Genomic DNA, 70,942 nt, shown 5'->3' with positions numbered 1-70,942 from the left:
CTCCCACTCACTAAGCGTGTAAGTCCTAGAGATAATGGATTAATTCAGCACCAGTGCGCACCACGCTCATGGACATATAAACAACCACATTTGGGCATTGGTGAGCTTGAACCTACAGCTTTCAGACCTAACAGGACAACTCTCAGCTGCCTAAAGATCAAAGGCAGCAGCCCTTTAGCTATTATCAGCCGTAGCCTCATTATTATGAGAGAAAGCAAAAACCTCAGTCTAGGCCCAAGCTAGTTGTAAACAGTCCAGATTTGCAAAAGGCTTTGGGAGACTCTGACCACAAGTTTCAGGGTCATATTGAACAAGCCAGGGTTATTGTTGCATAGGTAACATGAAGTCCTAGATAGAAACTCTATTTTTAAAGCAACCAGGCCATAAAACATGAGGAACTCAACAACAAGTTGAGTAAAATGACTCCACATGGAAGCAAATTCCCATCCCCTACCAGCTATTTTAATCTCCTATTAGCTTTCCGGTGGGAGGATTTAATTTGCATTTAAATAGAAACCTTCAGAACAGGGCCAGGCTAATGTTAAGATGCTAATTACAAAAGCATTTTCCTCTTTAAAAATTAAAAAAACCCCGTCAAAGTGCATTTTTAATGGGGGGGGGGGCGTTATTAGAGGTTTAGTTTTATTAGACACTTAGTATTTATAAGTTATTATTATTTAACACACTTTACAGCTCAGTCTCAGCAGCTGAAATGCCAGGAATCCAGTAAATTTTGCTAGACCGCAACCGAGTGTTAGGGCAGAGGAAACATCACCTTGTAAGGTCGTCTCAAGCCCTGAAACACCTGGCTGTGTCAAATATGCATTTCAAAGTACTGTGAGAAAGGAAAACTGGCATGTCCCAGCATGGAAATGGCAATTACGGACAGGCAAGTACAATGAGGAGGATGAGCCCAGAGGAAGAAAGCTGCACTTGAGCCTGCATATAATTTCAAGCATGAGAGTCATCCCTCCAAAGTCAAAGGAACTATTTACATGCTTACAGCTATGTGCCTGTGTTAACAGGTCAGGGCCTAGGCAGTTTGCCACGGGTTTCAATGAAGGGTCAGGACCTTTTAGCAAAGATGTCTGGAAGCCATGCAGTGAACCTATTATTTTTCCAACCAAAAAGTGGCATTTTGATTAAACAGAAATTTTCTTCCCATAAATCTCCATTGCAAATGTGTATGGCGAAGGTTTGAATGCAGCGGGGGCACTTTAGCTCTGCAACCTGCCATATGCCAATAAGGGCCTCAGTGGAAATGAATGGGATGGAAATAAATAAAGAAACAATGGAATAAATACACCTTGCTTGAGACCTAGCAGGGAGCACTGGCGCTGAGGATGGGCTGTGCTTGCATCTGGAGAGCCTCTGTTTAGTTAGCATTTTGGGTCCTTGCAACTCGACAGCCTGAGGCAGAGTCACCAGCACTAGCAGAGCGACCAGGGTGGGGGCGAGTCCTGCAGTCAGCTCTGCCCAGAGCATAAGGCAGGTACCAGGCTCTGACGTCAAGATCTTGCCTATGATTTCCACCTGCCTGCACAATAAAATCGCAGCTTCAGTGACCAAGCAGGACTTGCGGCAGGAAGAAGGGCTACCTGCACATCAGCAGCAGAAACCAGAAAGCCAGGAGCCCTGGGGTCCAAATCTCACGAAACAAAACACAACCGTTACTGGCTGCCGGGATGCTCGATGGTACAGCCTTCTGGCTGCAGCCACTAGCAGGGGGACCTGGATTACAGACGTGTTAGCAGGACTCAAATGTCATTCGGCAGAGGGCAGTAATTACACAAACAACTTCGCTTCGCCCTCTGCATAGGGGCCAAAGCCCCAGACCTGCAAACCTCCAAACTGGGAGGAGCAGTTAGATCCAAGTCAGGATCTGAACCTAGATGGGAATGTCACAACTGACTGCCACGTAACCGGCACGACCCGGATTCAAGCTCCAAGCGTTCACAATCCAGATCCGCACTCTGTAGCCCAGACTCCTCTGTCTAACCACGACTATTTCTCTTATTAAGTGTCTGTACAGAGCCTAGCGCACAGTGCCACGTGCTGTTCGGATCGCTCGGGTTTGATTCTGTGGTTTGAAACGTAAAAACAAGACGGTATTGTTCAAAACAATACAAACCGCAACGTCTCCATTACCTTTTTGTAGAACCTCCCAGTTTAAAATGCTCTGGGAAAAGGTCTGACCCTTTTTTTTTTCAATTAGCATTGAACACAGAGATCACTGAGCTCTGCCTTTGCCCTTCACAGCCACTTGTTCCCGTCAGGAAACCGCCAGGCAGCTTATGACTGTTTCATTGCACCCTTGGGTGTGTTGTTGGCAGCAGATTTGTACCTTAGACCTTCATTCACTGTAAGGTGAGTCAGAAAAATGCCAGTGGAGGCCACTCCATTAGAAAACACAGGTCCAGCAAAAGCCAAATGCCTCAAGAAAGGTGTCCGTTCCACAAAAACATTGGGTCTTTTGGGGGAAAAACATTCCAATAATGTTAAAACAACCTGTGGGGATAGCTTCAGGATGAGAAGAAATTAAAACAAAAAACACCCACGTTTTGTGGAGGAGGGGAGGAAATGTCCTTGCAGACTGCACAGGATTCCTCTGGATTCAAAACCAAGTGCTCTCTCAGCTGCTTTCGAAAGTGGAATTGCTCCCCAGCACCTCTGCTTGGGGGGGTTGATGCATACATTTTTATTCACCCAAGTGAAAGATCCAGTCCTGTTAACCAGGCTCAGAAGCCTCCACATGAGGCCAGCCAGGTCTGGACAGAGAAAGAGCGCTCCATCCATGCGGGCACGAGGCATCGATGGAGTCCTGAGCCAGCTGGGGCTAAGAGGATCTAGGGGCTAGGGCCCTGCACAGGGACTCTGGGGACCGCTGCAGATTTGCAGGCAATCTGAGTTTAGTTTCCCCTCCTGTCCTTTTGTCTGTGCACTTGACTCCCCTTTTTTGTGTGTGTGTGTGATAGGGGCCACCCCTTGCCGCGTGGCTGTACAGCACCTAGCATATTGCTATGCTGCTCCTGCTCTTGTGAGTTCCTCTAGCCGAGCGATTCTCACCCACGGTGCCAGGGCACCCTGGGGTGCTGCAACTTCTTTTGAAAGGTGTTGCAGGAATTGTGAAGAGATAAGAGCTGCGAGAGGAGATGAGCAGATACGGGCAAGCTCAGGCTCTTCCTGCCTAGCCATTCCCCCGCCCCTACCAGCCGGCCTCTCTGCAAGGAGGTGAGCACTGCAATAAATAACTTAGTTTGAAACGGGGTGCCGCTCAATTTGCAAAAGTTACGGCAGGGCGCCTCGAGGCGACATAGGTTGAGAAACACTGCTCTAGCTGGTATTAATGCCTCTAATTGCTAAAAGCAAACGCTGTTAGATCCTCACCTTCAAAAGCACCTGGTTCCCCACAGTTTAAATAAAATTAACATTATGACCTTTCAATTGCCAGGCAAGAATTTCTCAGAAGATGAATTCAATGGGCTTACCTTTCCAGGGACAATTAACTGCATCAGGTTAACACCTGCAAAGACAAAAGAAGGGAAATATCAAGCCTGGGGAGGCAGGAGGAGTGGTACTAGATAAATGATTGCAGAGACAGGGAGATCAGTTCCGCCATAAAAATCCAAGGTGTTCAGTCCATGACTGATGACTTCCCTGCTGTATGAGTCAGACCCGACAAGCTGGAAAATAACTGACTGTCTCTTAAGAACTGAGCTTACGTAACAGGCTACAGAGACACCAGAGTCCTCCGACACAAAGGCAGGAGAAGGCTTAGCTTTTTAAACGGGAGAAATTCCACAATACGACGACAGTCGTCAGACTTCTCTCCCGGCATGACGGCCTGCTCTGTAAAGAAAGGGAGACGCGCAGACATGCACACAGACAAAACCTGCTATGGAAACAGACCCATTGGGTGCTAAACTGTGTTGTTACATGAGTTGCGGGGGTAAGAAAAGAAGCGGGAACCAGTTTGATTTGGGAGCTTGTTATACAGTCTGAATAGGGGGAAAAGTGTCAAGTGCACCTACAGCATAAACTGGACAAAATGCATCTGTGGGCTGATTCCAGCTGGTGCTCTCATCCCCAAGGATTATGGTCATCCTGGCATGGAGGCAGGTCCAGCGGTATCTCAGGATGCTTCAGGTCGTTGCAAAGATGGTGGTGGCTCAGTCACCGCTCCTTGCGAATGGGGACCGGTTGTGAAACTTTCCCAGTTTCCTGAAAACAAGACAGAAGATTAAGAAAAAAAAATTTTGTTTTAAGGTTACAAAATAATCCCCCAAACCTGTAGCAGTTTTCTGCAAACCGACATCTGTTTCCATGGGAACCGCAGCAGAGGAGTTGTCGGGACGCTTTTAAATTACACAAATAGGCCAAGTGCTGAGATTTCAAGTTCCCCTCGCCTTAGCACACGCAGCCTGTCAAATACAGGGATCAGGGATGGAATTTTCCATGCACCCCCTTTGCTCCGTCCTAAGCATAATAACAGTCCCAAAGGGAGCCACTTGCCGTTTGGGTGTTCACCAAACCAGATGCTGGTTTGACACACGTGAGCAAAGTCATTTGTTTTGGAGCAGCTATTTGAGGGTGAAATTCCCAGCATATATTAGCCGATACCTAATGGGATTGCTTTATCCTTAGTGTCATGTTGTTTCTGCACTGGCCCCTCCACCTCTGATAGACCCCTTTGCTCAAGCGTCTGGGAAAAGCGGGTAGAGCTGCAGTGATGGGCTGAAGAGGAAGAGGTGGAGTGGGGGGGCAGGAGAACAAGCAACCCCACACAGCCCAGACCCAGACCCAGAGGCTGTGCAGGAATCCAGTGCATGTGGAGATCTGAACCCAGGTAAGGAGTGTAAATTATTTGCAGCATGGAAGAGATGCAGCTGACCCATAACAGTTGCTGCCAAGAGCTGGGGAAGTTAATCTTTGAGCTCAAGTGCTACAGCCCTGCACTTTGGGGCTAAAGATGCTGCTACGCGCTGGACCTGATGATCTTCCGAGGTCCCCTCCAGCCTCACCATGTATGAATCCATAAAGCTATGCTGTGTTCAGTCTCTCCCGGAGACGTGGCAGTCTGACCATTCATTCATTCTCCCTCGTGCAGGGCCGACAGCTAGTTCTGCCACAGCTAGTCACCTTAAGACTTGGAGCCACGAGCCGAGAGCTTCAGGATCTGTCCGAGTCCATACCCCAATGGGAGACCTCCACCAGCTGCGTGTGACCGCTCAGCTAGCACCGAGAGGCATCGTGTCAGCAGGGACAGTGGCGTGAAAAGACAGTGGCTGGAAAAATACATTAAAAACATTCAAAATTAGCCACGGCAAGCTGCGCTTCATTATCAGCAGAACAGCTTTAAACTGCCTAACAAGCTCCACTATAGAGAAGAGATGAAAAATAAGCCATCTGCTTTATCATGCCTTTTATTAAAAAGTCCATGCTTATTTACAGCTGGGAAAAGCTATTTGTTCCTATGGAGAAAGCTTCTGCGGGACATAGCAGGACCTGAAACTGTGGATCATTGTTCACGGTTACCATTGTAATTTTATTCCCAACTCACAGAGAGGGTTTTAATGCCTTCAACGGGGGAACAGAAGCCAGGGCACACTTTTTAGCTCTGGGAAGAGGCAACAGAGGCTTTAAATTGAAGAGACCATACCAGAGGTATCAGGTCTGCCGGGTTCTGCCCCTGTGCTGGAGGAGGAGTATGGACTAGTGGTTCGATGCGTGGCACAAGAGCAGGAGCATGAGTGAGTGAATAATGGAAATTTCCATTCCATTATAAAACAAAAAACAACAAGAAATGATTGAAATTATAATTCTAGGTTGACCCGAATGAATTGGGCTTTTTTTTTTTTTTTTGGCTGGTGAAACAAGCAAACAAAAAATGAAACCATTTCAGTGTAGGTTATTCCAGCCTTTCTACTTTATCCTTTAAACATATTTAGATCAAGAACAAAATACAAATTGGAAAGTCAAAACATTTTGTTTCCCCAACATTGAAATAGGGGGGCTCAGCTTTTCACAGCAGTTTTCTTTTCTCTCTCAGCAGCCCTGAAATTGCATTTTTGGCAATTTTTTCTATTCTCCAGAAAGGCTTTGCCCAGGGCTAGTCAGGACTGCTGGGTCCCATCCCCGGTTTACACATGGTCCCACTGGCTATACACAGACATCGTCTTAGGAGTGGGATCAGCTGTGCCTGGGCATATCACGGCACAGCTGATCCACTTCTTTGGTGTCTACAGATGTTGCAGACCCACTGTTCCTTATTGTTGGGCTCCTGCTATTGCTGGGGCTGCAGGGGCCCAATCCAAGAGGTTTCAAGCCCCAAGATATGTGCGCCATGGGAATCCCCTACAGGGTCCTCCCATTTCAGGTGTCACAAACTGTGACTTGCCTTTGCTCGCAGCAACATTTTTGGGCCCTTGGAGCGCGACAAGGGGCTAGCGAGGTCTGTCTGCTTGCAACCTGTGTGGCCACAAACATTGTTTTGGAGGCACACAGGCCAAGTCTGCTTGGATCCACTGTGCGAGCAAGCTGCCCACGCTCTCTGTGAATGTGTGTGGCAGACTACACAGCTGGTATGCCCTTTACCCACGGAGCTCATGTGGGGTAGGAAGGTCTAGCAAGTGCTTGCCATCATTTGGAGAGCAGGTGCCTGAAAACACCCTAGAAGGGCAGTGTTGGCATGCCTCTGTTTGACCCCCTTCTGCTGCACCCTGCCCTGTTAGGTGAGCACGTGCAGCAAGAAGCCTCTTCATGCCATAGGTGGGTGCATGTGTACTTACCTCACCGTTCTCCAAGACCCTAATCGCGTTTAAATGTGTTGAGAGCCCAGACAACCAAGTGGATTGTGCAGTGGTCGGTAGGATCACAACCCTGGGAGATAAAAAGAAAACCTGTTGGAATAAAGCACAAGCTTATGGAAAAGGCGACCATCTCCCCCACATCTCACCGCTCATTGTCTTTTGCCGCTCCAGCTCTCCAGGCACCATTAGGCCCCCAGCTGCTCCTCATCCCTTGGGTGTCTCTGAGAATACAGAGCTGTGTTATGGGAAAGTTGATTATAATTGACCTCACCACTATAGCGCCCCAGCTATTCCCTATTTAGCAACCATTTTGCTGTCATTATTCTCTCAGGGCTATTTCTGCCTAGCATAGATCGTCGCTGACAAGTCTCTAGCGGAGAAGGCTGCAGTGCATAAAATTAGAGGCATGGGGGAAGCAGGAGGAGACAGCAGCCTGCCAGCCTTCTGCGGGCGTCGTGACTGATGGGGAAAGCACAAACCAGCACAGCAGGGCAGAGGTCAGTTGGTCAAGAGGGTGCAGACCCCATTCGGCAATTATTGGTCTTAACTTGGCCATAGGTCCTTGCGGCGCAGAGGGGTGGGGGTAGAGGTGGGAGGGATGGCAGGTGGGCAGGGATCAAATAAGTAACTGAGGCAGAAGCACCCAGAATTGATGTGGACACTTCTATGCCTGCAATGCCCCAGGGTCTCTGCCAGCCACATTAAACCTGCCAACACTACGAGTTAAGGTCACCTGCCCCTTTCATCCATCTGGACGATGATACAGAGTCCTCAGGAGTTTCCCTGCACTGAGATGGGCGCCCTGCTATTCTCCTGATGCAGACCAAAAGGCTGCTCCTTCCCTCCCAGACAAATCCGGTGTGTCCAAAGGAAAGGCAAGCTGCTGAGCCATGCTAAGCAGCTGGCTGCCCTCAGAGTTTAAAAAAGGGAAAGGAATCCGTGGCCTGGCTGGCATGCCAAGAGCAATCAGAGCAGAGACCAACAGCAGGTGCTTACATTCACAAAGTGGCTGAGAAGTAAGCAAAGGGGTTTGTACCCAATCACAGTAAATCAAGTGTCAGACAGGCAGCGGAGCAGAGCAGATGCCACCCTGGTTAGCCAGACCGGGGTGGGGGTTCTCCCTACTCGCAGGGTGAAGCACCAGGACAGGCCCGTGCAACAGCACCGAGCAAAGGGAGGTGATAAAGTGCAGCAAGCAGAGACATGCTGCAAACAAAGCACATTCCTTCTGCTCCGTGTTCCCCAGCAATCTCCCTCTGTGGATCTGCCTGCCCAATCCAAAGCAACTCCTCTCTTGGGTTTGTATTTCCTAGATAAAGGGACAGCCATTCTTTACACCCAGATGCGGCTTCTCCTCCCCCCTCTGATAACCCTCCTGCTGTGACCCCAAGGGAAACGGCACCAAGCTTTCACCTGCAGTGGGATTAACTGGAACAGACAAGAATGGATCCGATCCCCCAGCAAACACTGCGAGTGTGATTGCATATGGTTACCTCCCCATATGAACCTACTGAAGCAAATGCTGAAAATGGGGGAAGGTTGGACCTATTCCAAACTGAGGGACAGCTCTGATTACAGCAGTGCCGGGGAGGTGCAAAGGCGAGCAATTTACTCTGTCTCCTTGCGAGATTCCAGACATTGGTTTTGGTCCAATGCAAATGAAATGGAGACTTTTCAGCCCTCTCACAGAAACACCCAAATCATGAGACCTGCTGCAGAAGAGCCAGGCGGGCAGGAGTCAGATGGGGTGCGGGGGGATGCAGGAGCCGCTCTCCGATGTAACCAAGAGGGGGTCTCTCTCTCATATGCACGCCCTTGTCCCAGCTCATCTTGTCCTGAAAGAAATCATCAAACGTTTCTGACCAACTTTTCCACACTGGAGCACTGAGCGCAGGTCTCACTCCCGCCAGAGACTTGCATAGTGAGGTTGGCAAGGCCAAACCTCACCCTGCTTTACTTCCCCAGGGGTAGCAAAGAAATAATCTTGCCCATCTCCCACCCAGTTGTCCATGTAGATTGTAAGCTGTCCTGGGGATGGTGTGTATGTACGGGACTCAGTGCAAGGAGCCCCCCAATCCCCAGTAGGCCTCCTGTAGCGCTATCCCTCCATACCAGACTGCCGAGGAGCACACCTGTGCACTCAACCATTCGTTAAGGCAGTCGTTCAATAGCTGGTACAAAATGTCAGTCGGTGTCCTTCTCCTTCCAGACTTCTGAGCTCTGGCCTGATAAAATGGCACCGTTTCCCGTTTTGCTCCAGTACTATTAGGAGTCTGAAATAATACAGCTTGTGAACACGGTACCAAAGCAAGCAGTCGTTGCCGTCCAGCACTTAACATCTTGGGAGCCAGGCGTCCTGGTCTGCTATTCCCCAGCTCTGATGCTGATTTGCTCTGACATGCTATTCCCCAGCTCTGATGCTGATTTGCTCCCACCCCTTTGACAAGCCTATTCTATCCTACGTGAGTCTGTACACCGTGCTCATCACCGTAGGACCCAAGCACCTTCCAGGAGCATGCCGAACAACGTGACTAACATCTGTCGTGCGTGTGCTCTCTCCTCCTCTCCGCAGGGAACGTGGGGCATGCAGCTGAGCGCATTTGGGATTCCTACATGCACACTCACACTCACACACACATGCTCGCACGCACACATGCACGCACGCACATCTGTTGCTGTCAGCTAGTAGCAGAGAAGGCAAGGTCAAAGAAACGTGCTCTGCACTTACAGCAGGAGATGAGGTTTGCTAGTCCTGGCTTTAGTTTACCCATCTGCAACACAAGACTAATAAGCCTGGCATGCCTCCCAGGGGAGGTTGTGAGGACTCGTTAGAAAGTGGTAGGAGATCCTCAGATAAAAGGTACGATATTGGAGCCAGCCAAACTCATTCTCGGTAACTCATTATCTGCAATTACACCAGAAATCAGTCTGGCCCGCTCTTTCCCCGCGGCGTGTCAAAGTCTTTATCTTTTCAGATGCTGCGGTGATGTAAACAGCTCTGCGTTGTGCTCCCATCTGAACTAGTACAAAAGGCCCTGTTTATAAAACGCGGTGTGGAGTATAGTGATTGAGACGTACCAGGCCTCCAATCTGGCCATTAAAGTCAATCAATGGCCTTGAACTAAAACCCCACAGAAATCATCCCATTTCCAGCAGAATATTGAAAGCCTTTCTGAAATATAAGCCTAACGGGCTGGAGGGGAGAGGACATGAAATGGTAGATGAGAGGCTCAATCTGTAGATCCTGGGGGAGAAGCTGAGGTCCCAACAGGCACTCAGAAAACCTCACTGCCCCCATGCAATCTTGTTGGTTTAATAAAAGATATCATCCCTACTAGGAGTCTTGATTGCTTTTTGCTCTAGACCAATACGGCTACACCCTGGATACCTGCCCCCATGCATTCATTTATGGATCAACACAGCAACGCACTTGGACCCTAGCGGGACTTTGCGTTTGCTGGATCACAGCTCAGCACCCGCAGCTCCACTTGCAGTCCGTGGCAACAACAGGCGCTCAGCACCGCTGGGAATCAGGCCCTTCCCCAGCACAAGCTCCGGAGACCTACTGTGCCTTTGAATCGCCTCTGATCTAAAGAGGCTCTTCTCTTCCCCAGAGCACAGGTAGCAGAATTCCTGATGAACGTTTAATAAATCATTTATCTCGCCTCATCTCGGAGGCCTAATTACTTCCTTTGGCTGCTTCCTTTCTTGGAGAGCCCACTGATTAAATGTTGCTGTAAAAGCCATCTCCCCCTCCTGCTGATCTGACCACGTCATTTCCCCACTTCACATCCCTTCGCTGCCTTCCTCCCACCTGGCCTACAAGTTCCAGCTGAACGTCCTCGTCTCCAAACCCCGAGGCGGCGTTCACCTCCACCCTCATCTCCTCCGCCGCCTTCTCCAGACCATGCCCTTTGTCTGCTTCTCCATGCTGCTTTCTTCCACGCGGGATCTGTCACTTGGAGCTCCCTGAACCTTAAACTCTCGTGGTACAACTGTTGAGCGCTGCTGCATCAGTAGCTATTTGGCCCCCATCTTTCTACTCAAATACAAACCGACTTCTCCCTCCTTTAAAGCCCTTCTTAAAAATACTACTTTCCTATTCTGGTTTGTGTCTTTGCAATATCTTTTTAAAACTCCTTAGAGAGCCTGGGGCAGATTTTACCCTAAAAAAACCAGAAATCTTAGGCTTGCAGAGAGAGAGAGGCATAAAACAGACACCCAACTTTCCACTTGCAAACAGAGACTATCTGGCAACATTAAACTGAAATGCAGCAAATCCGTAGCTCCAATCTTCCTCTCTAATAATGCTCCACTAGTCAGTACATCAACTTTAAAAGGAACCACAACCCCTATAAAAATGCATTTAAGGGAAAGAAACACAACCAGAAGCCCATCTGGTTTACCTCTGAGCATTGCGATTTTATTGCCAAAGAGAAGTTTACAGCTTATGCTTGTTATAATGGCTGAATTTTAAGGGGCTGTGAATTTTAGCTAAGAGGCTCAAAGCTTTCTGCTGAATAATGATGCCATTCCTAGTACAGCCCTAAGCAGTCTATCTTCCTCAATAGGCTTGGTAACGGAAATGCAGGGCACGGTTTATTTTCCTTTTTGTTCGCTTGGTTCCTCAATGAACCACAACCCAGCAGTGCAAGCTGAATCTGATTTATCATCCTGCACCTGATCCTATGAAACCAGCGGTAAAGTTCACCTCTGACACTGGTGGTTCCACATAAGCCACTATTCACAATAATGCTTTACTTCTCTGCCGTTCCACATCTGCAGAAACCAGTAATTGGCTCCATGGTGTGCACTCTGACCATAGTATCATCATTAAGGATCTCATATGCTACAAGTCCTTGACAGGACTAGCCTTAAGCAAGACAGACAAGCCGCTCGTTATGCTTTTTCTCAGCAGTTTCTTGCAACTTCAGCAATTTGCACTGCTATTGTTCCCTAACAGATGGGACTCTACTAGTGACCCCTGGCTTTTGGCCGTGCAGAGGGGGTTAACAAAGAGCATGGGGAAAGTGGCCTTGATGTCAGTAGTAAAATTCCACTCAGACAGAAATTGTCCCTCACTGCAGCATTTCAGATCAGTAGAACAGGACGGTGCTTGCATGCACACACAAATGAGGCAACCATGGTAAAATTTAGGCCAAACATCTGGGGAAAGCTTCCCTACCACTAGTGAGATCTAGGAGACTCTCCGAAAAGTCCTCCAAGAAATTAGAAGCCTATCAGCTTGCTTTGCAACAAGCAGTGCTAGGGAAACAGGCTAGAAACACACTCCTCTCTTCTCTCCAATCTGTCTCTTGTGCCTTCGTCTTCACTGAAACAAAGTCCTGTTCTATCCAGCAAGATGGTCGGCGGCTCTCAGACCCAAAGGTCCCCTTGTTAGACCCTCGGAAAATGCCCACTCTTAGTTTTCACTCATTTTGCAAAGAAGTCAGAAAGACCACGACAGGTCAGAACGTTTTTAACACTGTGGATTCCTATTTGAAAACTCTGGGTTTAATCTCAGGAATCATGTTTGCACGCCTAAAAGTGCGAACGCTGCCTGGCACCCCACAACACCCTGGTTGAGAATCCCTGCCCCACTTACAGCAATGCAAAACATTATCTGGGGACCAAGGACCTGTAGGCTTTAAAATGAAGTAAATGGGCACAATCAACACTTGCCATGATTGGCTTTGTCTAATTTGCAAAACCGTAAACCTACAGGACCTTGTCATTGCAATGTTTTTATGGCAGGACAGCATTAGCAGTAAAGCAAACACAGAGGACGGCCCAAGAGGCACAGAGCTGAGCAGCAGAGAGAAAAACCAAGGCATCTGGATAGGATGCTCAATGCTGGGAAGAAGAGCAGTTGAGAGGGGTGGAAACTCTTCCTTGTAAGCTCCATATACCACAGCACTAAGCAAGCCAAAAACACATTGCCGTGGACGCCTAACCAATGATTATACGCTCCTGTGGGGTAGTGGCTGTCTTCTCCTATATGCCCATATGTTATACCGCAGCGTATCTCCCGACCTGAGCTTGAAGTGCGACTGTATTGAAGTATATGGCAGGGAACAAGACTGCACAGCTGGATGGAAGAGGCAGGAGCCACAAACCAGTAAGGACTTCTCCATCTCTATATTTTATATGAACTAAATGGATCTCTTCTCTGGTCGGTTATTTGCTCGCTGGCCCAGTGTTCTGCAGAAAATGAAAGCAGCAGCAATTGAAATGAAAGACCAGGCACTTTAAAGCAGCAGAGGTTCAACAGCGAACGTGGAACCAGTGTTTTACCAGGGACAATGGTTAGTACTTACGTAATTCCCAATGCCCCCTTCCACCTGCACGGCACCTGCCAGGAAGGATGCCACAGTGCAACAACATCACCTTGCCTTGCATTATGGATACAATCAATTGCTAGGAAAACACCCAATTACTCACAGAGCCTGTTAAAGCTGCTGCCCACGCAGAGTCCCAGCAGTCCTGGTTTTCCTGTGAATGAGGTTGAGCTGGGCCATGCCAGCCCCTCCATCGATGCCTTATGACACCTACACGCTGCCTGTTTGTTTGTTTTGCTGATCGGCTCCAAAATGAGCAAGCACAATATGTGCAAAGTGAACTCCCCGCGGAACAGGCAAGATCCCCGCCGCCGGATCCATTTCCACGGAGCTCGAGACGACTTGGCACAAATCGAGCTTTTCTGTAGGCTGAGAAAGCTGCTCATTTCCCCTTCAGAGCTTAATAGGGGGAATTTTGATCAGAATCCAATTCCGGCAAGGACGTGCTGGGGTTCTGCCTGTTATGCCGTTGCTTAAAAAGTAGGTCAATCGATTGCAGGAATTACACATATTGCAATAGGGTGGGAGGAATTTGGGAGTGTTTCTTATTTTTGGTAGACCCAGCAAGCATGACCTTGGCATACGTTAAAATAAGCCGCGTTGTTTTCCAACGTGTCTTTCATCTTGAACTGGCAGCACACACCATGGCCCGGCAAAGATCATGCACCGCAGTTACCAACCCATATATACTTGCCCTCTAAACACCTGTATCAAGGCGTACAGACCACTGAAGTGAAGGCTCTTATGTGCTAATGCATCCTCGCGTGGAATAAATGACCACAACAGGCTTTTCAGCAGAAGCAAGGAGCCTCTGCTGAAATGCAAAAATAAATTTGCTGGACTCTGCATGGTAAACCAATGGGGAGAACATGCTGAGGTGTCTCTCCCTTCACTCCTGTTGGGCATCTAATGCCAAAAACCAGGGGATCTATTTCCTTTCTTCCTAGCATATAGAAAATATAGGTGATCTGCTGTTAGTGAGAGGAACAGGCTTTAAAAGCAGAGTAAACCACTGAAGTATCTGTGCAGCACACAATTGCCTCCAATGCAACACCTTTGCTGCTTCCACAAAGACTATTACTTAAATCCAGCACATAAGCTGGTGTGGGCTGAGCTCACTACTAACAACAGGAATCATTTGGGTATTGGGAGAATGACAAGCTCTCTTCACAGCTCCCATCTTGCAGGACCCATCTTCAGAACCTGGAACAACGTCCATCTCCAGACTTATACTTTACGTAAAAGCCAAAATCAGCTTTGGAAATATTTTTAGAGGCAAAAAAAAGTTTCCCAGAAACTCGTGCAGAAAGACATGAGAGGAAGGGAAACAAACGCCAAACTTTGCAGAGATACAAGAGGGCAAGATTTAAAAGTAGAACTGATCATGCCTAAGCAACTACCAGTGGTAATATATTCTGCAGCTGCTGTGCAGAGCTTGCAATGCATAAATACTACCAAGCCAGCTCAGAGCAGCGGTAAGCTGTGTTTGCTTCAGAGGCAGGTTTCAAACCGCAGCAGAACAGTCAATTGTGCAACACGAGCAGCAACAGCATAGCAATAGGAACGGCAGGATTGTACCAGCCACCTCTCCTGTTCTGCATACTAAGTGACCAGACATAGGCATCATAAGCCACCAGATTTCAACTGAACCGTTCAAAACAAGGTTTACCAGGGGAAATAAGTGACAGCTAGAGTGCTGCCTACGTGCTCCCGCTTTCAAATGGTGAAGCCATCAGGTGTGCATTTCTGGAGTTAAGCTGACATAGCATAACAGATTTCTTTATTTAACACTGGAGCAACTACACTTCATAATTTGGTACTTACACAGCAATTTGAAAAAGCAGAGTGTTTTCCTTTAAACAAAAAAAAACAGTCTAAAAAAGACTGCGCACAAAAAAAAGAAAAGAAAATTGTACCTTCCAGCTAACATTGCATTTGCTAAACTGAGAGTTGGGTTTCTTCAAAGCGGGTAGCATTTGTGAACACACGACTCTTGCCACAACCAAACACTTGAACTGTTGTTTTTAATTTCGCTGCTTCAGAAAACTATAGAAATAAAATTCTGTTTGTCATTTGTTATCCCATTTAGGAAAGAGATAACCCACTACCTCAGATCACTTCTGGAGGGGGTCTATTCCAGGTCTTGGGGGCTCAGACAGTAAAGACATTTTTTCTTGTGTCCAGCCTAAAACGGTCTTGGGGGAGTTTATGACCATTGGTCCTTGTTTTTCCTTGGGGTGCTCTGGTGAACAGACGGTTCCCCAGACCCTGATGCACCCCGCTTATGTACGTATAAGCAGCCACCAGGTCCCCCCTGAGCCTGCGCTTGTCCAGGCTGAAGAGTCCCATGGCTCTCAGCCTCTCATCAGAGGGCCTGTGCTCTTGCCCTCTGATCACACACGTGGCTCTCCTCGGGACTCGCTCAAGCTTCTCCACATCCTTCCTGAATTGTGGAGCCCAGAACTGGATGCAGCACTCCAGCTGTGGCCTCAGCAAGGCCGAGTACAGTGGGAGGATGACATCCTGAGATTTACTTGAGAAGCATCTGTGTGTGCAAGCAAGGGTTTTGTTTGCTTTACCAGCTGCAACAACCGCATTGGTGGCTCATGTTCATCTTGTGGTCAATCATGACCATCGAGTCTCTTGCAGCCGTGATGCTAGCAAGTGTAGCATGCCTGTAAGCATGCTGCGGGTTCCCCCGCACCACCCTGAGGTGGAGTACCTTTCATTTATCAATATTGACTATCATCAGGTTTGTATCTGCCCACTTACTAAGTTTATCCAAGTTAGCCTGGATCACTAGCCTGTCGTCAGGTGTGAACGCTATGCCGCAAAGTTTAGAGTCATTGGTGAACTTGGCCAGTGCGCTTCTGACACCAATGTCTACATCGTTGATAAAGATGTTGAAGAGAACCGGTCCGAGGACAGAGCCTCGGGGGACGCCACTGGTCACGGAGCACCATAATAACTTGCTGCCATTGACCGCTACTCCCTGGGTCCGACCTCGGAGCCAATTTCCCAGCCATCAGACTGCGGTGAGGCCGAGGCCACAGCTGGCCAATTTTTCCATGAGGAGGTCATGGGACACCAAATCATACCTGGACTTTAAAAAAAAGCCTTTTATGACATCAATCTCTTCTTCCATGTCCAGGTGATATGTCACCTGGTCATAGAAATAAATGAGATAACACACCAAAGTTACCAACCTATATATACTTGCCCTCTAAACACCTGTATCAAGGCGTACAGACCATTGAAGCGAAGGCTCTTATGTGCTAATACATTCTCACATGGAATAAATGACCACAACAGGCTTTTCAGCAGTTTCTTTATTTAACACTGGAGCAACTACATTTAATAACTTGGTACTTGCACAGCGTGTTTTCCTTTAAACGAACAACAACAGTCTAAAAAAAAAAAAAAAAAAAGACCAAAAATGTACCCTCCAGCTAACATTGCATTTGCTAAATGGAGAGTTGGCTTGTTTCAAAGCAGGTCGCATTTGTGAACACACAACTCTTGCCCCAACCAAACGCTTGAACTGTTGCTTTTAATTTCATTGCTTCAGAAAACTATAGAAATAAAATTGTGTTTGTCATTTGTTATCTCATTTAGGAAAGAGATAACATCTTGATAGGAGGTAGTGGGTTATATCCCAGGTGTTAAGGGATCGTTGTAAAATGGTTTGCATCCATCCTAAAGATGAAATAAAACACCTTAAATTAAATAGAAAGACTGTTCAATAGTTTGTGCCTGGGGAGGCCAACTTGAGGTGGCAGGAAGCAGACTGGGGCTGGGACAGGTAGCAGAGAGGCAGGAAGCAGAAAGCAGAGCAGAAGACTGGGCAGGGAGCACAGGGGAGGGAACAGAAAGCAGAGCAGCAGATCAGGCAGGGGGAAGGGGATTAGACTGGGGCTCAGGGAGGGAGTGGGGCTAATATGTGGCCCACTGGCCAAAAAGGTTGTCCCCCCGACCACCACTGTTTTATGCTATTTAATGGCTACATTTGCAGCCATAAAACCCCTACTTAATAAGTTTTTGGTGTGTTTCTCAGGGTTAAGCCCTGAGTGCAGCAGTCTGTCTCTCTACTACAAAAGCCAAGTGTATTCTCAGCTGTATTACAAAAAACAGTCACCTTTAAATGAGGAAAGCACGCCATTGATGTTGAAGTACGCCGACACCCACAGCCCCCCTTCCCGCTACAAAAATTGGAGGGGTGGAAAAGAAGGTATCCTCTCAGTCAAGGCTGAGATACAGTGAGAACGATTCCCTGAAACTTTAAGACTTGCTTCTCACTTTGTGTGGTATCATGGGGGCTGTTACTTGGCTCACCATGTCCGGGTGCGATTTCTCTCCTGAGCCTAAAGCTAGTGCTTCTCCCATATGGGAACAGAATGGCTCCATAGGAGAAAAGGTTAACTTCTTACGGAGCCAATGATCAGCTAGACAAAAATGCAATCCCTTAAATACTTCTGAGTGGTGACACTGGCCAAAGACGTGTGCCAGTCCATGACTTCCACCAGCGCAGGCGAGACATGATAAAGCAGTCGCTGTAAGCTACTGTCTAACAAAACGCCAGACAAACAAAACTCAGTGACTATATATTTTCCCCTCACTTTGGTCTTTTAATTCGCTACCTGCAGAGCTTGCTCACAAGTTGTAGGGAAGAGAAAAGCACGCCTTCATCAGTGTGGAGTTGGGGCTAAATGCTCCTTAACGAGGACCCGTGGCACTGCTAGAGAAACCTTGCCATGATGAACTGGAGGAAGGGGTTGTTTGGGTTCGTTTCCATCGTAACGTACACAAAGAGCACAAAGATGAAGATGGTGAGTATGGCGATCCTCACTGGCATGGGTATGAGCCCCTGATGAGTATCCTCTCGGGCCACTTCTGCCCTGAACTTCTGCTTTTCCAGCTTCAGCTTTTCCTTCTCCACCCTGACCGTCTCTACAGTCTCCTTGGTTGAATGGCCACTCTCCTTGGCTGCTCTTTGCCTAGAACTGTGAAGAGGAAGATGAGGCATAAGACAGCTGGAAAAAAAAATCTGTACCCTTGTTGCTATTCAAACTTAGCAACAGAAATAGCACACAGGAGGGAAGAAAAAGGCTGGTTGGTGATCAAGAGAAACTTAAAGGCAGGCAAAGGACAGGTGATACAACAAGAACCTCTGAAATTACGGCAGCAAGCTTTTTTGTGAGCTGTCTGGATGGAGACACTGCTGTGGCTTGAATCTTAGGCTGACAGCCATTACGGTCGGGAGCGTGATGTGTTTTACAACAGTTTGTGCTTCATCGACACAACACTGGAAGGAATACATTCCTCAGGCAGGCTTTCGAGGATTATTTGCTGTTTTAGGACGGATGGGAAATTGGTATTAGGAAACAATGCATTCTGGCCGGTTGCCAACAGAAGCAAAATCTGCAGGTCAGGACTCGTGTTTAATGAGCTGCACTGGAAGATAAATGGGCCTCCTCCAGTCTTCCTGATGCACTACCATGAGGCACAGGTTCCTGCTATTCACTTTTCTCTCTGCACAGACCACGGAAGAATTAGGAAGTGGAGTTCTGCCGAGATGGAAAGGGAGTTGCTACCTGAACAAGAGAAATAACCAAAAAAAAAACCCCCCTCTATACTAGTTGCAGTGACTAAGTGGTGGATTTTTTTAAAAAAAAGACCACCCCCTGTACACAATCTGAATGCTGTCCCCTATTAAAAACTAATTTACATTGCTCATTTTGATTTTGACGCCAACTGGTGTCTAGTTTTCACTTCAAAGCACCCCAGGAACAGTCTTTTTGTGGAAGCCGGCATGCCTTCCAGAATAAATAGCAGGCTGCAAAAGGAAAAGACAGACACCGGCTTTTTTGGACATGAAGAAAGTTGTTTCAGTGCAGGGGGCATCGGTGTTCTCTGCGTGCCGAGTTTCAGCACAGCACGCGGTGGAAGCATCGAGCAGACTAGTTAACTCAGTAGCAGGAGAGAGTTACTCTACCGGCTGCTTTATTGCCAGGAGCACCAAGCACAATTGAAACCCATTTTGCAACAAGCTCTGTTAAACATAAAAAGACGGGACAGTAAGAGATGGTCCCTAGCCTTGAAGAGCTTACAGTCTAAATAAGCACTGAGGCGCAGAGAGGTCCAGGGCAGAGCTCAGAGCTGAGCCTAGGTCTCTCTGGCCCAACCCAGCGACTTAAATGCTCCTTCCTCTTGAGCCCTATATCAAAGGTTCAGGGCTGTCCCAGCTCCCTAGTGACTTCATGTCATTACTGTATTCAAGCGGTGCAATAGCTTTTGTAGAGCGAGTTAACATGGAAGAGCAACTGCATCACACAAGCCAGTTAAAAACAAATATGCAACTGGCTGTAGAGGTTACACTCCCTGCAGGTGCTGGTGCTCCCCCCAGCTCAAGATCTATATTCACTGGCACCACAGCACAAGAAACTTTAAATACACTAGTCTGCAACTTTCCCATTCTTCTAGCTGTGAAAAAAGCCACCATGAAAAGCTAAAGTACACTTCAGCAAGTGGCTCCATCTGTCATAAGTTCCCTGAATTTCTCCCTCTCACTACCAGTGCTGCTTAGCAAACTGGAGGGGTTGTCATCAAGCCAGCAGCCTCTGCAAGGGTGATTTCCTTCAGAGATTTCACAATCTCTGGAAGGCCAAGCTGAAGCTTTTTCAATCACCCACAAACAATGTGAGGGAAGATTAGCCATGGCTAGGTGCTGCATTTCTATTAACTTTGCATCAGGTTATTGAACAGCCTTACCTTATCCCAACAGGAGACTGAGAGGCTGGAAACCATGTTTCACCTTGGCCATCATCTTTGCCAACAGTGCCCCCAGGTGTGTCAGCTATCTGATGAGAGGAGAAAAAGGTTCTGGTGTGACATCTATTGCTCAACCCAGGATCTTTTAAATCCTAATCATTGAAGCTAATGAATCAACTGTGGATATCTTGGAGTACAAACATCCTAGCTATTTTTTTGACATGATGCTTCATGTTTGCAGGCTAAGCATTGTTTTAGCAGGAAACTACAACTGTGTGCAAAACACTGGCCTTGAACATTAGCTATACCCACAGAAGCTTAAAGGAGGACAGTACCATAAACTTAGGGATAACCACATGATTTTTTCTTGGTAAGTGATCCAGTGTATGGAAACTGCCTTTAAATTATCTTGTTCATAGAGAAACCATCCACTTTAGCAAACAGTAAAACCTCTGGTGAACGATTTATAACCATCTAGAGACTGAGCTAAATAAAGGTTAGTTGCCTGCAGTCTATTCTATTTAACAAACATTGATGTCTGTGGAGTACTAGGTAGTGTTCGATAAGTCATTGTGCTCTTGTCCAGCATTTTCTTACCCTGCTGGAAAAGCGGTTTTATTGTACAAGTCAGTCGCCACTCCATAGGCGAAGAGTTGATTTAATCCCACTATTTCAACAGACCTTATAACCAAGTACAATAAAATATTGCCCTTGTAACTGAAAATAAAAGGGTGCAGGAAAGATAGATGAAGAGCTGATGGCAGATTTAAAAAAAAAACAAAACAAAACAAAACTTTTTATGATATAATTATGTTCATTAGGACAAATATGAAAGTGAAGGGTTATTTTGAGTAAAATACTGCATTGAGACTACTTTATTAGGAACCAGCTCACGTGTGCAATGGCTGACTATTAATTCGCTAATAAGACATAAGTGGGCGCATCGACGTGTTCGGTAATGTGCCTTAGATACTGCGCGTTTAGTTTAGTGCTTCGTTAATGAAGTACTAACCGAATGCAAGTAACTAAAGTTACTCCACAGTAGGTTATTAATGCAGTGTGTGCCGTGACGCGCTACTGTGCAGTGTTATTAGGCTAATGCGCAGTAAGCATCTTGTGTAGATGCACCTGCTGTGTTTTAATTAGACAGTCAAGTGTTATTTGGTGAGAAGTTGTTTTTACTGATTGGAGCTAATAAAAAGGTCTGTTCTAGACTCAAAACACATAAAATGAGATGGTCATCAAGAACAGCTGTATGAGGGTGGCAGTGAAATACATCCAACAAGGTTAGAGAGTCCCACTGTGCTGATACAAGTCTTGTTCCAAAGAAATTCAGTCCAACTCCCCACCCGACAAAGATTTAGGCATGTCCTTAAAGTCATATATTTTGACCAACATGTGCAGGGTTGACACCTGCAAAATGCTGAACTGAAATCCAGCATAAGTTTATTAAATGTAAAAATCATTAGCAGAAAACCATGATGGAAATGTCACAGTATGAACATCTCCCACTTCAAGATCGTTCGGCTGATTTATAAGTGCAAAAGCAAAGTTATTCTGAGACTGTATCCGTTTCAATCAGAAGTTTCCTTATATAGTTCTTTGACATGGAGGCATGCAGCTGTTTCCTTGTTATAAAAGACCACCTTTGAGCCAATGTATTTGCATGCCTGCCCTGCAAATGCAGTCTTATGTAGAGATGCCCAGGATCTCTCTAAATGAAGCAGTCTCATCTTGATAGCACGGGACTCTACCACAGGCTAATTTACCATGTGAAGAGGCCAGGTAAATTAGCCTGCAGAGTCCGTACTATTGCTTCTAGTAAGAGGAGAGACTTCTTGATGTGTGGCTTAATATAAGATCAAGGAAAGGAGTTCTGCGGTCCATGGATGGCATCTGAAACAAGTGTAGATCAATAAAGCTGTTTGCTCCGTTTTGTTTTGCTACCACAGGGTGCAGGATGTTGTTTTAGGGATATAGGGCTTTGGAAGTTTTTACGGGGGAAAAGAAAAGTCAATTTGCTGTAAGTTCATTAGCACCAAAGTACCGTTTTCCTGCGTGTGGGCTGAGGACTGCTGCCACCTGACTGCTTTTGTCCATGCATCAGATGCGCTGCCAGCTTATCCTCTGGCAATATTTGTTCCAGCTGTTAACATCCAAGACAGACATGCATTACTTCAGGGGGGGAAAAAGCATAAACAACCTATCCACATTCAAAGCCTCTCATGGTAAAAATTCCTGTATCAAAGTCCAGAATATTACAACAAGCCTCATTTAGGAAATAGCTACTTGAGACTGGTCTAGCTGTGACGAGAAGTGCATACCTTCATTTACAGTGCAACTTTCATTTTAAAAGAAGTGTAACCAGAGCCTGAACTGATTTGTGCCTTATGCATGATATTTATAAACTTCAAGCTAATTTCTGCTTTCTAAAGCAACAGTCTAATACAGCTTGCTTAATTTTTTTTAAAACACCAATACCGTTTCCTATACTAAGAGCTCTATGGAGATTATAGCAGGTGGAACAGCTTCATTGAGATGAGTCAGTTATTTCACAAGGGAATTTTTCTTATGAATATATCTGGTACACACTTCACGCTGCAAGGTTCTCCTGTATGCACATAATGCAAATCAACCAAAGCCAAGGTGCGCCCCCATCAGACGGCAGAGATTTTCAGTTATAACTACTGCTGAAAAGTTAGCAGGAGCTAACTCTATTCCTGCTCTTGAGCACGCCTAAGGAATTCCTGAATTCATGCATAACTTTAAACTTTGTGAATTGGGAAGTGCAGCAACAGCACTAGATAGTAAAAGATGGTAGGAGCCAAGCCAGTACTTTCCTCTGCTACTATCTTGGCAAGACTGTAATCTGTATCAGGAGACAGGAGTTTCTTGTGACGTTCTGAAACTTCTGCGTGTGGAGCCTGTGGACAAAGGAGAAATCACAAGGGATGCCAAAAAACCACTGGTGATGTTCGTTATTCGGGACCTTCACTGTGACCTGTATTTTTCCAATGGCATAGGCTGAAAGCATTGGTTTTGTATAGTTCTGACATTGCACAGAGCAGTATTTATTACTTCTGAAGCGGTTTTCAAACGTGGCTGGACAGTGCCCGATGTGTGTGGCAATGGGAGGGAGGATGGCCTAGTAGTCAAAGCAGGAGGCTTGCATTCCAGAGACCCTAGTCCAATTCCCCGTGCATTGTGACCCTGAACACGTCGCATCAGTATCTCACAGGTATGTAGGTGCCTTACTCAGGACCCCTTTGTTAAATGGGGAGGACAGCATTTCCCTCCTGCATTGGGGTCTTGCGAGACTAAATCCATTGAACTGTAATATGTATAGCTGTCACAATAGCAGAGGGGCCCATAACTACAGACAGATGGACAGTCACTGGTTGTCTAAGTTTATAGGAACTGGTTTTCCCACCTCTGATAAGGGTCATCCTATCCGAGTCCCTTTAGAATATAAGCTGAAGTATCATGCTGCAAAACTCTAGTGATCGAGTCAGTATTTCATGGTTAATTCTAAATACACTGCTAAGTCTGTATTAATAGTTACTTAGGTGCTTTGTAAATCAGAAAGTATCTTGGTACATCTTAAACACCTGAGCTGATCGTTTTACAGTGGATTTCCGTGGGCTGCTCTATATAAATTGGGCCATAGAAGCATACTATAATTAACTGATAGGTTGTAACTGCTGCATTTGTCATGAGACTAATACAACGTACATCAGTTTATATTAACTGCAATTTCCTGCATTTAGCTATAGATACATAAAATATTCATGCATTAGTAGGTTACTTACTTTATCATAGCCAGAGGCACAGGCTGCTGTCACTTTGAAGTCTTTTGTTTCAAGGACTACTTCAGTAGTCGTCTCTGAATGAGAAGAAGGAAAGCTCATAAGTGAACACCTTACAGATGTGCATGAAGTGTGCCGGATACTTTAAAATAAGAGGTGTGGGACAGAACAACTTTCGAAGCTGCTTAAATCAGCTCTCTGGATTTATGGAATAAATACATACACACACACACACACACACTTAATTAAACTTCCTGTGCTGTCAATTATAAACATAATTTCCATGTATGTTAAAACACTTTGCCACCCCACTCAACAGATACCATGTTCAATCGGACACCTAGATAGATATCATGGCGAGGGGCATTTTAGAAACAATGAGATGATAAAGTGCAAGCTAAGCAAGTGGGAAGAGGCTACATGCCCATATTTGCAGCACATAACTAACCCCAAATTAGATTGATGACTTTAGGGTTCAAGAAAAAAGGGGTGGCAGGAACCAATGTGGAATTCGAGTGAACAATTACTTATCTATTCCAGCGTGCGATGCAGTAGGAACTGGTGAAAAAACCGCTTCCTTTAAATGATGTTTAATCAATACAGAAAGAAGCCTTGTTTGAAGCAGTTCTGCTTTTGTTATGACAGCTGCCACACTGTCACGTTAGTCCAATGCACAGCTGTTGGTTTCGTGTTTTTTTCAAAACATGCCTAAGCTGCTCAGGATTTTGGAACTCCTTCCTTTTCGCAACAGCGGCGGAGTTCACCCCACCGAGCTAATCACTTAAACAAAGCTAGCTATTCACTGCAATCTCTAAAACACTGGGAGGGTTGGCTTTAGTCTTCATAGGAACTTCAAACGGAGATTTAAAGGAGATCAAAAGGCTGGTTTTCAGTTCTAACTCACTCCCCCAAAAGGATCTCCAGGACTGAGCTACTGGGTGTTACACAAGAGCCAAGAGAAAAGATCCTGTATTCATTCCTCCTCTGAAGTCTGAAGAGAGCTCAAATGCCTGGATATTCATGTCGGATTTTTTCAGGCCAGATCAGGACAAGGATCCATCTACTTTAACAGCTTCTCAGACTTCAGTCACTGGAATTATTCTGATGATGCTATCCAACATGTAATTCAAGCTAACTTTTTCCATGTTAAAGCCAATGTTGCTGTAGCCCCTGACTAAGCTGGTACTGATTTTTCATAACTAAATCAAATATTAGCAATAGGTGAAAGGAGATGGCAATGAAGGTGTAACAGAGGTTAAAGAGGCAAATTTTAAGAAACTCTGCAGCAGGCCATTATGGGACAGTATGCCCACAGAGAAGATAACTCAGGGGTGGGCCGAATGCGGCCCGCCAGGCTGTTCTATCCGGCCCGCGGGGCCCCTAAAAATTTAGAAAACTAATAGTTATCTGCCCCTGGCTGCCTGTCATGCGGCCCTCGATGGCTTGCCAAAACTCAGTAAGCAGCCCTCCGCCCAAAATAATTGCCCGCCCCTGATAACTCCCCTTTCAGGACACAAAATCAATGGGAATTAGGAAGCAAACACATCTCCAAACACTCTTACTTAATATAAAGGCAGATTTGCTTCCCCTACAAGGCCTGATTGTCACTATTGCTAAGCTGGTGTAAGTGTGATTTGTTCCCAGTTTAAGGTTTCTTTGCACGGTCAGAAATGGATGGTTTGCATGGGAAGGTTTGGACAGGGCTGATCCTGCCTCAGGCAGGGGGTTGGTCGAGATGACCTCTGGAGGTCCCTTCCAGCCCCACTTCGCTCTGACTCCGAGTTAGGACACTTCCCAGCAGGTGAGGATTTTTTCCTCTTTATGGCATAAAAGGGGCCTTAGTGATGACAAAATCAAATTCCCCAAAAAAGGGGGGAAGGGTGGAGCTGTGTTGTGGCACCAATTATTCATGTGGTTTGTAAAATAGGTATTTAAATACCTGTATAAAAACCTGTTTGTCCAACATTTTGAAAATACCACGTGCTCAAGTTTGAAAAACCCGCATTATTTTATTGTCTGCACCCACAAAGCTCACTATCGTACCTTTTGTTTTCTCCTCCTTCATTTCTGAATACCGGTCAAGGTCTTCCGTTTCATTTGTCTGACCACGTGGTGTTTGTGGGCTCGAATTCATCAACTCTAATAGCTTGCTCTCATAAAGAGTCCGCGTAGAAGCTAAAACAAACAGTTCAGAGCACAAGTGGCTTTTAGTTTGCTGCGTGATTAGCATTTTAATAATAGAAAATGACTGAAATTTAGGATTGTGCTCAGCACCTAGCGGCCCGCACGGAGTGGCGCTGAAATGTATGGAAGTCTAGCCATTCCGTGTAAATGTTTAAAAAGATGCCGAGCTCTTTTGAAAGCCTGGCTCTTTGCTTTCTTGCATTGGGTCAACAAGACCCCATTACTATTTTTTTTTTTTTTTTTTTTTAATTGCTTGCAAATGTAACCTGCCCTTAACTCTCCCCATTAGTGACATGATGCGTACGTAGTACTGGTCCAGGTTCGACTCCGTAGAGGAGGAGCTGTTTCTGCAATTCGCTGTCACTCAGTAGTTTAATCTGGAATCCATCTGTGTTTTCTTGGCTCCTGTTTTCGTGATGTTCTTCTATCAGCACACCGACAGTAACCTGGGCCATGTTGTCCAACAGCAGAACCTCTGAAACGAGACATGAGAAAGGCACTTTGAAGAATTTATCCTGTTGCTTCACAAATCCTGTTTTTACCAACAACCTGTCTTTGCAAAAGGTACGTTGCCACTTCTGGATTCCTGCCTCTGTTGGAATGGCTTCCAAATGCCCAGCAGCTCCATCACAGAAGACTTCTGAGGGTTTGCACATTTAAAGCCTTTATACAAACCTAGGTAGCAAATGACAAGTAACGTAGCATTTGCCTGTCAAATGGAATTAAGTGGATCCAAGAGATGGCCTACTCAAATTTCAGAGGAGGCTTCCAGAAGGGAAATAGAAAAGCAATCAATATATGCAAACGTACAATTCATAAATAATATCCTGGAATCATAAGTGTACTAGTCTGCTTTAGCACTTTTATTTGAGGTATAAGATAGGCCAATAATTCATACTAAGTGCCCAGGCTTATATGCAACGTGCTTAGAAAAGTACTTGAAGTATCTCTTTATAATTCAGATCTCCATTGTTTGCCATACTCCTTAGGAAACTGGAAATCATTCCTCCCCTTCCTTCCCACATCCACTCTGTCTTGCCTTCTTTGTGTCAAGACAGCTCCAGAAACACATTTCTGTTCGCTTGCTTTCCCTTTTCTATATGCCTCTGCAGCAGCCCGAAAGAAATCGTATCATTCACCCTATGTTCTCAGTGATGGAGTGATGCCCCTTTTAAACCTGCAAGTCTGTACGAGTTGTATATATGTAGATTTAATACTGCCAGTAATATTTCTAGAGCTAAGAACTAGATTGCCTATATCTACTTGACAGACTACAAAAGAGAAAAGCCTGCAAGATCTGTGAATCAAAGATCAGCTTTGTTTGGGCTGTATCACTAGGACATTTTATTTTCAAGTACCCAAGCAACGTTCCCACAGCACATTTCCATATATATTACACAGACTAAACGAATCATTTCTAGCACAAAATACTGTGCATGACTGCATGCAACAGCTGTTCTTTCATGCCTTGGTCTCCTGTGACCTGGTTTTGATTATAACATGCACCACTCTGATTGGAATCGAGTCTCTAGAGATCCACGGCTATCTTACAGGAGCACAAGACTTGCCTAAAGCTACACCTCTGTTACTCCATTCCTTCCCACTTAATAGGAAGAAAAGGTCTAACCTCTGCTGTTTACACCATTTAAAATTGGGTTTAAGGACCACACTCTCCCAGTTCTGCAATGCTAAACCGGTTGGGATAAAAGAGAATGATATGCACCGCCTCTGTGTGTCCACGTTTCCATCTGTATAATGGGGATAACATTTACCTACCTCAGAGTGATGATGAGACACTTGTATTATTAATGTTCACAAATCCCTTGGAAGATAGCCAACTGGCAGATGCAACAGTTTTAGATGTGCGGTACTTACTAGACTTTTTCCAAATACTTATTTCAACTTCTCAACATCTACCCGTGAATGTCAGACTGAACTCTCATGACCAGCACAGGAAACACTGGCAGACAACAGCACATCATCGTGGCAGAGACTAGACCTCCACGGTGCCCTCTAATAAACCCTTCTTATTTATTGTCTTCCAGCTACTGTATCTACCATTCACATATCAAAAAATATCTATCAAAAACTAGACATTTGGCAATTGTACCAGAGCTTTTACCGTCACTCCTGACTCGTCTATGCACAGGCTGCACTAGGTTTAGCTAGCTGTGTTTAAACAACACAAATCTTATTGTGGGTCGACTCCGACATAGGTTTAAAACTGCCAGAAAAGCAGAAGCTACCCCAGGCTAACATCACACATGCTTAAACTTACATAAGCTTTATATTCAAGCCAACCCTCAACAACACTGAAGAACTTCTGCTCGGTCCCAATTTCTGGATCTAGGCAGGGATTTTCAAAGCAATAGCAAGAAATTAGGAGAATTAGGTTGATTTTCAGCAGGGGCTGGTCACGTTTCCCCTGGAAAATCCTACAGACTTAAACAAACCTCTTCAAGATGATGTATTTATATGATTCGATTTAGGAAGGCCTTTAATAAAATGGCCAGAACAAAGACCTGAATGGACATGAAGACCGTTTGTGTTTGTTTACATGGCATTAAGCCAACCAACGATAGTTTTGTTTCATTTAACCAATAATCTCTTTTTAATACCTGTTGGCTGAAGCCCACAATATAAAACTCCTGTCTTTATCTTCCTGTACAGAAAAAGAGGAATTGGGGGGAGAAAACCAAACACCCCATGAAGCCACACACACACACACACTACAATTTTCTACATGAATACATTTGATGTTCCAAGGATTAAGTCTAGGTATTTTGTATCAGTCCTGCCTCAACAAACATAACTGTGCTTTATCAAGTGTTATTACTTCTTTTTTTCCCCCCAAACAAGAACTGCTAATCCCTGAAAAGGCCCCCTTCAGTTTGCATCTAGTTTGCTAAAGATATCAGGCTCCAGTGCTGCAGCCTGGTGATAAAGAACCGTACCAGCGTTAGACGCAGCCTTAGAAAACGTTCATACTAGGAAAACCAGACAAATCCACTTACTCCCTCACATCATCAGGTGGGATTCTGACTCTGCTAATTAAAGCAGCCAGAGATGGTAAAAAAAGGCTTCCTCCCCCTAAAAGCCCACTTGCCCTACTCCCAGGGGCTAGAATGCAGTGCTAGTGACTCATCTGTGACATCATTCATTTCCACGGCAACAGCCTGATGTCAAACCAGATTGTGACGTCACTCCTTGTTTGTCAGATGGAGGAATTTTACGTGGAAGGAGAAAACCCTTCTACAAGAGCAGCGAGGCCCGAAGAAAATTGCAAGAGCTTACAGGGGTTAGAAACCCGACTTGTATCTCAGCAAAGTGTAAGCAAATGCCTCTGGTGAAATCTAACCCACCGCAGATATTGTTGGAAGCAAAACCTGGACGGGAAATCAGCTGTTTGGCAAAAAACTAAAATAAAATCATGGGTTACAGCAAGCAGAAAGAGCTGCAGGAGTAGGAATGATCTGGGGACCAAAGAGGCATCATGTAATGAAAAAGAGAAGAGGTAATCAGTGTATGTGGCTCTGCAGAGAACATGACTCGAATACTGGATTCAGCTCTCAGCACCAAAAATACTAGCTGGGACTATTTACCTGGCTGGAAAGGGGCATTGTATAATAATGAATGAGGCAAAAGAAAACTCTGAAGAGTAACAACAATGATTTAAAGCCTACTGGGATTTTATTTTTTGCAAGTAAGAATAAGAGAACTAAGCGTGTATAGCTGAACTAGGCTTATTGTCAATTAAATAAACTTCCTATAGAGGAGATGGATTATGCTACAGAATAGTCTTCCCAGAGAAACGAAAAAGCACTTAAAAAAGGAAAATTACCGGAGAATATACCGAAGGGAAGACGCTGCATTGCGATGCTCCTGAAACTCATTGGCTGATGGGTGCCGGGGGGACAAAACGATCACCACGCTGCGTGTACCTGTTCCCTTCAAAACATTAAAGGCAGACATCAGTTATGTAGGCACACATTGTAACGCCTTGATATTCCCTCGCCTGTTGTACTAACCGGGATCATTGAGATGACGGATATGAAGCAGATTGCAATACCTCCGATGCTTTATCCTCCATCACAAGACACGCACAGCACCGGGCCTTAAAACAAATGCACCACAAGACACCTGATGGGTTACAGGGAAATGCAGCTAGATCGTCCAAATCCTTCCACTTTCTTTGTATTAAATTACCCAGTTTCCTCAAAGTTATCCCTTTCCACAATGAATGAAGCAAAATAGTGTTCCTTTAGAAGCATCACTTGTTTCAAAGGTAAGGTTTGGTTACAAGGAAATAAGAGCTGGGTGCTTTCACCTATGTATTTAGCACTTATTAACCTCCCCATGAAAGCCACATTCTAGGGAAATGCAAGTGAAATGCAACCCAAGGCAGGTCAGGGGCAGCGTTCACTTTATCTGCAGACCTTGCTTCACACAAAGCTAGCCACACTGAATGAACAATATTTCAGTCGCTACCTGGCAATGCTTATTTCCAGAAGGAGTTTAGCAGCGAGAACCACCTTTTTTTAGACGCGAGGAAAATGCCGGCTCTTAGTATTCACTTGTTTTCTCACTGCAGAAAAATAACGGAGCAATTTGTCCGCTGCGGAGATCTCAGAAAGATCAAGGCAGGGCAGAATATATTTAACAGGATGACTTCCTATTTGCCATCTCTGGGTTTATCTTGTGAATCACGTTTGCACGTTTAACAGTGCGGTGGCACCCCAAAAGGATCTCAAGGCACCCCAGAGAGGAGCCTGGCTGAGAATCACAGACGATTGCAAGGCCTGACCATGCTGATTTGTGTGCACGAACATACAACTCGTTCAAAAAGACATCATTCACCTAGTTCAAAGCTTGCACAATTACAACTAAACCCCAACCCCAATAGGTATATTTGCGTTATTTATCAGCCTCGGTATGGCAAGGATATATAATGCACTGAGCCCCACTAAGACCAGGTTTAGACTTCATTACCAATCTTGCGGTCATCTGAATGAATTTAATGCAGCACCTCTCATTCAAATGAATCTTATTTGCCACGGACAAATGCTTTCAGCGATAAGATTGCTTTTGTCCAATCCATTTTTTCTTACTTAAAGTCACATCAGGAAGGCACTGTACTGGAAAAAATGGAAAACAACTTCTGCTCGCTGTAGCTGGGAACTATTTTTTAAAATAAAGCCTAGATTCCCGTGGAAGCAGATTGACGCTCAAAGCAGTTGTAATTGCATTCTTTTGAAGGAGTGAGATCTGGTGAAAAATCTAGCTACTTAAGGGATAGAAAAGGCATTTCAAAGAACAACACAGCAGTGGAGAGGAAGGTTGAAGGGAACTCAGGTGTGCAAAATAAAACAACTTGAAGTGCAGGTTAAAAAGGGTACCATTAATGAGGGCTCGGAAGCTCCTTCCATTAGGAAAGAGACGGCTCTTCTATAAATTTTGCGGCTGCTTCCCAACCTAAAATCATTTAAAATGATCAAGAGCACATGTCAGTTTTCAAGATAGGACTGCTGCCACGGCAAGGTCACGAGCAAATTACAGGGGTGCGTTATTAGTTATAATTAATCCCAGGCAGTGGGCTAGCAACGCTGCTAGCTCCAGACAACCGCTACCATCCTTTCCGCAAAGCTCTGCTATTTTTTACTTTGTATCTAGGTTTAATAATGCCACGTTAAAGGCCCGCCTAGCTGCAATCACTTACTGGACACGTTGCCCTGCTCAGGACACGTTGCTAAAATTTTGGGCTTGGCTTCGAACAGCCCCGAGGGCTCCTGGGACGCGGAGGCTGTTCCCAAACCTGTTGAAGTCCGTGAAAAAGGTTCCAGCCGACTTCAATCAAGGCTGGATCCGATCTGGAGAGGGGCAGGGAACTGGCTGGTCCCACACACATGATAGCTGCAGCTGCCCGGCACCTGGGCATCAAGAGCCTGGGAGGACCACATGAGATTTTCAACGTTGTCAAAAGCAGTTAGAGGCACTATCAGTTTGACTAGCCGAATACGTTATCGCATCCTACCATTGCAAACACCTCCCCCCCGCCCCAAAACCGCCGTCAACTAGAAGATAAGAGACAAATATTCCTCTCTCCTTTGAGTTTATTTATTTCATGCATTTAAACCCACCACGGCTAGTCACCTGATTTCCCAGATAGTCCATTTCCTCCCTTATCTGCCAGAGATTTTCCCGCGGCCGAGACATGGACGGCCTTTTAAAAGTAGGGCAATGTGATCGTAAAGCAGTGCCGCGCTGGCAGGGGCAGCATCTAGACACGACCTCCGTTTTTAACTGGGGTGATGGCACGTTGATGACACGTGTGTATGTCCAAAGCTTTGTATGTATGTGCATGTATGTGTGTGTGCGTGTGTTTTTCCAAAGCCTTATATGCATGTGCATGTACCTATGTGTATGTATTTCCAAAGCTTTGCATATACATGTATGTACATATGGTGGTGTGTATTTCCAAAGGTTTACGTGCATTTGAGTGTATGTCCAAAACTTTGTATGTGCATGTATGTGTGCATATGTATTTCCAAAGCTTTGCATGTGTATGTACACATAAACACACACACGTGTGTGTGTATTTCCAAAGCTTTGTGTGTGTGTATGTACAACATATATGTATTTCCAAAGCTTTGCACGTGTGTATGTACATATATCTGTGTATTTCCAAAGCTTCATGTATATGTATGTCTTTCTAAAGCTTTGCATGCATGTGCATGTACACATATTTCTTTGCACGTACATGTACATATGTATTTCCAAAGCTTTGCATGCATGCATACATACATAGATGTGTATTTCCAAAGCACATGTGCACGTGTGTGTATATGTGTGTGTGCGCACATTTCCATAGCGTTGCGTGTCCGTCTGTGTACATCTATACATACGTGTACATTTCCCAAGCTGTACGTGTAGGTATGTGTGCATCTTTCCAAAGCTTTGCATGCATGTGTACGTACACGCGCGTGTGAATTTCCAAAGCTTCATACACGTGTGCGTGCACAAATGTTCGTCTTTCCAAAGTTTTACATGCACATGAATGTAACGTGTATTTCCAAAGCTGTGTCTGTACAGTTTGCAATCACCGGCACGTGCGCGTGCATTTCCGGAGCTCCGCAGGCGTGTAGTGCTTTATCGGCGTGCACCCGCATGGGGCGCCCCTCCCACGCCCGCAGCAGCGACTCCGGCTCCCCGGACACAAACTTTACGGCGGGACATCCCCTCCCCCCTGGCAGAACCGGAAGGAAACAGGTGGACCCCCCCCAAAAGCAGCGCCCCCGCCAGAGGGAAACAGTGACCCCGACGTGATTCGAACACGCAGCCTTCTGATCTGGAGTCAGACGCGCTACCGTTGCGCCACGAGGTCTGCGAAGCGTCAGCTCGAGCCCGCGGCAAGAGGCTGCGTCAAAGGCCTCGCTTTGCGCCTGCGCACTGCGCTCCTATCGTGCCACAGGGAGACAGCAACACCCCTCCCTCCCCCTCGCCTTGGGGGCTTTCAAACCGCCCGCCGCTGGCAGCCAATCACAGCCCGGCTCTGCCCCTTGTGGGCGGTACCAACTTGGCCTATAGTTATCACAAAGTGGGGGACTGTACCACTCACCATGTCGAAGCGGGGGGGGTGCAGCTTTGCAGCATTTGCAGCCCTCCTGGGGTTGCAGCTGCCTCGGCTGCACTGAGCTGTGCCAGTCTCAGCTGTGTGCCCCCAGGGTGCTCTTCTCCAGCCTTAGCTCTCAGCACAATGATGATTCTTTTTGTTTTTACTCCATGCAAGATTTCCAGCTGCAGGGCGCTGTCTTTATGAGCAGTGCATGAGTGAGAATGCTTGGGCGCCCCACCGAAATCACAAGACCCCCCCCCCATTGACAGCACATTTGAGGCCAGGTCTTAGCCATCATGTTCCTGGAGGGGGCGTTAAAGCAGTGATGCCCGTTTCCCCCCGCCCCCTGGGGCAAAATCCTCCCTCTTGCACCGTTTGGCCAACATGTCAATCTGCCGCAGCAATTTAGGGAGCCCAGCTGGAGACGGCGAGGTCTGTCCACCCCCTGGTCATCAGGGGTCCGGACTGTGGGCACACCTACGCACGTTCATTCATGTACACTAATTATGGGGATTAAGTTTCATACCTCTAATAACTGAACGTGCAGTAACGAGCCTTGCACAGCAGCACCAGTGCATGCTTTTTTGGCGATGTACACTTAGCACGGTTAGTCACCGCTACGCTACTGCGCTGTGTGGTTGGGCTAATGCGCAGTCAGCGTCTCGTGTAGATGCACCTTGGACGCTCAGCACCCTGCCTCCTCCTCCTCACGTGGGGGATAGTATGCTTGCACGCTCAAGCTCGTGCTCTGCAAGTGTTGCTTTGCACCCCTGATCGGGCTGCAACGAGCGGCCCTGGGACGCACGTCGCTGCTTGCGGGATTCGACTTGAAGTGTCACGGCAAGGAGATGATGCATCAAGCCGGACAGTTTTTACGGCTGATGCAACTCAGGTGCTTTCCGTGGGATTAGTCCAGGCTAGGGGTGCTCAGCTGTGTCCTGAGCCGTGGGGCTCCCGAATCTCTGCACCCACGGGGAGCCCCCAATCCCAGCCCGTGGAGGTGGCACGGACCCCAGGGTGCAATCCCAGCGTGGGAAGCTGGGAGGAGGTGGTGCTGGGCCCCGGGACCCGATCCCAGCAGGAGGGGAGCAAGCCCAGTTGCACAGGGGTAGGAGTGGGTAGGGCCGGCCCCGCACCACTCATCCGTCCCACAGGGACAAAAGGTTGAGCGGACACCTTGAGATCAGCGTCAGACTCGGCCCCTTTGCCTGTTCATCTGCTTTCCCCTTTATAATGCCCATCTCTCTCTCCTTGCTACAGCTGAATGGTGCCATTTGCCCACGGCCCTTGTTCCCGTGGTCTCCGCTCAACATTTCTGCACGCAACGTGCTCTCCTTGCCCCTCCAGTCCTATCTGTGAAGCCCAGTCCAACTCCGAGCCTGCCGTCTAGCGCAGGTGTCGCTGGCTGGTCCGTCTGGATGCTGCGGGGCGTGGGGTAGGCCCTGCCATTGCAGCGCCTGGTTGAAAGGGCGGGTACAAAGGACCGGGATGGCAAAAATCCCGAATCCTGCCCAAAACAAAGCGGCGGGAGACCCTGTAGGTGGCGCTTTCTCACCCTGTCTCGGCTCCTCGCCAGCCCGGGAAGAACCAGGTGCGGAGGAAAGGGCGACAGGGAAAACAGCAGAACATGCCATTCGCATATTTGCATCAAAACTGTCAAAATAGTTCTTTTTCGGCAGGGCGCAGCCTGCTGCCAGTTTAAACAACGCAGCATGCTGCGTTGCTCCTGAAGCAGTGGCATCCGTGGAAATGAAAGCGTGCAAGCCCCTATGTCCAGGATGGGTCGGAGTCGATTCCCCAAATGCAGCCCTGCAGCTCTGGGATGTCGGGGACAAAAAGGACCTATTGCAATGTGGGCACGGGGACTTCCCAAGCCGTGTCCAAGCATCCTGCCTCCCTTCCATATGCGGAGTGAGCTCTCCGTGTGCCGAGAAGGTAGAAATCTTCCCCCGATTATAACATTTCCATGGCATGGGTGTCAAATTCCTGCAATTCCATGCATCTTAGATGGCCCTATCAACCACGCTATCCCAGCACCTCCTAGCCCTAATGCATTTATTCACATAACACTCCTCGGGGGTTCAAAACCCTGAAGCGGCTTGGCGCTCGTGGAAGAAATTTGGGCTGGAGACTGGAACTGACCCCAGGTTTCCCCACCCGCGACCACTTCACTACAAGCATCCTTTGGACTGGGCAAATGTGGCCTTACGGCTAACCTAACCTACTCCCTAGCTCTGTAGCAACCTATTCTTTCCCTCTCATTTCAGATGTCTGTTATGAAGCACATCTCATTCCCTCCGCTGTTGCTTCCTGTATTAACTGTCTCTTCCTGTACGTGTCTGCAGAATATGTGACCTTTCCAGCTTCCAAGCCTGGTTTTCCCTGCCAGTCCTTCCACTGACCAGTAAGATTTGGATCCGGTGGTTGGTGCTCTGGGCAGTAGATCCTTCACTAACGAATCACCTCCGAAGGCAATCCCCTCTGGCTGATCCCTGGACCATTTTACAGCATTCACTAGGTTCCCAATACAATTAACTTGGCTATTAAAGAGCCACCCCCAGTGAGTAATGTTTGCCAGATGCTTGCATGCAAGGGCAGTCCTTCTTGAGACAAGTGCTAGCTGGCATGATCCTTGTTTGTGTTGGTGCTCGTCCTGTTCTTATATTTTTATCCCTTCTTATATTTTTTTAAGCAGCTACTGAAATGCTAGCTGGGAACATGAGAACATAGGGCTGTGTACTGCTCATTCAACCCCACAGGAGGCCCTTAGCAAAACATTACATGTTTACCCTTCTTAGGATTAGTTTTCCAGCATCCAGAGGACAGACCCTCTGTTAGCCTTTGTGGGGGTTGTGTGTATCAATGCAAAATGGATGGAAGAAAAAAAAGGCAGCCAGGCTGCGATGCCCCACTCAGAAAAGGCCTGGTCCAAAGCCTCCTGGAATTCAGTGGACTGGTGGTGACAATTTACACCCGCTTTGCAAGGATTGCATGGTCAAAGTGCCCTCCACAGTTGTGCACAGTGCGAGAGGGGCTGTGGGGCAATATCCTCGTTGCTGCTTTAGAATAGCTTGCTATTCATTTGAGCGACACCCTACTTTGTTTGCATGTGATGGGATATAGTAAGGAGCGATTGATGGATCAGTCTTTACTGGAACTACCATTGCCATATTTGATCCCCCTTGTTAAATGATCCCCTTTCCACCTTGCTTTCTACGGCCTCTTTCCCACCGATGTGCCACTGCCCCTCTGTGCCCCTCTCATGCCCTTGTGCTTGCAGTAACCCCTCGGCTCAGTGAGAAGACCACCGATAGCTCTCTTCGTTGATCACAGCAATAGATAAAGCAGCAGAAAATGTAATTCACCCACTGCAAAGGGATATAATAAAATCTGTTTATTATAGCAATTAGCATACCTGCTTTCCTAAGCATGCTTTTACAATTAGAACAAGAAAAGTGCTTACTCTGGGTGCATAGATTCAAGAGATGTACAAATGAACTGAAACAAAGCCAGTTAGCTGCTTCCAAAAGAGGGACCAGGCAGTAAAGAATATTAATCAGCAGGAGACAGATCAATAGGCAAGTATTTCAGTGCAAGATACAGTCATGATATGCATCTATAATTTATAATACAATCTTGTAAACTAGATATGTTACAGCAGAAGTTGTCGGGTTCGGTGTATTTACAGCCCTGGTGCACCTGTGCCGGGTTACAAGAAAATGACCTCGGACACCATCACTTGTGAAAGTTTTACTGCTCTGGCTGCAAAGCCGTCTCCCCAGCTCAGCTCACCAGGCTGAGCTGTGTGAGCTAGGTCCTCAACTGGTATAACTCAATTATGCCCCCATGGACCCAGTGCTGCACCGGGCCCTCAGTACTTCCTGATGGGTGCAGAGGGTGTCTCAGCTCCTACTGAAGACAGTAGGAGAAAGGAGGGGATCTGCCTCTCACAGAAGGCATCCAACCTTTTACAGAAGCAAGCAGCCCATAACAAATGGCCTGCATGGCACTGATGCCCTACCAGTGTTTTCTTCCCAAAAGGCTTGTTCAATTCGGAGGGTTAGAAATCTGTATAACTGTTTCCTCAAAAGATGTATATAGTCTTTTTAAACAAGTCACACTAAGGATGTGGGGGAAAATATTCCCAAGGCCTCAGTCGTGCAGCGTGATGGGCATGGGTGCCAGCATGTCCCATTGCAAATGCATGGATGCACCCATCTGCCCACGGCTGCAGGACAGGGCCGTGGACACGTTACCAGTTTTTAAAACCCCCTCAAAGAAAAAGACCCGTTATCACAGCTTCAGTTACTTCCACATTTATGTGGAACTCAGCTGCAGAATGACGAAGCTGTTGCTCATTATAATGCAATCTGGTAATTGTACCAAGTTGTTTCTCTGTCCTGCTTAAAAAGCCTTTGGCTGCAAATAGTATTGATATTCCAGGAAACACAGTCATTGTTGTGGGGGTTTTTCTGAATATCATTATGTTCTCACTGGTGTTGATCTAACTTCAAAACACCAGCAAAAGAGAAAAATGGGGGTGGATTTAAGGGAATCAGCTTGGGAAAGGAGAAAGCTCACCACGTACCAAAATACCTGATCTCTAGAGATCTATAAAATCCAGACTCTAAAGCAGCTGTTCTAAAAATTCTTATAAATGTTCGTGTTAGGTAGGAAATATAACAGCGAATGAATTGTCTGCTCCGCATGTCTCTATATCCTCTTATTCATGAGTTTTGCATTTATTTTCTGAAATGTACAGTACTTTACAAGTAGTATGCATGGCTTTTTACAGACACCCATTACCATGCAATAATATACAAGGCTAACCTGGTCTTCTGTCTCTCTCCAAAGTAGAGAAAAGTCATTTATTGGCATCATGAACACAGACTAAAAATAGCTGGTTTCTATGGCTACTGGGGCTGGGAGACTCCTGAGGAACATGTCTGGCTAGGTCCCTTTATGATGGAATCCAGACAGTGAAAGGGAAGAAACGGAAAAAAAAGGACAATAGAGGGAGGGTTCATACCTTGGTCCTCGTTAGGATACACCTAACTTTGCATTACACTGATGTTGCAAGGGCAGGCTCAGACCTTTCCATGAATGGACAGTCATCCATTTCAGTGCACTCTATCGAGTTGCGTTGTGGCGGACGGGGCTCTATATCTTTTAGATCCTGATCCAGCAAAGCCCCTTCAACCTGAAGGGAGAGGGCCTCCCCGTTTTGCACCTTCTTTGCTTCCTGCAGTTCGTTTCCATGTCTTTGCACTGGAGCTAGGGCTGAGATGCACGCACCCCCTTCCCTGGGACAAGTGTGGGGGTGCTGGGGCCCACGGTCCGTTTCAGGCTCATTGGTGACACACAATTTTGCAAACACTTGAACATACAGACAGACTCTCTGGATTTCTGTCGGCACAAACGAGGGTAGTTCGTAACCCTGTCTATGCATCTCAACATTTAAGAAAGATCCACACGATGACTGGTTGATTATCAGCGGTTTAAATCCATGAGATGTATAACCCCTATGGTCACCTTGTTTTACAAGGCGACTGTGCAAATTATATACAGATACATTCAATAAATATACATTGTATTTAACCATCCTTCTTTTTACTCTTCCAAAAAAAAAAAAAAGATATAAAAATGGTCCTGATCCCCCAGTCCTTACTTAGGGGGAAATCTCTATTCAGCTCAAGAGGAAAGTCTGCAAATGTGGGTCAGAAGGGTATTTTGCTGATGTGCAAGAGGCCCAAATCCTGCAGAATGGCCAGCAATTTTGGGTGCCCAACTGGGCACTCTTATGGGGTCGGGTTCTCAGTAAGTGCTGAATACCCACCCACTGGAAATAGGGACCTGTAAAGTAGGATTGTTGCCCAAACAGAAATCATCGGTCACTTTTGAACATGTTGGCCAAATATTTCTAGGATCCCATGTTGATTACAGATCAATGAGATGGAAGGGGTGAGTCGGACTGTGCTTTGCAAAATCTCCTATTTCTTCACCCCTATCTTCAATTCTTCCTGCACAGCATCATAAAGACCCAGATAATGGAGGCACCAACCAGACTGGGGGAAAGAAAGGACATCTAAAAATAATCCTATTATCATAACACCTTAGAAAGCCTAGAAGTGCAAAAAAAAGAACAAGGAACCTGTCCTTTGGTGGTCTTTAAAGAGCATAATTCTTTCTCTGGATACACACTGGAATGCAGAAATCACCCTGGTTATAAAAAGCACACTGATATTTTTCCAATCCACCTAAATGCCAAAAGCCTGTGCTCACAGAGTGTTTGGGTGGAAGACTTAAACCCTGTTATAGAATTAAAGAGAAAAAAAAAACGATTCCAGCTTGATATATTATAGAGATGTGCTTATGTGCATCTGATAAGATTAGGTTATGTGCCTGCTCTTTTCTGCACATCTTCAGTAAAACCTTCAGGAATATGTTACAAGACAAGAGTTCAATCTGCAGCTTTTTTTCTTGGCTTCCCTCCTACAATTTGTGCATGTTCTGTACCCTTCCAGCTCGCCGCACAAACATTTTCTTCATCTTAAATCAGTGCAGGGAAAGTTCCCTTGGCAAGACCACCTCTGTCGAGAGCTTGTCTGCCGATGAAAAACAGCTTGGGATAAACCCCCACCAACCCCAAACCCTCTCTCTCACTCACAACACACACATACACACACACTTTTTGGTCCCCTACCCACTTATTATCATGCAAATAAACATCTGTAGTCTCCTTGGCTCCAAAGTCAGCCAATATTTACAACTGGAATACACTGCCTGCCTTGGAAGTTAGCCGGAGGCAATGCTCTGGTTATTTTGATCATTAAAGCCATTTCCCCCTACCTGCACCACTGGCATCACTCCAGCCTGGAGCAATTAGGATCAGGCAATCTTGGTTTCTTTGTCATTTCAACCAAGCACATCCTTAGCTCCAATGAACCGGTGTCATTAGAACAACAGCAGTTTGCACCAGCTAAGCATCCAGCCCTTGGGCTTGAAGGGGCTCTGCCAACCGCTCAGGTAAGATTTGGAGGGGGGCGGGGGGGCGAAGTGGTAGAAAGCCTCCATGAGCACATCACTCTGGAAAGTTCATAGGTCCTGAACAGGCTCATCTGGAAAAGCTGTTTCCAGGCAAGAGCTTTAGACAATCAGTAGGGAGCGCAGTCGTGGAGTTTCACACATCACTGCTTGCTACCTCGCCGAGATGAGCAGATTTGTCTGGTTTTGAATATATTCCTCCATTCTCATTTAGAGGAACTTGGATGGTTTCCTTCACTGTAACAGGATTAAGGGTGGATTATTTCTGGTGGGAACAAATGCATCTTTCAGGCGCATAATATTCATTTTCTTGAAGAACAATGATGGCAGTGAGCATCGCACCCCTCTCAGACGCTGTGCTGGGAAGTTACACTGCGGGTAAGGGGCAATTTAGAGAGAAAGTCCAGTGTAGCTAGGACGCCTATTGAAGCAACTGTGCAATAAAGACAAAGAAATCAGATACACTCCTAAAGCTACATAAGAACCTCACCAAGCCAACTGATGGTCAAGATGCCTCCATTTCTTACTGCCTCTGTCCCTAAATACTGGGGTGGTTTTGAATAGGTTGTTTGCCTGCTCCGTGCCTCAGTTTCCTCTCTGTGGAGCAACAATAATGTTGCTTCCCTTCCTTTGTAAAGCAACCCATCACATAGCTGGGCTTGCTTAAGATGAGTTTTCAGCTCACCCAAGACAGAGGTATATATGTACCTTTTCTTTCATGTCTATAGAGGAACAGCTCTCTATACATTTCTTATCATCATTACTTATTCTTTATAAGACTCGTCTTTCTGGAGCACCACTGAAATGCAGCCAGCTCTGGGGAAGGAAGGGGGGGGAAGCCTGTAATCAAGCAGGAGGCAGCTCAAGTTTGGAGGCAGAGGGAATTCTGGACAAGGAAAAAAACCCGTTCTGCTAAAAAATGCCAGGGGTCGGGCAAGTGTGTGGGAGAGAGGGAGCGAGCATTTGTACTTTGACAAGAGCTGTCAGCTTTCCAGCCTTCACAGTTTTGGAAGCATACGGTGCCCTATTAAAATGCCGCCACTGGAAAAAAAAAAATCTAACTTCTTGCCCACTGCAAATTTGTCAAGTGGAAGATAGTTGGCAGCACCCACTTTCAGCCCGGACGGTTAGCAAAGAGCAAACTGCCTGGCAAATCAGACTGTTGACAAGTTTGCTACAGAAAAGCGCCAGGCTGCAGTCTGCTGGGAAATGATGTGGAGATGAAGGAACCTTCAGCCATAAATCTGGAGGTCAAGTCATTACGACGGGAGAATCAAAAAGCACCACGAGCCATTTATGAGCACAACAGAGGTCAACGTGGGAGCAAATCATTTTGCTCAGAGCCTCCATGGATAACATATTAGCACTTCAAGATCTAGCTCTCCTCATATGGGGAACGTTCCCTTTAAAAATAACTGCAGCTTGAACTTGTACCCATTCAGACTGTACTTGGGTAATTTATTGCATTTTCAGATCATGCGCACTCACACACACACAAAGATAAAGATATATGGCAGGGTGGAAAGTGCCTGCCTGGTACTATACGTTTTACACACTACATACATCAGTATCTAGCTAGGAGTTGCTCACTGGAGAAAGGACTATCCATTTCATAATTTTACCAGATTATCCTGATAAATTCCCCCTCCATATTCCAGTGAAAAATGTACATTCCAGCAGCCAAGGCCTACCCACCAAGGGCTGTGAACCATGGCAAAACTGGCGAGGTCTCGACCGCCTAGGTATCGGAGTCGGACGGTCCAGCAAACTACTGAAGAAGTAGGGCTATGCTGTTGGTTCAAGCACCTGTGACTGTGGCACGGAGCAGACTATGCAGCACCTGCTGCTTGAAGGCACATGTACAATAAACGAGCACAAGCATGTGCAACAAAATGGTCAAATGTGGTGGAGAGACTTGAGCAGAAGAAGAAAAAGATTCCAGTCAAGACTTTGGGCCAACCGTGACAGACAGGAAACCCCCAGTTTGTGCACGAGCTCCATGTCAAGGAGATCAATTGAGTAGCATGGTACTCACCCCCTAGCTAAGCTGGATACAGTCCATAAAGCCCCTTGCCTGCCTCCAGCGTGCAGCGATGTTGGAACTTCAACCGCAAAGCCGTCTCAGCTTCGTAATCAAAGGCTCGCGGCAGCCAGGTTACACACTCGGGGGTTTACCTAGTGCGTCATTAAGTAAAATTAAAAACGCGCTGCCCTGCAAAGGAATCATTCATGTGCTGAGTTTCCAGGGCCCCCCCGAGTAAGAATGGAAAAGGAGCGTGATCACCTCCAAAACCTCTGCCTCTGACGTCAGCTCCAAGGAATCCAAAAGGTCTCCAGGAATCTGAGGTCAGTTGACCTTCATCAACTGCTAGGAGGACTACAGCGGCGATGAAGCCAGGCTGTGCCCACACACACACAGGTTGTTAGCGCTGGGATCACTCAAATGCACTCCTCCTGCTCTGTTGGTAAAAGGCTGGTATAATCTCTGGGGTCCACGGGGCAACTACTGCTCACGGCGCTGTACAATCATGCAGTGATGAGCCCTGCTAACCTAGAGCAAAATGCATGGTGAGCATTGAACCTGGGAGCCAAACACTTGCTCCTGCCTGGAGACTCCCCACCGTGCAAGCTGTATGTTGGCTTGGATTACAATTACTGGGCTCCCAGCAGCACCTGGGAGCCCACAGGCATGCCCCAATCTGGAATATGGGCTGCAGGTTTTCATTAAAAATCATGTTTTATTGCTAGTAGCAGCTACCGTGCATCAGCCAAAGGTCACTTAGGACAACGGCTTCCGCAGGCGTTCAGTCTCTGTGCTCATCTTTTGCATCATTTTCCTTGCTGCCTTATTGGGGCTATAATAAGCATTGTTAAAACCACCTAGGTGATTTAGGTATCCAAGCCAAGAGGATTTGGGTCTCTCTCTCCCAGGCAGTTTTGAAAGTTTCAGGCTCAGTCTTTACTGATGAATGGTACCCCACGACTGGAATGAGATGAAAAGCAAACCACTGTTTTTGGTGCTAGGCTCCTACAGATGTAGCAAAATGATCACCATCGTAAGCTGGCTCAGACATGCCAAGCATCATTAAGGGGGGGGGGAATCTATGAACGAAGCATCTGTGGGGCTACCCTGTTACTTTTGGTGATAGACCTGCTTGAGGTTTTATAGTCATAAACAAAACAGCACCTTGTTTGCACCTCTTCCTCGGGCTCAAGCAGGGAAAAAGTGCTTTTGGCCGTGTGAACTTCCCAGTCTGATCGACTGAGCAAGGTTAGGTGCTGTTTGACCCCTCGCTATGGCCTGATCCCAGCTGTTTTCTATCTCTAGATGTTCTTGGAGCTACACCTTTGAAGTCAGTCAGTTGTAGAGCAACCCTGACTCCTGGCACCCAGCTAAGATGATGTAAAACCCAGCAGCTCACCTGGTTTCACACATCCCCAGAGATCTCCTGCATCTCTTTTATTCACTCTTGCTGGGCAGAAATTTCACACAAAACCCGTCAGATAAGAAAATAAAATAATTACCAGGTCTGTTGTGGTTGCCAGCCAAGCTATCACTTCTTCCTGAAAAGGCAGCTTGTCACCAGCATATACAGCTCCATTTGGCAAGTGCAAATCTGGCCTTGTAGCCAGGGCTAAAGTGCTGGAAAGGTCATGGCGCTTAATCAGCTGGGGAAGGATCTGTTTTCGAGTTTGCACATCTTATTTTTCTGGAGGCCAGCTCCTCAGTTGGGATCAGTGTGCACTTCCGCTATGGTTAACAAATCTACCCAATTCATACCCAATTCAAGGAGCTGGGTCCTGACTTTTCACCTATCTCCATCTCCTGGGAGGGAATGGTGAAGCCTTTCTGCCAGAGACCCTAGGCCAGGTGCTTTTGTCGCTGGCCTCTCGGATAACAGCAGGGACACCTGTGGTATTAGTCTGGCTTCAAGTCAGCGTTGAGTGAAAGCAAAATTTGGCCCCTGGCTCTTCACACTCATAGACAGACCTGTTGCTCCTTATCGGATAAAACAGCGTTTCAGTTGCAGCATTCACCTGCCAAGGCATTTCCCCTGCCTGAGAGCCCTGCTCTCCCCACAGCTTCCACTGCAGCCTGCCTTGCTGACCGTCGGTCTCTGTCTCTCTCTCTCCGTGACACGCTCAGCTCAGGACCTGCCATCGGTGCTCAAAAGCAGCAGCAGCCACCGCTGTCACTCCAGATGATTTGTGACCCTCCTCGCTAGGGAATGCTCCCTGAGCCACTACGGAGGGGAGGCCAGACCTCCAGCAGCTGCACGGGGCATACATTTTGCTGATGGCAGCCAAGGAGTTAAGGATGCTGAATTAAGTAGTGCTGAGCCTGAGTGACAAAATTTGCATCTAGATTTTCAGGGCCAGGAGGGGGTTGGAGTAGGGGGGGGTGGGAACAAGCCCACCTCCAGCATTACCACCTGACAGCCTTTCTGCGGGAGGTCCAAAGGCCCGATTTAGAGCTCACCGGAATCAAAGGGAATGATCCCATTGACCTCAAGGGCCTTGACTCAAGGAGGAGGGAGTAGTCCTGCTTTCTGGGATCACCTAGCACAGATGCTGGGGCTCCTTTAGGTGGGGCAGGGAAGGGAGTCTGTCTGCAACGCTTCCTGAAAGGCACGACACCCAGGGAGTTTCCATATGGCTTCAAGAGTAAGTAGGAAGGACGTCCAGACAGGCAGGCAGGGGAAAAGGGCAATCTTTGACACAGCAGCACTGTTGAGCTAATGGCTATCCCTGGAGAGGATGAGGCCATGCCAGGAACAAAGCTACTTGCTTTGGACCAGACCGCCCCCCACACAAATCACGGCACAGCACGAGCCCTCTACCTGGGGGCTCCGATCCTCGGGGAGGCGGGGAACGAGCCTCAGGAGGGCACGGCCGTCCTTGCCTTTTCCATGTCACTAAACAGGAAGAGGGCCCCATCCAGATCCCAGCCAGGTTGGAAGAAGGCTCCAGGCTGGGAAAGGGGTGATCGTATGGACAAACCCGAAAGCCGCTGCTTTGGAGAACGCACGCACATGCTAGAGACGCGCGTGAGCTCCCGAGCTCAGAGCCGGGTCCGGTTCCAAACTCCCCTCCCTACAGCATTCAGGGATTTGGGCTTTGGCCCATTACAGAAAGAGGGCCAAGGGCAAATCCAGCACAACCACTAGCATACACCCAGGAGGGGCGCGAGTCCCACACCGGGCTTGCTCCAAAGATTTCATCAGAGAAACTCCAGATTGGCACAGTTGGAGGGAGCAGAATCAGAGCCCGGTGCCCTTGCACCTCCGGACGGCTTCTCAGCGCGGGCGGCTGGAGCGTGCGATGTCCCAGAGACGCTGGGGCCGGCTGCTCATGGACACAGACATTTGCTTGAGGGTTACTAAAGTAAAAGCGGGGGGAAAGGCAGCTTGTTTGTATTGTCAGCAAAGAGGCGATTTAAAACCAGGAGCCCAATCCTGCTCTACAGTTACACCGGGGGAGCCGAGGGCAAGATTTGGTCCTTGGTTTTAAACTCTCCTTCAGGAAGTGTCCACGAGGACTTACTAGAGTGGGATGAGGGCAGCGCGCTCGTTAGCCCAGCACAGGGGCGGCCGTTCCCCCTTCCCGGCGCAGCCGCGGGCTCTCGGGCAGCGTGGGACCGGCACGCCGCCCAGGATAATGCCTGCTCGCGTCTCTTCTCTAAGGTCATGTCTGAGCTTCGGCATTTTCCTCGCCAGGCAAGTCTCTAGGGACAAAGATGGAAGAGAAAGAAAATGAGAGAAGCTGCAAGATAAGCATGTTAGAGCAGATTAAGCAGCTCTCCCTGCATCTCCCCAGCCTGCACCTGACAGTCCCGAGAAAGCCCATCGCTCACACCCCAGGCTCACCTCCTCCTGCTGGGACATCTTCCTGAGCTTATCCATCAGGCCCGGCACGGGGGCTGCGCAGGACAAGCTAGCCCCTTTGGGAGTATGGAGCCAGACTCCCTCTCCCCTTGCCCACCCCAGCTGTGGCTGCAGCGTCTCAGGAGAGCCGTGTGCTGTGGTTAGAGGATTGTGGCTGGAATCGGGTCATCTTTCCCTTTACCGCAGGAACCGGACCTCAGCGTCTCCCAGGGAGCGGCCTTCCCCTTGCTTGTGCCAGTGGGAGTGTTTCACAGGGGGAAGAGGAGGAAACCGCATCTGCTCAGCTGCAAAAGGTGTTGTGTATGGGCAAGCGACCAGCCCGCCTGAGCTTTCCAGGACTGTCCTGCTTTTCAGGGCTGTGTCCCAGTACCTCCAATGACCCCCTGGGAGTGAAGCATTGACTCTGCATTGGAGAAATCAGTCCTGGGCTGGCCCCAGAGACTGTCCGGTAGCATCTGCTGAGAGGACACAGCACAATGTTGCCTGGAGCCGCATTCACGCTGCACCATACCTGGACTAATTCACTCTGCCTGCAGCCTGGCTAGAGACCAACAAGTGCTGTGGACTATTTTCAGGTCCAGGAGTCTGTGGAGCATGCAGGACTTTAGGAGGGCACTTTAAACCCAGGCCTTTAATGCTCAAAGCATGAGCTGCTACCACATAGCCTGCAGGACTGAGGGCCAACCAATTACAGGCATTTAGGCACCTACTTTCTATTGACTTTACCAGGTCTTAGGCACCCGAACACCTTCGAAACAAAACTCCGGATCTGCACCCCCATTAACTAGAAGCAGGTGTCAATTCAGGAGCCTCTTATGTGGCCCACACACTTGAGGGGACAACGACGGGCTGTCCTAGGGTACACCATGACTGCTGCTAGCTTTGAGTGCTGACAGCCTGGCCCTTAGGAGATCAACAGGCTGGTCGTCTGGCCTAGCATGTGCATGGTTTTCTTCCCACTTACAGCTCTGTCACCAATGTAGCAGGGGAGAGAGGGGCACGGATGTGTTGGGGACCCATCTGGGTGGGAGCTCATGCCTACAGAGATCAGAGAAGAGCAAGCAGAAGCCACTTTTCCTCCAGGGTAGGTACCTAATTAAAGAGCACAAGCATCCTACCAAGTGAAAGCCGGAGCTGGGCTCCCGTGGTGTGACACAGGGACGAGCATGGTACACGCAGGGCGAGGCTTCCCTTCCGCTCACACGGACGTCTCCTGCTCTGCGCTGGGCTCTTCTTTTTTCCTCTTCATCTTGCAGAAGCCGTGAAGTCCGCAAAAGCAAGCGAAGGTGAACTGGGGCATCACCAAAGGCAAGCTACACCCAGAGGCATCCACAGGAGGCCTAGACAGGGACGGGGCAAGGAAAGACAAAGGGAAGGCTTGTGAAATCAGAGCAATCCCTAGCAATCGCTCCGAGTGCAAGTGGAAGAAACGGGCGATCACTACTTCCACGTGCAGAACGCATCCCAGCCACCTGATTCATACAGCGCCCCCAGCAGCGTCCTCCAGCCCTCCCCACTGTCAGAGGCCCCCGACCACCTGCTCCAAAGCTCCCTTTCCAGTAACGAGGACGAGGGGATTGAGCCAAACACAAGCACTTGCAAAGAAGCCTATGATTTGCTGTTCCAGCAGGGACAGAAACGTAGACAGCTTGCACAGTCTGCTGGGCTAATGTGCATTGTAGTGACCCCAAGCTTAGGCTCATTTAGGATGATCTAACCAAACTTACCAATATACACACATCAACAGCAGTTGCCGCACAAGGAGAAGCAGCTGATAGCACAGCTCAGTGTCTCTGGGTCCGTTTGCAATGCATAAAATAATGCCCCAAAGCACACCCCGCATTATGGACTTGCAGCTCCAGCAGCTGCAAAATGTAATTATGCAAATTAATGCCTGTTTTTAAAGTTACAGCAACAACGGCAGCAACAAAAACCCGAAGTGTCAACTAATGCCCAGCCTACCTTCAATGGCCTTGTATTTTAGCATTTGTACATTTTGCAAATGGCTGACTGAAAGGGTGGCTGCAATAATAAATGTTATAAAGTGGGAATCTGGAACGCGTGGTTTGAATGGCTAAATGTCCTGAAGGAAGCTTCAGCAGACACCTTGCATCCTGCCCCGTGCGGAAGGAGCGTGATCCAGCATATAAAACACAGGGGCGAGAACCTGGCCTTTGAGGTGTCTTCCCAATTCTGCCACTAAATTGATTGCTTTGTGAACCTGCGTGAGTCACTTAGACCCTCTGTGCCTCAGCTTGCCCGTCTGTAAAATGGGGATAAGGCTATTCATCCAAGCTGCTGGACTGAGCAGTGGAAAATGCAATGTCAGTGTCAGCACCAGAGAGTCAAGTACCAACCATGATTAGCAGCGACTCATCCTCCCTGATGCTAGAGAGCTGCTAATCAACACAGGCCTGGTCCAAACACCCTGTGCCACTGCTGAAGTTCAGCCCTGGACCTGTCCCTAATATCCAGGGGAGGCTTCGGAAGAAAAGCAGGGAAGTCACTTTTCACTCCATTGAAAGATGCTGAACCAACGGGACGAATTCCTGCCCTTACGTCCCTATCCCCCAAGGCACATTAGCATGCACCTACTAACTGCTCTTTTATCACGTGCCTAAGCGCTTCACCGGGTCAGGGCCATGCTGAATACAGAGTCAGGACATGGACTGAGAGCAGGATATGGCCCAAAGGAGATTCTGCAGGGGAAAGGGTAAATATATTTCTTTCAACAAAGCCCATTGGCTTATCTGACAGCCGTGGCCGGGCCCCGTGGCTGCAAAACAGCCCACACTGGCAATTACCTCCGCGGGATGAAACAGAGACACGGCAACTCAAATCCCATTCGGAGCGGTTGCTTTTCAATGGCTCAGCTGGCGCTCGGGGGCACTGTGAAGCCCCTCGAGGCCAGAACGAGCGCGTGACCTCCGGACTTCAAACGCCGCCAACGGGTATTCATGAAACCCCTTCACCTCCCGGCACAGTCAGCCCTACGGGGCGATGAAAACTGCATCCCTCCCATCCGGTAACCTGGGAACTGGGTTGCAATTACCTACTGGGGCTGGCTTTATCCTCTCCGCTCTGGGCTGACCTTGTCTTTTCAGAGAGGGCCCGGCTCGCTAATATAAAGCAGATGGCAACAGAGGGATGTGGCCCATTTAATACACTCCTGCCTTCGCCCCCTCCCTCCCCTATCATTTAACAGCCTTCTGTGCACCTGTCTAGCAGGCTCCCAAATTAAACGCGGCTACCTCTGGAGCTCACGAACCAAGACAACACATGCCTTAATGAATCTTCTGTGCTCGGTCGCGGCAGGTCTGCGCATCCCTCTTTCTGATGCTGCTTTTTATCATATGCCTGCGAAAAGGTTTTCTGAGGTAACAGCTGACAGAGAACAAAGTGGCGCTGGGCAGGATGCTGCCCGAGTGCTAGACGTGCAGCCATCTCCCTGGCTGGCTCCCCCTCTCTGTGCAAGCCCCGTGCTGGCTTGCGGGGGCAGAGAGGAGCGCTTTGCAGGATGGGTCTGCTAGTCAGGGAAACCGGCACGGGAAGAGAGAGCTGGGGATAGTGTCCCGAGCCCTGCATTTGTAGCGGGACAATGGGCCTGATGCAGACAACAGCGTACATCCCTTTAGGCTGACGGCACTCCACCAACGTCAGATGCTGCTGAGTTACACTGGTGGAAGGGAGAAGGGAATCATACCCAGGGAACTCGGTTCTTCTCCCATTACAGACAGTGGAACAAATTCTGCCTCCAGGTCCTGACCCAGCTGCCATGGAAGTGAACGGAGAGATGCCCATTGGACCCTGCGGGGTCACCTGCACCTTCTCAGATGCTGCTAGGAGGTATACATCTGGCTCCTTGGGAATCAGAATAGGTTCAGCATTTGCATCAAAGAATACTTCTGCAAAGGTAGAAAATTTCTGCTCAGCCTCTGCACTGAAATATCTCCACTCAGCGCTGGAGATGGACCTTAGCGTCAGCCCTGGTCCTGGCCCACATTTTAGGGGGTTTGAATCTCTGCTTCTACGTTCTGCGAGCTCGGCACCAGCTCAAAGTCCTTCCCCAGGCTGGCTACCCTGGGGAAGGTTACATTTTTTAAACTGTTTAAAAGCATTTCAACAACACAGCATTCATACAGGAGAAAGAGAGCTGGGTGTCTTTTGAGGACATTTAAAAGTCAATACTGCTCCACCGATTTTCATCAGCTAAGGATCTTTTCCCCAGAGAATCAAGGAAAATGAAATCCAGCCCATAATACCTGGCAGAAGCAGGTCCTGGAAATGGGACTGTCTCAGAGGTACACCTTTTTTGGCAGCAAATTGTGGGCATGTGTCAAAGGCAACCTTCCCTAGCACCACCATCTCTAGGGGAATTTCAAGGGACACTGCCTGCCTAGGTAGAAATCTGAAGTCGCTGTGAAATGAACCTGCTGCCTAATTATTGCGCAGTTTTCCTGCACTGCAGCTGAGCTAGAGCAATGGAAATGAGTGGTATTCACCATGTGGGGAAGCGGGGGAAAATTCACTGACAGTCAAGGAGATGGAGCCAGCCCAGCAGAGAAGACTATGAGCTCATGTGCTTCAGAGCCCGGTTCTGACCTCTGGCTTCATGAACACCGCTGAAGTCAATTAGATTTGGGGTCTGATCCAAAGGCTGCTGAAGTGAATAGGAGTCTTTTCATTGACTTTGATGGTCTCTGGATCCAGCCCAATATGAAAATACAAGTCAGTTGGACCAGATACCAACACTGTTATCCAGATGGGAAATAGCCTGCCCGAGAAGCAACCAACCCTACCACCAACGGGGCCGCACATCGAGCACAATGTTGCTCCATCCATAGGGGCAGCGGCATCAGACCCCGACCCAGAGTGAGCCAGGACCGCAGGCCCATTGGAAAGACCTGTAACAATCAGCTCAGTTCCCCACTATGGCTGCTGCTTTCCAGTTTGGACCACAAAGCCAGATGGCTCAGTCTGCCCTTCAATCATCATCTGTTCCAGCTTTTTTCCATGCACGGTACTGCTGTTCCTGCTGTTGTGCTTGTTTGCTTGTATTGCTGCAGGAGCATCTTGCGCTAGGCACTGTACAAACATAGGACGCTTACATCTGGGCTGCCCCCACTCAAAAGAAATGGTTAAGGATCAGCGAAAAACCTGATTTTGTTCAATTTTTGTATGAGAGCTAGGACCTTTCTTTCCTGACTGAAGAGACATCCCCGGTGTCAATCTTTAAGAAACTCTGGTCACACCAGGGATAAAACCAGTCCTTACATTTTGTAAAACCTGGTCAGCTGCACTTAGCACACAAGCTACTTATTATTACCAACACTGCCACGGGCCCGGCTGTACCGAGTGCCGCTGCATAGCAAGGCGGTTGCTGATTGACACAGACAAAAGGTGAAAGGAAAAGCAGAAGGACCGAGGGGCTTCCTCAGTCACGCCAGGGCTCGAGGCAGAGCCGAGAACCGAATCCGGGGCTTCTCTAGCTCACTACAGCGTCCTGCGCACAAGCCTGAAAACGTGGCTAGGATTGCAGTCTGGAAGAAAACCAGCAGAGGTGTGCAGCCGAAACATCTTTAAAAAGCTGGGTCTCTGTACTCACAAAGTGGATCTTGCCTGAAACAAGCCGCCTGGGCAAAATCAGTGCCTGTTGTTCCACCAGCGTTTCCATTTGCAAAGTACCGCTACGCACGATGGGCCAGAGGCTCAGAAAAGGCCATGGCAAACCTGACTAAAGCACTGGCGTTCTCTGCTCCAGGCAAAGGGCCACCTCGACGAAGATAAAGACCCATTTTAATCAGGTTGTCCCTGGAGATAGCAAACATTTAGCATATGGTCTTGAACACAGCCACAGACGTTCCCAAGGAACTGACTTCTCCCTGCCTAGCAATCTGCTGGTATTTGCCAACAGTGCTCTGCAGCTCAGCTCCACGGGCCACTGCCAAGAGCAGCAGAAGCTTGATCCATTGACATGGATGAACTTTGCACCAGGGCGCAGGAAGCCAGGAAGACAACGGGCCAAGTCCTCAGATGCCGTAACCTGGCCGAGCTCCACTGAGGTTGGCAGCTGCGATTCTGGCCCTGCAAGAGCGTTGGAGGAACCTGGTAATGACCAAAAAGGCAGCACTAAATCCCAGAGACTGTGTGACTGGGCTTTGCCCATGGTCCAACTAATCCATGAGGGGAAAACCTTCCTGGCTTCAGGGCCTCATCCTGTTTCTGTTCTCAGTGCACCTTGCAAGCCATTTAAGGCAAGACTCTTCTCCTCTCGGGCAGGGTTTTCTTATTAAACAGAGAACAATAATTCCTCGCCAGACCTCACAAGGGGCCCTGCAAACATTTGCAAAGCACGTTAAACCCTCCCAGGAGAGGGGCTACAGGATGCGCAGGCTGTTGTTATCAGGGGGCTGCATGTCTGTTGGAGACTGAAATGGATGGTACCATGTCCCTGCTTCCCATCTAAAAGCAGGATCACTCAGGTTCGGGACTAACCGCTACCCCACCACTTAACACATGCACCCCAGCACCACTGGAGTACCTTCATCCTGGACTCCTGGGTACCCCCAGGGCAGACTCACTTAGCCAGAGGCACAGAAGCGGCATCAGAGCCTGGGAGGTCTGACTGATAGGACCCCAACTTCCATTATGGAGCTATTGATGTATTTAGGGAAGCTTGTAGCATGGAGGCTTTTTAAACTGACCCTCTGCCTCCAATTCAGAAAGCAGACAATGATGAACGAGCCTGGAAGAATAGAGGCAGCACAGCTGAGCCTGACGCTCCTGTTCTTCTTGAAAAGAGAGAAAAAGGATCTTGAAGGAGCAAGGAATAATTAAAAAATAAATGAACTGCTTTGGGTAGCAATGACAGAAGCCTTGCTTGATTTGCAAGAGCTGGACATGCTTCACAGACCCACGCTGCCCTTTCTATTCAAGGGAGAAGATCCTTTGGATAAAACCCCATGCAGCAGAGAAAATGCAGAGAGCATTAAAAATGTAAAGCCAGAGAATTCTCTTTAGTCAATCGCATAACCCGGGGCCGTGTTTGTCACTGTCACCGTGATGAATTGGGAGCTGTCTGAAATCAGCATGCTCACTTTAATAATGTCACTTTCTCTGAGCCCTAATAAATGTCTTTCTGAACCAGCTGGACAGAACCTATTCCTTAGCCCGGCAATTACCGATTTCACTGGGTTTCGCTTTTCAGCCACGGCTATTCTTACCAGCCAAGTCCAGCTGATGAAATGGGAAATCTTTATTCCAGCTCAGACCTTCCACAGTCTCCTTTTTAGTCCCTTGCAGCTTTGTGGCAAAAGGCAATCGGAGCAGGGGCTGAGAATTGCAGCTCCCAGGCTTTATTTCCAGCTCTGCCACTGACTCACTGTGTGGTCCTGCCAGAATCATTGCTCGAAAGGATTATCCCCAGCACTGGGGGTTTCTGCACCAGGAGAGGTGTACCACAGCAGACAGGATGCACCAGTGCAAGCCCCCTTTTTACGCTGTGTAGGGATTTGTACCAAAGCAGTAGCCAGGGTAGCTATGCTGGCACCAAAACCTGCCCTGTAGAGAAATTCTCGGTCCCTTGCAAGCGCACCCCAGAGGCACTGTACGGCTTAAGAAAAAAGGCTAAATTGGTCTGAGATCCTGGCTGGAGGGCTGATTCTGATGACTTGTTATACCTGCTTTACACCCATGGAAGTGATAACACCAGAGGCAGGATACTAGCAAACAGGGCCCACCAGCGTTGCACTGGTAGGGCTAGGGGCTTGTTCACACAGAGAGTTATACCGGTACAAGCTAAGGTGGTGCTGAAACCAATGCAGGTATATCAGGAATTCCCCTGTTGTCCTTATTCCTGTATAAAAAGACCTTTTTCAGTATGGCTGATGTACCAAAGCTGATGTTACTTTGGAATGGGTTTAAACTCAACTGAGAAAGGCCACCCTTATTGCAGAATAAGTGCATTTATATCAGGAGCTATTGCTGTATAATTAAAGGTATAACTGGTAAAACCTTCCTGTGTAGACAAGCTCTGAGATAAGAACCGACCTAAGGATTTTTATCTGCAGTGTGTGATCTTCCACCTTATATTGTCCTCTGCTCCTGAGCAAAAATAGGGGAGGATCGGGCCCCTACTGCCTATTCTTCACTAGAAGTCATGGGACTAAATGCAGCACAGCCCACGGGAGTCTTCATGATCATTGTGTCATCATGTATAGTTACTTTTGAAATGGCAAATGTCAAACAGAGTTGGTTTTGAGCTTCACATGAGGAAGAATCAGGTGAGCCCGTTTTCCACGCGGCTCAAGGCAGAATGGCACTGACAGAAAAGGTTTGTCGTCATGTGTCACCAGCCTTTTAGCAGACCTGGAAAAAGATTGGCGGAGAAGGCTTCATTGTTGCCAATTTTTTATGCCACTCCAATTTTGCTTTTCTGAGAAATGTAATCAACTTAAGCTTTTCATTCCCTCATTGGAAAAGTGTCAAGTTTTGCATTTTGCACTCTGAATTTCAGAGCTACATCTTGGCTCCCAGCATGTCAATTCTTCCTGGGAAATGGGTTCATTTGCAATGGAAATTGGTTCTTTCTTTTTTGTGAAACATTTGTGAGATGAGGCCAACATTCTGGCGAACTGGCTTGCTGCTGGAAGGGGCCAAAACACCAGGGACATGAGAGAAGGACCTGGAGAGAATCAAGTAGTGTGTAAGGAAATGCAAAAAAAAACCTCATCTCAAATGTTAAGTCTGTCTTTATGTAGATTCTCTCTGTTTTTTAGAGCAAAGTTTTTCAAAGAAGGACCTGTGATTTTGAGAACCCAGCTTCAGACAACCTAGACAGAGCCCTTGCAGTGTCTCAAGATGGGCACCCAAGAAGTTGGCTCCTTAAGTAACTGTGAGCCCTGCACACAACGCCCAGGCATAGAGGCCAGTTAAAAGTTTTCTTGCTTTTTGTACATATAGATGCACGGACCTGTGGATGCTAGAAAACACAGACCTGGATTCAAATTGGTCTGGGCTGAAGTTTACTCTGGTAACACATCCAGTCACCTAGGATTTCAGATGCTGCTATAGTATAATGTACACTGTGGCCTTAATGAAAATCACAGGGATGGACTCATAGCTGCCGATGCCAAACCCGGCCACTCATTAAAGGGGCATCTATCATTGTCAGCTGTTAGCACTATAGGGCCATAGCACACAGTTGAGCTATAATTATCTTAACCAAGAGAGGGCAGTGGCACATGTGCACTAGTGCATGCACATAGGTGCACATGCACACACACACACACCACTTCTCAACACTCAGTATACCCATTGCTGTATTGCTGACTAATTTTACCATAGGAGCCAACTCCGTATCTGAAATGACTAGTTTTTTCACGTGCCCTGGATGGCTCTCTAGTGAGAACCAACCACAGGTGAAATGCAATTAAGAGCAGCCTCCATAATTAACACCTGTATATTAAAAATCCCCCAAATTAAAAAAAAAAAAAAGCAAACCTAAGAGCCTGGACTAGAACTAAATCACAAAGAAGTCCTTTCCCTTTAAGAGGAGATAATGAACAAGAGAGCTATTTCTTGGCCCTGTATGTTTGCAGAGAATCGCTAATTAAAACATTGCTTCTGTAAAGTATGCTGATCCCATTGATTCTTCCCCCCACACAGTTAATTTGCTGCTAGGAAGGCAAAGTCACAAGGGTCCTCATTATAAAAATTTCACTGGCTGCAGCTAATGGTTGTAATTAATAGGTGCAATAAATTTCAAATGGCCAGCCAGGGTGTTCATTAGTTTCAGGCTGACTCAGCACCGCTGGGGTAGCCTGTTACTTAATAACCCGTTTTCAAGCAGAAGGGGAAGAAAGGCATTCTGTGGTATAACTAATAGATTCGCATCTCGCCATAGAAATCAGAGCCGAGCAAATCGTTTTGTTGCCCCTTTCTGTCCCGTTTACGAATGGTCCGAGCAAAACTCAAGAGGCGTGAAGTCACTTAGCAAGGCAAATGGTACCACGCTTTCACAAGAGCTCAGCGCCCACTCCGCTAGTCAAACAAGTGGCTGGATGTTGCGGTGAGACAGAAATGCCGAGGGCTGAGTGCGGAGAACATCCAGCCCCGAATTTCTCTGCAACCCCATGCTCCAAAGGAGATAAAATGCTTCCCTTCTCCCACCCAGTCTGTCTTGCCTATTCAGATGGTAAGCTCTATGGGTCAGGGGCTGCCGTACACTGTATGTACAGGGTCTACCATAAGGAGACCCTGGTCCCAGCTGTGGCCTTAGGGACCACTGTGATCAGCGGTTCTCAACCATTTTAGACTCAGGGCACCCCTCAGGAGACTCGAAGCCCCTCCCAAAAAATGCCAGCTCTTGTCAACTACAGAAAAATATCAGCAACTCTTCTGTTAACGAACTCAGAAAGACTGCAGCGGGGCAGCATGTTTTTAACACTCTGGATTCCCATTTGAAATGTTTTATGAATCATATTTGTGCACCTCACAGAGCTAACCTTGCATGGCACCCCATGACCCCCTTGAAAGGATCTCAAGACCCTAAGGGTGCTGCAATACCCTGGTTGAAAAATTACTGTACTAAATAAATGCATAATAATAATAGCAATACTATGAACCCAGGCTTGCAGATAGGTGGCATCAGCATCTGCCTGGACCATCACAACTGAGACCTGGACAACTAGGTAACTTGGCCCTCATGGTACTTATGCCAACAAATGAGAATGAGGCCGGAGGGAAGTTAAAACTAGGCTCTCCCTGGACTTCTGTCCATTCACGCGGAAGCAGCAAACTGGAAACAATAAACCCACCTGCCTGGAGCTAAAAACCCATCTAAGATTCGTCAGGCCGTGTCTGGTGACCCCCAAAAGTAACAGGTGCCAATGCAATCCCTGGCTGAAAAAACAGCTCAGTTTGTACCAATTCCATGCCAGGGAAGCTACTGCAGTCACACCGGGGTAAGTGTGCCTGAATCCTGATCTCATGCTTGCTGAAGGAAAAGGAAAGCCCCCCTGCTGACTTTCAGAGAGTTATAGATGAGGCCCTCGATGATAATGGGAAGCTCTTGCTAACTAGCGCAGGTGGGAATGTTCCCTGCGGCCCACCAAGACTGAACGAAGCAAGACTCAGTTTCTTCTTCATCTCTTTCCCCCGCAACGTCCTCAACTGTGCGCGAGTTAAATGAGCTTGCAGTGATTGAGGGGAAGGAGAAGCAGTATCTTCCTTCATTACCCAAACGCCGTGGCTTTAATAAAAAACAGCTTTTCGCTTCATTATCATCCAGCTGTAATTAAAATATAAATAATTGCTGCTCCCTCCCCCGAGTCATTTATCATGTTCTCCAGGGAAATTGCCCCTGCTTTGGGGACTGTCTATCATGTGGCTAGCCAACCCAGCGAGGACTGCAGAGCTCCCAGCTTGTTTGGTCCCCAGGAGAGGGTTTTGCCTGCACCCCGAGTAAGAGGCAGAGGGCAATTATACTGCCCCAGGAGCAGACGGTGATGTATGACACGGACAGGCATCCCCATACCCCAGGTCAGGCATCAGCTATATTAGACTCCTTTTTTTCTGCCGGTGTAAGGCCGATGGCATGGGCGTGACTGTTCAAGCAGGCTCTCGCTGTGCTCTGCAGTGGAAATGCCCTGCGACAGACTCCCCACCCGGCTGTCCTGGCTAGCATCTGGAGGAAGAAGTGTGAAGCCAAGTTTCTGCTTGCTGCTGCCCAGAGGCAGAGGGAGTAACAACGTCAGAGCTGCCCTGTACAAACTGCTCGTGGGCAGCTACCTACAACGTGGGCTGTCTGTGCCGAAACACAGGGGTTGCCTTACCACCCTGCGGGGCCACATGCACCCACCCGGCATCCAGCTCGCAATGAGTATTGGCTGGGATTTAGGGCATTACGCACCTGATTCCCATTGAAAGTCAATGGGTACAGATGCCTCGCTCCCTAAATTCCAGCCCTCACTGGTAATTACATAGTCGCTTGATGAGCTCTCCTCTTCAGCTCCCGGGAGCATTGAAAGGAATGGACATTACTGGGATAATCTGACTGTCTCGGTGTCTTTGCAGGGTGGGAGGCAGAGCGATTATAACAGCCGCAAGCTGGAAGGGGAAACAAAAACGTGCCTTGAACTTTTCAGCATTCCCCTTTTATTGAACATGAGATTTACAATTCAGTTCAAGGGACTAAGATGCATCTTCTGTTAAAGGCTTTGGCAGGTATGTGGCTAAGTCCACTAGCTTGCTTGGAAAGTATTGCCTTGCGTTTGTCAATCCCATCACCTGTTGCATGCAGCTTGGTGCTTATTTGATAACTGTGCCAGTAGGATTGGCTAGGAAGCTTCGACGTCTCTCATTTTAGGAAGCTGCATTACAGGGTCCCATGCAGGGTCCAGGATGGGGGAGGCAGAAACCCGCCATCTCCCACGGCTGCGTTCAGAGCCATGGACATCAATGCTATTGATTTCAGTTGAAGCCCTGGAAGACCAGGACCCAGATATTTGCCTGTGGTTGTGGTCCACGACCCTCTACTCTGAGATTTTCCCAAGGCCAACCCCATTTCCAGGAGGGATGGGAATGAATCAAAGATGCCAATCCAAACACCACTGATATTTTGGATGGCTGGAAATCTGCATTGGCCCAATGGCAGAGATGGACAACGATACTCTCAAGCTGAAAGATGGACTTAACTAGTGCTCAGTTCTTGAGATGCCGAGTGCAATCCTCTGGCCCATGATATTCAGGAGGGCAGATTAGATGATCAGCATAGCCTTTCTGGGCTGAATAGTGTGGAAGACCAATACTCTCCACCTAACGCCTCCTCAGACTTGGGGTTTGGACCCTGTCTCAGCTTACTCAAGGAAATATCCAGTCTGGAAAAATACCCAAGCAAGAGACTTTGTAGGCAGCACTTGGCCCTCGATCCATTTGTTTTTGATGGAGAGAGGCCGTGACAAGTGTGCATACCCAGCTCTCACGCCATCTGGGCTCCTGTCGAATGCCGCGCTGAAGAAATGCAGGTCGCTATGCGCTTCTTTCACTCTCTTGCTCTTTTTTTTAAGCGCCTGCTTTGCTAAAAGAAAAATCAATAGCATAAAGGGTAGTCAAAGCAAATCCCAGGGGACGAGTATCTAGCCTGCGTTCGGCAGACAGGCTGCCAATAATCTTGTTCTCAGCGGCTTTGCCCGACAGCCACCGAAATATTAATGGGAGCTGCTGCCGTTTCAATTTGGATATTTGAGTTCCTCTGCAATCTCTTGAAGCCTGTTGACAATGAGAAGCAATTGCCACTTAAAATTTGTGCCTATAAACAAGTGCCAGCTTCTCTGCATCCTGATTACGAAGGTGGCATGTTGCGTGCTCCATATTCATGAAACAAAGATACAAATTAACCCAGCCGGGCTGTTGGATTAGCTGAGGAATGAAGCACTACAATTACTGGAGATGACTGAAGCTAATCAGGATTCGCAGGTAGAGTGCAGGGGGAGCCGGAGTCCTGGACGAGCGCCGGTCCCTTTCAGCGAGGCTCCCCGTTTCAATTCCTCCGCCCTGGGAAAGCGTGTGGGGCCCCGCTGCAGCTGCACCGATCATTAGGAATTCATTCAGGAGGAGCACGGCCGTCCCAGGGCTGCGCATTCCTCCGCAGAGTCGCCGCAATTCAAGATCAGTTAATGTACCATTAGCAGCAAAGGGGGATTTTGCTCATTACTTTCCCAGCACAACAAAACATTTTGGCTTGCAACCCCCGCCCCAAAAACCCAGTTAAATGGGTTCTGTTTTTTTCTTTTTTGCCTTCCCATTATTGCTTGTTAATTATCCCAGCTATCCGGCATTGACCATTGAAGCCCTGCCCCTTCACTGCTAGCCAGCAACACAATCAGAGGAACAGGTGTAGGGCATGAACTTCACAGATGGCATTAGGCCAGGAGGGCTCACGGTCAGGGTGGTCTGTGTGGGAGCTGAGCGCACTCAGCTCCTAAAGGGTTTGCTCTGACAGAGCCCAAGGCGGATAGTTCTTTGTCACAGCCCTCAGTGTCTATCTGCCTGCAAATACACATATACGTCACATGTATTTCAGTAGCAACAGACCGACATAAATAGATACAGACAGGTATGATGCGTGCCTGCATCTTTATTTAAAACGTGTGTGTGTATATATATATGTGTGTGTATACATACACACACACACACACACATTTTATATATATATACATATATATATATATATATACATATATATATATATACACACACACACATATATATGTATATACACACACACGCATATGTGTGTGTATATATATACATACACACATATGTATGTATATACATACACACATACATATATGTGTGTGTGTGTGTGTGTGTGTATGTACACACACACACACAGAGCATGCAGGTATTATTTGTGTGAGAGTGTGTACAGACACGTGTGTGTATAGGCACATACATCAGCACACACAGACACACAATGACCTCTACAGTACAAATAATTCTCTCTTTTTGTTCGCTCTTTGTAAATCTTTTCCACAGCTACATCATAGATTTCTGAGGCCACAAGGGACATCCCAATAATCTAATAATCCGGTCTCCTCCATTGCCCAGTTCAAGGGGGTTTCACAGGGCAATTCCTGCCTCTAGTCCAGTAAGTTTGGGTTCCACGAGAGCCCCCCTCTCTCAGCTTTCAATTTTGCAGTAACTTAAAAATGTGCTCCCTAAAGTCCAAATCCAGAAGGCAAAAAAGAATAGGAGAACAATTGCTTTTATAGAAAAATCAATTGATTTTTTTAAGCCAATTTGTGATTTCAGAGGGGGGGAATATAAGCCATGGTTTAGAAATCTGCTGGCTTGATAGTACTGGGTTTGTTTTCTTCCTGCTGGATCAGATGTGCTGGTGGTTATAATAGAGTCTGACCGGTATGAGACCTCGCCACCGCATAATTTCACTGATCCGCCTGAGCCAAGAAGCTGGGCAAGGCCTGCCAGGTTTTGTGCAGGAGGATGACAGGGTTTGTGGACTAGCAAAGTGAGGGTCAGAGCAGCTTTGCTGCGTGATTATCATCATCTTCCTCAAGCCCCTCTGCTACTAATCTCTTTAAGACTCAACATTAGCAGCAGCTGCACAGATGATGCTGGGACAAACTGGCTTGGCTCCACAGCGGGTAACACAGCTATGCCAGTATCCATCATCCGAGGTCAGATCTAGCTTGCTGCACCCCCCACCCAGCTCTGGAAGTGCAGAAAGGATGGGGTGGGAGGGAAGGGGGGTGGTGGATTTCGGTTCAAGTTGGAACCAAAGTAAAAAGGGGTTGGATGGGCCCAGTCCTTTCTCAGACACCTGTGGGACCCTGCTAAAGAAAGGAGACAATAGAAAAGAAAGGGCTTCTGTAATTACCTGGTGGCTATTTTTGAGTATCTAGTTAATCAGCACTCTGTCTCCCTAGGAAGTGGCCTTGGTCTCCGCCTGACACTTTTGTTCTGAAGGGCTGCAGGTGGGGGAGCTTTGAACTGTGTGAGAACAGCTCAGCACTAAAAAAGAAACTCAAAGCCCCCCCCCCCCCTTCTTACAGTAGCCGTGCAGCACCGGACGCACCAAAGCAGCCTTTCAGCTCTGAATGGGGAGGAAGGGCTCTGAAAGGCCGACACCCCCCACACACCCTCCTTTGTCCCTCTCTTTGCTAACCACCCTCCCGCCCCGTTTGTCCTGCTAAACCTTCAAGGCCGTGCAAGGCTTCAATGCCCCCTTTCACTTGCTATTTGTTACCAAATAAATATGGGTGATTAAAAAGGGATCAGGAATCCGTGCAGATTGTAGAGGTGCCTGAGAAGGTGGAGTCATCCTCTGTGTAGCCCATGGCTTTTAGCCCTACATGAGTTAGGAAAAGCAATCACATAGGAATAAAAAGCCATAGACCACAGCAGAGGGCTTACGGAGGATAAGCCAGCAGTCTTTAGGGAAACACAAAGAAAGAGGGAAAGGGGAAAACAAAGAAAAAACTCTCCCAGTGACTCCAGGCCAGGGCCACCTGGACTTTGTCTCTGACTTCCCAGACTTCAAGGGTTCCCAAGGAAATTTTAATTTAGTTCCAGCTATGCCACACAGTCATCTTCCCACTTCAAAAATGCAGCCGCTGGTCTGCCAGGAGCCTTCCCCGACTGCTGTTCCCCCTGTCTTGCGTGGGCTCTCTCTGAGATGAGTTTGGTGGCCTGAGCATCAATGCTTATGTAAAACTGAGCGTGCTGCACAAGGGAGGCAAACCCAGAGCCTTTACCAGGAGCACTTGCTGCTCCTCAGCTAAAGCCAGAGGGGAAATCAAAGTACTGCTAGCCCATTCCTGTTCCTACAGGAAGAACAAGCCTTCCTTGAGAGGCCTGCAAAAACCCAGTCCTTATTGCATCTGAATATCAGTGTTTCTAAAGGATACAAACTAGAGCCAGCCCATGACTTGAAAGGCTGTGCTTGGGTCCCTGTTATGCTGTGTACATCAGGAGTCACCAAAGGCAGCGATTCCTCCAGAGCGAGTGTGGTGGGACTGAGAAAGGAACCTGCCCCCAAGCGTTTGCAAGTGCTGCAGCTTTCAAAAGACTCAGAAGTTTTTTTTGCAAACATCTAGTTGGTGTAATAAAAGATATCACCTCTACCATGAGTCCTGATTCTTTTTGCCTCTAGATGAATATGGCTACAACCTGGATGCCTCACTATACGGCTGACACCTTGAGACCTCCCCACCCCTTTTTACCCAGTACTTTCTACGTTCCAGTCTGAAGGGTTTGGTTTGGGTTTTGTTTTTGGGTTTGTTTGTGTTTTTGGTGGTGGTGGTGGTTTGTTTTGTTGGGGTTTTGGGGGGGGGGGGGGGGCAGTTGTATTTAATTTCCATGCCCAAACCAGTTCCAGATTCACTTGGGCACAGCCCAGTAGTCAAATTCCAAAATTCAACTGAGCAAAGCTAAGCAGAGCTTGCCACTGGGCCAGTATCCTCCCCTCCCAGACCCATCAGTTTTGGGCTTTGGATACTCCCCAAATCCAGGCAGACATCCTACGTGCAAGCCCCAGGCCCAGAGGCCTTGGGGTTCAGATGCCCCCTGTCTCGCTTGATCTTAGCCAAAAAGCCGTTCCAGTCTGAAGGTAGCTACCACTGACTCCAGCGGGAAAGGTTTTGCAGCTGGAGCTTTGCTGACTTTACGGACAACAGTGCCAGGGCTGAGTCTCCTCTCACATCGGGGTAACTCAGGAGTAGCTCTTTTGTGGCCAGTGGAGTTTCAAACTCATAAAGGAGAGGATCAGGGAGGTAGCACTCAGTGCAGTCTTCCTCCCCTCTCCACACTCCTGCAAGCTAACGGGAGCAATGCTGTGTTTTTATAAGCAAAGTCAGCAGTGCCCTCCTTCCTATACACTCAGAAGGCTCTAAATATGGGACGCCTCCCTAATGAGGACATCTGAGCATGGGAATCCCCCATTCAGCCTCTGGCTATCAAGCCTCACACAACCAGGGTCCCATTCACTTCCGTGGAGTTCCTCCTGGTTTGCTCCCCTGCACACGAGATGAGGACCCAGCCCAGCGCTGGCATGTGACGATGCAAAGCAGCAGGGGAGCCCCGCAGCCCCTCTGCCTTCTCTGCTGCATGTCCCACCGTAGGCTGGAGAGCTGAGGCCAGCAGGGACTTCCAGCAGAGAGATGCAGCCCCATTCGCACTAAAACCAATGGCAGCACTGCCAGGACGGGCCTCCCAGGGAGCGGCTCTGTGGAGCATGAAGCACCTTGGTCTACACCGTCTCTTTTCTGCTCATAATCTCACATCAAAATGTTCTACGCGCCCTGCTAAGCCCTCGCTCCCGGCCGGCCACATTCGATGCACCTTCTGAGGCTTGCAAAGCATTTGATAAGCGCCAGGTCAGATCCTGAGTAGGTCCTCTCAGTTCAAGGAAAAGTCAGCAGCTGAGGGGTACGTAAGATTAGATCTCTTTAGCAAACAAGGAACTTATGGTACTTAAATTGTGGGTGCTAAAACCCAGGAAATCTGTCCCTGAGTTCCTTTGAAAATTTGGCTTTGCAGCTGTTAAGGGACATGGGCACAGTCCCGCAGTGAGTCGGTGGCAGAGCTTGAGAGAGACCTCCCCACCCCACAACAGGAGTCCTGCCTGGACGCAGGCTGGATGCGCAGGACGCAGGCTGGCAGCATATTCTTCCCTAGAAGCCCTGTAATGAGTCTGCCTTTTCTGCAAAAATAAATGAATAACGAATACCACACCTCTCTGAAGGGTGCGCAAAACAAAACTTTCTTTGTGGGCTGCAGAACAAAGGAAGAAAAAGGCTTTGGCACCGAGTCCGCTCACCACTCCCACCTCGCTCTGTCTCGCAAGTTGATGGTTGACTCAGATGCCTCTGCAAAGAAACCTCTCTGCACTTGATCAGAGACATCTCAGGCCAAGGTGAAGTGTTTTCACAGGAGAGGAATAAAATAGAAACTCTCAGCCGTGCTCTCTGGTCCTGGATGCAGCCCCCACTCCTTAGCGATAGCCTCCGCACCCTACGTTTGGTGCCGGCTGGAGAAACTCTCCTGAAGCCACCAGAGCCCCCCAGGTTACACCAGAGCAGCACGGCTGCCTGTATTTTCCTGTACAAACACGGCTCTCACTCGCATTCATTCAGCAACACTGAGCGCTAATTACCAGGATCTGATGAGGTCAGCGCTGCTTTTGAGACCAAGAAATTCCCCTTCTTGTTGCCCTAGTAAGAATCCTTGGGAAATTTAATTTCTCTAAAACTATACAGTAAGCAAGTTTAGAAGCTGCAAAATCTCGCACCCTGCAGTTTATAATAACGGTGCACATGACTTTGACCTATAAACCAAGCTAGTGAAGCACACAGATCGCTCTGTAATGTTGTGTGCCAAGATCCTTTCTCTTTTAGCCATCAAAAATGAGTCCAAAGGAAAATGCCTGCCTGCCTCCTATAGTCCTGTGGGGATACACTTGCTTCACGCCTGTATGGTATTTAACATGGGTTGCTAGAATTTACATGCAAATGCCACCTGTGTAGGACTAGATGGACATTGGGTAGATATGCTGTCAGCATGGTATATTATCTATACAGGACCAGTATGACACCTGCATTGTCCTAGATTGCCATGCGCTGGCTAGGGATACTGTGTGCCCATCTACGTGACCGTGTGCCAGTGGGCATGCTGATACCCTGTGCTCATGCGCTTTCATGGGAACCTGCACTGTCTGCCGGCACCTACATGAACCTGCATGCAATTATGATGCCCCATTGATGGACATTGGGAATTCACTCTAAAGCACAGCCCGGTTTTCCACTGAGCCGAGAGGGAGCAGAATTAAAGCCAGGTGCTTTTGTGCACCAGCATGAAGTGTCCTTCAGGAAACCACCTTCAGGCAAGCCCTATCCAAGGCATGAAGGGAGCAAGCACTGGAGTGGACCAGGTGGTTTGCCAATGCCTTTTGCTTCACCCTGTCCTTTCCTCCTCAGCCCACCGCTCTCCTCTCAAGATAGCGGCACAGTGCATTGCACTGTCTTCTCGGTCACCTACCTGGAGTGGGGAGGGTATTAAAGGAACCTGCTGTGCCCATTACCTTCTCCTGTCGGCACTGAAAACCACCCTTGAAACAACTCACCCGGGCTATACTCAGAGCCACCAGTCTAGCCGCTTCTGGCTTCATGCTGGTGCTAAGCTGCGCTCCACAGACAAGGTGAGGAAAGACAGAGCCCTGCCATCCCATCCCTCCATTTCCCACCCCCACACCCCAGTGTCCACACAGATGAAGAACACCATCCCGGACCCTTTCACTCATCCTCCAAAGCTCCCCCCTCTCCCCCCTCTGCCCCCTGCACCCTAGTCATCTGCGCCAAGCCCTAATCAGACACACGAGCCCCCAGCAGAGACAGGACTGAAGAGACGTGGCATTGCCGAAGGTGCAGAGCCAGCCGTGGGGCAGGGATGACCTCACTTTTGGCAGAGCGACATCCGTGCCACGGAGATAGCGTGTCGAGCCAGCTGGCCCGGTGCAGGCCTTGAATGTGGACCCCAGTCTCCCACCACCCACCCTGCCAGCAAGGAGGGGTGGGCTAGGCATTGCCCTCCTCCTCCCGGCCCATGCCACCTCAAGCTGCCCTCTCCGCCGCTGTCAAACCTCCGGCTTTCCCAGACGGATGCTCCCTGCCACGTGAGTTTTCTGGGAGCGCCACATGTCCCGATGCCCGCTCCGTGCCTCCTGCCGTTGGCCGGCCTCAGAGAGCTGAGCCGCATCCAACTCGACCCGACTTATTTTTGAAGCTGCTGATCCCTCCTCCCCTGCCTGCCGTTGCTTCTCCGTCTCCCTCCCCACCAGCGACCGAGCGGTTGCTGTTCCCTAGCATACTTGAAACGGTTCAGCGCCACAGGGCCGGGGTGGGGAGGGGGTCAGGTATTTCTCCATCCCCAACTCTGGAGAGCCTGGGTAACAAAGGCTCTATTGAACGGCAGCGTCTCTGGTCTGTGAAGCAGAAACCTCTTGTATCTACTTCACTGCCTTTGATCTAACTCCCCCAGTGGGATGTGTATTACTCATGTCCCACTGCTAGGTTATTGCTGCCAGAGAGGGGAGTAGTGGGGGCTGGGGGGGGAAAAAACCTCTCCTCCCCTTATCGTTCCCCATGTTGGGAAGTATCCCTCCAGCGGGGTTGTCACCCAGCCCTCTCCTCTCTCAGCTACCTTTCCACACCCCATTCTCCACCTTGACCCCTCCGTTTCTCTCCCCTTTGCCCAAAACAGGTTGCTCTCCCAGGTCCAAGGTTTCAAGGCATTGTCTACAGACACTTAACTCTGCCTTTTATCACTCACCAAACCACTGGCATGAAAGCATCAAGGCTCCACTGTTCCCTACATTCCTCTTTTATTAGGAGAGCATTGAAGTTGGTGGATCAGTGATTTCTTTCTCTCTTGCTCTTTCTTTCTGCACCAGGGTTTTACTGGCATCTGGACAAGGGGCAGACAATGAAAACATTTGAATGGATGCCCAAAACTCCTGTGCCTTGGAGACACTTTCATTCCCCCTTTTGCAGATCCTCTTTGGGGTCTGCTCATCCCAGGGGACTTTTCAGAGAGGGGTGTGGTGAGGAGGATGTGCAGGACGCAGATGCTTAACTTCTGCTGACAAAGACCCGTGGCCTGTTTGATCAGGATGTCTAGCTCCCGTCTGCCTTTGGCTCAGAGACAGATTTTCAGAGCTCTCTGCACCCAGATGCTTTCATGGCAACGGGAGTAGCCAGATTTTCACAACCCTTCAGCACCCAACACGCTCTGCTCTCGCGGGGCCTGAAATGGAGCTGGTTTCCTCTCCCAACCTGTCCCCAGACTCAGAGGATGAGCCCTTCTAAAAATTGTGGGCAAATGTATCAAAGGCAGCTGAGTTACTTGGGTTATTTAGGGCCCGGTTTTCAAAAGAAAGTGGGTGTCTAAAAATACCAGAAGAGCCCTTGTGGGATTTTCAGAAGTTTCCTAAGCAAGTTACAGGCCTCAGCCCATGGGAATAATAGATGGATGGTAGGCGCCTCCCCTGCATAGGTGCCTCTGAGGACCCCACTCAGTGCCAGTTTGCAAAGTTAGACACCTGTCTGGTTTGAAAACTGGCCATAAGTTTCCTGAAAATCAGTGAGGCTTCATTGTGGCTTCAGCAAAATACAGTCCCCTTGCCTCAGTGGTAGATTTCCAGCAAGTGCCAGCATCCATGGCACCCCGCGGCACTGAGTTAGCGATGGAAGCTCAGACCCTTCTGCATCTCGGGCCCCAGAGGAAGGGCATCTCATGCTAAAGGACTCAAGAACAAGTGGACCCTCTGTCCGAGGATAGTCAAGGGTTTCCAGTGCTGCCGCCTCCTCTCCCACCGCTGTTCTCCTCCTTCCCCACCTCCTTCCCTCGGTTCTCAGGTGCTTTCATTCCTCCACAACCCCCTCTCAAAAGAGCCAAGCTGTTCAAAAGCATCTCCTCCCGGTGTGACAGAGGCGGCATTCTTCTCCTGCCTCTATCCCCTCTGTGCTTTTATTGTTTGCCATGACTATACACATTCTTGAAGCTTTAATGAGAGCCACAGTGCTGTTTCCATCTTTGCTGGAAAGCACACATGGGAGACAGACAAAAACAGCACATATCCAAGAGGACAAATAAGAGGACAGAGAGAGAGATCTGCAGCCAGCCAGACCTGCAGACAGACGGACAGATAGATAGACTAAGATCAAATCCCATTGCCCATCTAGTCCAAAATCCAGTCTCCCACATGGCCGGTACCAGAGAAGGAGCAATGAACCCTGCAGTTATCTCACAAAGTTCCCTCCTGATCCCTATCAGCTTGTGCCCTGCGGCAGGACGGCCCATCCCAAATCCTTGTTTTTTGTTGGTTTTTTAAATGTTAACTATTATAACTCAGGAGAGCTGCTGAAGCCAGAGAGTTGGGCAGCACTCCATTTCTTGACAACCGGCTCCAGCACAGAAAGATTAGATCTACTAATCACATTTATAAGGCGCCCAGTATCATGGCTTGGGTATTTGGAGAATATTTTTCACTGTAGCTAAGTCACTTCCCCACCCCCAACGTGCATTACTATATCCCAGTCAATTAGTTTTGTTGGGACTTGTCGGCTATATAATGCAGCACCTTCCATCTGGGGATCTTAAATGCAGGCATGACATTAACCCATTGGTATCTAATACTATTGCAGCCTTTTCTTTAATGGGCATTACATATATTACTTCCACTCTCTGTGCTCTTTGCAGTATGCTCTGTTGATGTGTCCATGCCAATCTCTCTCTTAATAAAAAGAACTGGGAAACACCTTTGCTTCACAGTATCCCCCTCCACAGCAGTGTCCTTCCTGATCTGGAAGGATACAGAAGGGAGAGAGAAGCTTGGGACCTGCCTGAGGTCAGTAACAGAGCTGTGGTGTCCAAACCAGAAGTCCTGGCTCGCAAGCTCACCTGCACAGCCTTCAGCAACCAGAGAGACTAGCAATCCCTTGCCCTAATCACTACACCACACTGTTGCTGACCTGCAGATTAAGCGGACAGATGCATAGGTGCAACTATCTCCACCGTTCCAGCATCTCCATGCAAACAGGTCCTAGAAGGCTCTGCTCCCATTGCTGCAGCATCCTATTAGCCAAAGGCATCATTAGGTGAAGGCGGAGTGCCTCTGAGGCCTTGGCTTTGACAAAAAAACCATGGGCCCGGCTTCATGCAATGTGGTCTTACTACAAACACATACACACACACTCTCTCCAAAACATGAAATATAGCACAAAATTGGATCTTTTTATTAAACACAAGGGGAAAACCTCTGTTTTTCTGGGCAGTTTCCTACCCACTATGTGCCCCTGTGGGATTCTCAGGCTGCCCCTCTCCACCATAGCAGAGACTGGTGGTATGGCCACTCTTAGCCAGCCCCACGTAGCCTATAGGATGCATTTACTCCTGTACAAGGAGTACAAGCAATGCAAGGGCACTGCCTTAACCCATGGCAGTACGTAGGCACAATTCAGACATGGAGGTAGGGTTTTGAACCAGGCTGCCACAGGTGCTGGTTATACCGGGACCAAGCGGCACAGCAGCCGGTCAAGGTTCATCCAGGTATAAAGATCAGGGGGCAGCAACTGTCTTTGAATTGTGCCTGTGTCGCCAATTAAAGCTGGATGGCCTTCTGAGAAAGCAGGGGAACTCTGTCACTGAGGAACGCATTTTTGGTTCAGCCGAAACATTTCACCATTTTCAGCAAACAATTTCAGTCAGAAGAAAAGGCAAAGAAAAATTTCGAAAAGGTGGGAGCATTTCATTTCTAGTCGTCAACGTAAGCCAAGGTTTTGTTCAGCAAATTACTGAAGGTCATTCAAACATTTTATTTATAACTTTAAAACCGTCCCACGCCCAGACAAAAGCCTTTGTTTGGGGACAAACAGAAAATGTCGTTCAACCAGACTGATTTTCTTCGTTCCATTTTTCAGTTTGCCAAAAATCCTAAAGAATCGATCCGTGGCTGCCCTCAGGTTTTCATTTTTTCCAAGGTGCTGGGACTACAAGCAAGCAAAGCAGCTGTTCATATCGTTCTGGGGATAGGCGCCTCGTAGCAGAGCCTCAGGAGACAATGACAGTAGTTGTGAAGCCCAGGCACTGGTCTCCTCTGATAACACAAGCCCAGGGCTGTAAGGAGGCAGCATACTTTTTCCTGTGCTGCTGGTTTTAAAGTTACAGCCTTTAGGAAGCTGTAAATACCTCCCGGGCCAGAGAACCTCTGCTAGTTTGGTACTGCACTGCAGAAAAGATGACAGCGATTTACCCCAGCAGTGGATCTGGCCTACCAAGTGCTAACTTATACTGTTAAGTTGAGTCCACCAGCCCTGAAAGGAGTGTTTCTGCTTGCAGGAAGCCTGGCAAGGGTGTTACTAGCACATTCATGACAAGGCATGTCAGCGTGTCACAGTACATCTGATCTCTGCTAAACCTC

At 47.9% G+C, this 70,942-nt stretch overlaps 2 protein-coding genes, 2 long non-coding RNA genes and 1 other non-coding gene across 6 annotated transcripts in view; 1 reads left to right on the top strand and 4 right to left on the bottom strand.

Annotated features, from left to right (window-relative positions):
- KLHDC8A (kelch domain containing 8A) overlaps positions 1 to 3,592 on the bottom strand; it is a 37,414-nt gene extending 33,822 nt beyond the window's left edge. For both annotated transcript variants that reach the window (XM_006024763.3, XM_025205521.1), the window contains exon 1: positions 3,489 to 3,592. The gene's annotated coding sequence lies outside the window, so the exon portion shown is untranslated. The remainder of the gene's footprint in view (positions 1 to 3,488) is intronic.
- Positions 1 to 5,345, top strand: part of LOC112550464 — a 7,137-nt gene extending 1,792 nt beyond the window's left edge. The window contains exons 3-4 of the long non-coding RNA XR_003094334.1: positions 4,645 to 4,846; positions 5,108 to 5,345. This is a non-coding gene — a long non-coding RNA (uncharacterized LOC112550464). The remainder of the gene's footprint in view (positions 1 to 4,644; positions 4,847 to 5,107) is intronic.
- Positions 5,346 to 17,052: 11,707 nt separating this feature from the next.
- Positions 17,053 to 31,836, bottom strand: LEMD1 (LEM domain containing 1). Its single transcript, XM_006024793.2, has 10 exons — positions 31,622 to 31,836; positions 29,934 to 30,019; positions 29,747 to 29,853; positions 26,210 to 26,380; positions 25,765 to 25,896; positions 23,725 to 23,798; positions 22,758 to 22,839; positions 21,963 to 22,063; positions 19,916 to 20,004; positions 17,053 to 18,147 (listed from the first exon to the last, which is right to left on the bottom strand). The coding sequence occupies exons 3-10, from the start codon at positions 29,796 to 29,798 to the stop codon at positions 17,883 to 17,885; spliced, it is 966 nt and encodes a 321-aa protein (XP_006024855.2). The 5' UTR covers positions 29,799 to 29,853; positions 29,934 to 30,019; positions 31,622 to 31,836; the 3' UTR covers positions 17,053 to 17,882.
- A 1,378-nt stretch (positions 31,837 to 33,214) lies between these two features.
- TRNAW-CCA lies at positions 33,215 to 33,286 on the bottom strand. The gene has a single exon. It is a non-coding gene; the product is annotated as a tRNA-Trp (tRNA).
- A 12,615-nt stretch (positions 33,287 to 45,901) lies between these two features.
- On the bottom strand, positions 45,902 to 66,760 carry LOC112550459. The gene is made up of 3 exons (XR_003094325.1): positions 66,605 to 66,760; positions 47,565 to 47,786; positions 45,902 to 46,286 (listed from the first exon to the last, which is right to left on the bottom strand). It is a non-coding gene; the product is annotated as an uncharacterized LOC112550459 (long non-coding RNA).
- Between the last annotated feature and the right edge of the window lie 4,182 nt (positions 66,761 to 70,942).

This window comes from Alligator sinensis, unplaced genomic scaffold (genome assembly GCF_000455745.1).
Source record: "Alligator sinensis unplaced genomic scaffold, ASM45574v1 scaffold1322_1, whole genome shotgun sequence".
Classification (NCBI taxonomy): domain Eukaryota; kingdom Metazoa; phylum Chordata; order Crocodylia; family Alligatoridae; genus Alligator; species Alligator sinensis.
This window is presented reverse-complemented; position numbering and strand designations above follow the sequence as displayed.

Bases quoted from the DNA above. Each gene is read 5' to 3' on its own strand.
- LEMD1 (XM_006024793.2), bottom strand. From the start codon at position 29,798: ATGAGTTTCAGGAGCATCGCAATGCAGCGTCTTCCCTTCGGTATATTC. The intron at 22,064-22,757 runs AGGAAAGTACTG...TTGGATGTTAAC, and splicing joins TCTTGCCAAGATAGTAGCAG to AGCTGGAACAAATATTGCCA. The intron at 18,148-19,915 runs GTAAGGCTGTTC...TCCTCTTCACAG, and splicing joins CAGTCTCCTGTTGGGATAAG to TTCTAGGCAAAGAGCAGCCA.